Genomic DNA, 71,897 nt, shown 5'->3' with positions numbered 1-71,897 from the left:
GGCAGGGGGCGTAGCCTCAGGTCCCCTGGCCCGGCGCCAGGATGGGGGGCATGGTCTGAGGTCCCCCAGCCCTGGGCTGGGGGCGTGCCTTGAGGTCCTCCATCAAGCCCCACCAGGTGGGGGACATGGCCTGAGATCCCCTGTCAAGCCCCACTGGGTGGGGGGCATGGCCTGAGGTCCCCCGTCAAGCCCCGCCAGGCGGGGGGGTGCAGCCTCATGTCCCCCGGCCCAGCACTGGGAGGAAGGCACAGCCTCAGGTCCCCCGTCAAGCCCCACCAGCAGGGGGGCACAGTCTCAGGTCCCCTAGCCCAGCACCAGGATGGGAAGTACACCGTGAGGTCCCCCGTCAAGCCCTGTCAGGTGGGGGGGCATGGCCTGAGGTCCCCTGTCAAGCCCTGCCAGGTGGGGGGCGCAGCCTGAGGTCCCCCGGCCTGGCGCTGGGGTGGGGGGAGCAGCCTGAGGTCCCCTAGCCCAGCACCAGGACAGGAAGTGCACCTTGAGGTCCTCTGTCAAACCCTGCCGGGTGGGGGGTGTGGCCTGAGGTCCCCTGTCAAACCCCACAGGGGCAGGGGAGGGCATAGCCTCAGGTCCCTGCTTATTGCTCTTTAAGGCTCCTTATGGGAACTTGGCCTCAGCTGTGGGTGCAGCCATCTTTGTGATGGAGTGATGGTCAATTAGCATATTCCCTCTTTATTAGATAGGATGCCTATGTGCTAATCATAGCCTCCGGCTTTATTAATTTCCTATGATTATACTGTTGTTTCTGGCCAAGATGTAGTAATAGGGACTGGATTACCTTCCACTGAAGCAGCTAAAAATCTGGACATAATATATGAAACAGTGTTTAAGACACTGGATATCAAGCAACTAAAGACAGTAATCTCTGCCCTAGCCAGTTTGGCTCAGTGGATAGAGCATTGGCCTGTGGACCAAAGGGTCCTGGGTTCGATTCTGGTCAAGCACATGTACTTTGGTTGCAGGCTCCTCCCCAGCCTGGGCCCTGGTTGAGTTTCCAATCGATGTGTTTCTCTCACATTGATGTTTCCCTCTGTCTTTCCCTCTCTCTTCTACTCTCCAAGAGAATCAATGGAAAAGTGAGGATTAACAAAACAAAAACAAAAGATAGTAATCCCTGAGAGACGGAAAACAAGTGAAGTAAACCGTACAATTGTCCCTGCTTACCTCCTGGAGAGAGTTTCTAGGTTGTGGTGCCCAGGGAATCAACCCAGGCAGAACCCAATCATTTCCCTGAGTTGAGGAGATGGATTAGGAATCTGGGGAGGTCAAGGTGTCAAGAATTCATAGGGAAGAATATCAGAGAAGACAGCTACACACAAGAAAATCTCTGGCTATCTGCTGAGGGTTCCCCTTGAGTCTTCAGCATTCATACGAGGAAACTATCTGAGGCCAGTGAGAGAACCATCTAAAAAGGACTAGAAGGAACAATTTTCAAAATATATATATATTTTTTTATTTTTAGAGAGAAAGGAAGGGAAAGGGATAGAAAGATAGAAACATCAATTAAAGAGAAACCTCATTGATCGGCTGCCTCCTGCATGCCCCCTACTGGGGATCAAACTTGTAACCCAGGCTTGTGCCTTGACCAGGAATCAAACTGGTAACCTCTTGGCTCATGGGTCCACACTCAACCACTGAGCCACATAGGCCGAGCTTAAAGATTTTTTAAAAATATATATTTTATTGATTTTTACAGAGAGGAAGGGAGGATAGAGAGTTAGAAACATCGATGAGAGAGAAACATCGATCAGCTGCCTCCTGCACACCCCCTACTGGGGATGTGCCCGCAACCAAGGTATATGCCCCTGACCGGAATCGAACCTGGGACCCTTGAGTCCGCAGGCCAATGCTCTATCCACTGAGCCAAACCGGTTTCGGCCAAGCTTAAAGATTTTTTAAAAATTGATTTTTAGAAGGACAGAAGGAAAGAGAAACATTTATGTGAGAGCCAAACATTGATAGGCTGTCCCCTGCACGCCCTGCACTGGGGATGGAGCCCACAACCAGGGCGTGTATTCTGACTGGGAATGGAACTGGCAACCTCTTAGTGCACAGGGTGCCACTCCAAACAACTGAGCCACACTAGCCAGGGCTAGAAGGAACAATTCTTGTAGATCATATAGGTATAGTTTCTATTCCCAACATTCAGAGTGGTAAGGCACATTTCACAAGGCATCAGGCGAGCTTTGCCATAATAATGGGCAAAATTAACCCCAGACTCATGTTACTCTGGTCCCATCTAACAAAGCTTAAAAGTAGTCAAAAACTATTTCCAAAAAGCTAAAGGACCCAAACAGAAGGACCCATATGAGGGGGAAAATCAGTCAACTGAAACTAACCAAGATAGGTATAATGGAGCCCTAACCGGTTTGGCTCAGTGGATAGAGCGTCGGCCTGCAGACTGAAAGGTCCCAGGTTCGATTCTGGTCCAGAATGCTCAGCAAGCACCCAATCTTCCCATGAAGATTCAGCTTTTCATTGAGGAAGTATAAAGAAAGAATGGCACTATCAATCAACTTTGGGAATAGTAACCAGAATCCAGATTTCCATGTGGGCTCAGGTTACTGATTGCCTCAATAATGCTGGCCTCTCATGAGGCCGCTGAGTCTTGTGTTTCTCTCGGAGCCGCCTTTCTGCCTTCCCATGCTGTCCAGAGACCCAGAGCAGCTGTGTATGCAAATTAACCCTCCATCTTTGTTGGGTTAATTTGCATACTCCTGATTAGCTGGTAGGCGTCACGAAGGTACGGTCAATTTGCATCTTACTCTTTTATTAGTGTAGATATAAAAGCCTAAGCGACCGACCAGTCGACCAGTTGCTATGACGCGTACTGACCACCACTGGGCAGATGCTCAACGCAGGAGCTGCCCCCTGGTGGTCAGTGAACTCCCACAGCCAACCTCCCGTAGCCGGCCAACCTCCCACAGTCCCTCCCCCTGGCCGGCCGCCCTCCCATCGGCTCCAATCGGGGGGGGCTGGCCAGCCAACCTCCCGTGATCCCTCCACCCAGCCGGCCGGCCCCCCCGATTGGCCCCAATTGCCAGCCAGGCTGAGGGACCTCACCCATGCATGAATTCATGCACTAGGCCTCTAGTTCCAAAATAAAAAACCTATTAAAAACCCCAAATTGAACTTCTAGAGATGGGAATTACAATATTGGAAACAAAAAATATACAAACTGGGATAAAAATAGATTAGACATTTAAAAAAAAAAGGATTAGGGAATTTAGAGACACAGCAATAGAAATTATACAAAAAGACACAGAGAAAAAAGACAGGAAAAAAATGGACAGAGCATCATGAGCTGAGGACAACTTCAAGTGGCCCAATATACAAGTAATTGGAGTTCTAAAGAAAGAAGGGGTCAAAAAATACTTAAAGATGAAAACTTTAGGCCCACAAATCCAAGAAGGTCAATGAACTCCAAGCACAAGAAATATGAAGAAAACTATACCAGGGCATTTCTTAATAAAATTGCTAAATTCAGTGATAAAAAGTCTTAAGAACACCAAGAGAGGAAACAGCACATACAGAGGAACAAAGATAAGAATTACAGCAACCCTATCTGGTTTGGCTCGATGGATAGAGCATCAACCTGTGGACTGAAGGGTCCTGGGTTTGATTCCTGTCAAGGGCACATGCCCGGGTTTCGGGCTCAAGCCCCAGTAGGGGATGTGCAGGAGGCAGCCAATCAATGATTCTCTCTCATCATTGATGTTTCAATCTCTCCTCCCTTCCTTTCTCTGAAATCAATAAAAATATTTTTTTAAAAAAGGATTATAGCAGACTTTTAATTAGAAACAATGTAAGACAGAAGATAGTGTGGCAAAATATTTAAGGTGCAGAAGTAGCCCTGACCGGTTTGGCTCAGTGGATAGAATGTCTTCCTGCAGACTGAAAGGTCCCAGGTTTGATTCCAGTCAAAGGCATGTACCTTGGTTGCGGGCACATCCCCAGTAGGGGGTTGTGCAGGAGGCAGCTGATTGATGTTTCTCTCTCATCAATGTTTCTAATTCTCTATCCCTCTCCCTTCCTCTCTCTGTAAAAAATCAATAAAATATATATTTTTAAAAAGGTACAGAAATAAAAGAATTGCCATCCTGGCTGGTGTGGCTTAGTTGGTTGGAGCATCATCCTGTTCACCAAAAGGTGATGGGTTCTATTCCCAGTCAGGGCACATGCCCAGGTTGCTGACTCAATCTCAAATGTGGGGCATGCAGGATATAGCCGATCAATGATTCTCTCTCATCATTATGTTTCTATCTCTCTTTGCCTCTCCTTTACTCTCTGTAATCAATAAAAAATTATTTTAAAAAATATGCCCATCATCATTAGTCAATAGGGAAATGCAAATCAAAACCACAATGACATATCACTTAACACTCACAAGGATGGATACACTTTTTAAAAGGGAAAATAAGTGTCGGTGAGAATCTGGAGAAGTTGGAACCCTCACTTCATACATTGCTGGAGAGAATGTAAAATTGTGCAATCACTATGGAAAACAGTTTGGTGGTTCCTCAATAAGTTAAATAGAATTACAACAGTCTCCAGCAATTCCACTCATAGGTATATACAGGAAAGAATTAAAAATGAGTGTTCAAATAAAACTTGTACATACATGTTCATAGTAGTACTATTCACAGTAGTCAAAATGAGGAAACACAAATATGCACCTATGGAGGAATGAGTAAACAAAATTTAGTATATCAATACAATGGAATATTGTTTGGCCTTAAAAGGAAATGAAGTACTGACACCTGCTACACTGTAGATGAATCATTTTTTAAAATTTTATTTTATATTCTTACTGATTTCAGAGAGGAAGGGAGATGGAGAAAGAAAAACATCAATGATGAGAGAGAATCATTGATTGGCTGCCTCTTGCACACCTCCTATTGGGGATCGAGCCTGCAACCCAGGCATGTGCCCTTGACTGGAATCAAACCTGGACCCTTCAATCCACAGGTCGACGCTCTATCCACTCAGTCAAACCAGTTAGGGCTGAATCTTGAAAACATTATGCTAAGTGAAAGAAGACAAACACAAGAGGCCACATATTGCATGATTCAATTTATATGAAACTTCCATCGTTGGCAAATTCATAGAGCAGTGATGGGCAACCTTTTGAGCTTGGTGTGTCAAACTTCGCCAAAAAACTGAGCATAACTCGGGTAGTGTGTCACTTTGAGGAAAAAACATTATTTCGCAAATGTTTCATCCTCAGGAGCAGCAAATGTTTCATCCTCGGCATGCGGCCGCCTCAGTGTCATCAGAAATGGCTACGCGTGTCAGTGCTGACACGCGTGTCATAGGTTCGCCATCACTGTCATAGAGGCAGAAAGTTGATTAGTAGTGTGGAGAGACTGGGAGTAGAAAGAGAATAGAGAGTGACTGCTTTTGGATACAAGATTTCTTTCTGGAGTGAAAAACTTGTTCTGGAACTAGAGAGTGGTGATGGATGTACAACACTGTGAATATAGTAAGTACCACTGAAATGCACATTTTAAAATGGTTAAAATGGTGAAATGTATGTGAATTTTACCACAATAAAAAAAGCAAAGACTATTCTTTTCTTTTTTTTTTTAAATACATTTTTATTGATTTTTTACAGAGACAAGAGAGAGGGATAGAGAGTTAGAAACATCGATCAGCTGCCTCCTGCACACCCCCTACTGAGGATGTGCCCACAACCAAGGTACATGCCCTTGACCGGAATCGAACCTGGGACCTTTCAGTCCGAAGGCCGATGCTCTAGCCACTGAGCCAAACCGGTTTCAGCTCTATTCTTTTCTTTAAAGTACATTTTTATTGATTTCAGAGAGGAAGGGAGAGGGAGAGAGAGATGGAAACATCAATGATGAGAGAGAATCGTTGATCAGCTGCCTCCTGCATGCCCCACACTGGGGATGGAGCCTGCAACCTGGGCATGTGCCCTGACCAGGAATTGAACTGTGACTTCCTGGTTCATAGTTCGATGCTCAACCATTGAGCCACGCTAGCTGGGCAAAAGTCTGTTATTTCATTCATCTATCAAACATGTATTGAGCAGTTCCTGGCAAGTTTATTTGGGATGCAGGGCATACACAGAATTATCAGATATGGTCTTGGCTTTTGAGGAATTCATGGGTTGGAGGGGAGGAAAAACATTCTGCAAATAAGTTCAATTAAGTGTTAGTTTCCTTGAATGTGCATTAAACTTGGGTGGCTGCTTTACAGAGGGGTGGGGGATGGAGAGCAGCAATGGTAAGGCTGAGTCATGAGTGATGAGTAGGAGTTTGCCTTCTACATGCCAGCAGGAAGATTTCAGGCAGAAGGTGTGACCTGAACCAGCTCAAAAGGCTGATGTCAAAAAGCTTCTGGCTTTCAGCAAACCCCAAACCAAATAGCATATGTGCTGTGGTGTAGGGGATGGACTTCAGGACAATGAGGTGACAAGTGGATGACCACCCACCCCTGTCTGGTTGTAGGAGGTGACACTAAGAAATGATAGGGGAATGGCATGGACCTGACTGGATGTGAGGCTCAGAGAAAGTGTGACTCCAGTATTGGATCACTTGGTGGGTGGTGTATATAGCTTGTTCCTAAGGTGGGCCTGCAGGACATGCTGTTCTCAGGGAACATCAAACTACAATGAACACCTGCCCTTCTTATGTAGTCTATTATTTTTAATATATATATACTTTTTTTTTTTTGCAGTTGAAACCTACTTCCCTTTACCTTGGGTTTCCTCTGTTTTCCTGTTTGAAGTATATGTTACTATGGAAATGTCATGGCACAGTAAAGTGGCATTTATAAGTGAGGTGTAAAGAATTTTCAGAACATCCAGAAACACAAGTCTAGGGTTTAGAAATATAAGCCCTAATGATGTGATAGTGTTCATGCCTTCAGACACTGTGTTATAAATATAAACACACCCGGAAACTTTAGACAGCATAGAGGAGATAGTTGAGAACTTTATTAGGATTTATGTGGCCAGATTTTTTAAATGTATATGTGAAATATTAAAAACACAAAACATAACACACTACTTGGGAAGAACATCTGGAAAAAATGAACGAGAGAATGCCAACAGTTACTTATGAGTACACACCTCTGGAAGAAGGACCAGGGGGGCTAGACACCCCACGGAAACTTGGAAAAACCTTTGTAGCACCTTCTGTGCTATAAATATGTTCCATAAAAATTGCATGTAAATCAACTGTTGGTAAATCACATTTATCAAATGTAAGGGTGACCGCTATTTTAAAGAAATCTTAAGAATGTAAGAATGTACACTTTAGTAGAGGAAATTATTACCAATGGAGTAACGGAAAAAAAACTCACTGGACTGAGTGAAATTCAAGGTCCTTCATTATTATCCTGGCTCTGCCACCAACTAGATGTGTGATTCAAGAAAAGTCACTTGACTTCTGTGGGCCAATTTCCTCATCTAATCTGGGTTGTAATTCTGAATTTTCACTTATTAGTTTCTTAAAGCAAGGTACAGGGATATTGGGCCACAGCCTAATGTCTGGTTTCTTCTGGGAGGTAAAACTGCACACCAATCCTTGTAGATAGAGCTCAAAGTCATTTTACATTATAGGAGCTCAGATTGGTACAGCCAACAGGTCAGTTACCATTGTTCCTTTTTTAAAAATTAAATTTATTGGGGTGATCAATTACCATTGTTCTGTATGTTTTGCTTCTTCATTGCCCACTTTGTTCTCTGTGTTTTGCATCTTTATTACCCACTTTCTCTTTTCCACAATCACCATAAGTGCTATCATTCCAATTTTTTGTTCCAAATTCTTTACAAAAGCTTGCTCTTTAGAGCTTGTCCTCTGGGAAAAATTGACAGTCCAAAGTAGGAGCCCATTCTCGGTGGTCTTTCCACCTCTGGTCCTGTTCCTATCCCACAATACTGGACATTGCCAAGGGCAAGGGCAAGGGCAAGGGCAATGGCAGGCCCAGGCCTAAAGCAGGAATTCAGTAAATGAATGCTTCTGAAGGAGGAAACTAAGGCAGAGAGATGGGTCTGGTGAAATAACTGAACTTGAGGGGTGAACTTTTGGCAGCTGCTTTACCCACTTCTGAACTTTCCAAATTTTCTACAATGGGCAGAAATATAAACATACCACAAGCATTAAACTCTCCTTTTCCTGGCTTTTTGTCAATGCCCTGATCTCTCATAAATAATGCAAACTTTGCCCAGTTCTACACTGTTTGGAACAGGACGTAGGGCACATATCTTTTCTTTAAGAGAAACAGCAATTACAGTCTGCTATTTTGCTTAAACAGCAATGACCCTATGCATTTGTCTTTGTGGCCCTAACACCTGCTATCTAGCCTCAGGCAAGGACCCTGCCAACAGGCTTTGGAAAAGGCCATTTACCAAGTATTTAGGCGCACCTTGATTAATCTGCCATACAGGAAGTACAAAACACACTGTAAGAATTCTTTTGTCTTCTTAAGCAAAAACAGGTTTAGGCCTTATTAACTGGCAAGAGATAGAAGGCAATGGGTCAGGCTTTTTGCCAATTTACTACCATCTTGTAGAATAATTCAGCTGTTAGGAAGACTAAAGAAGAAATTACTATCTGTTGAATACTTACTACATTCCAGGTCTTGCGCTGGGCCTCTCATATACTATATTATTTAATGTAAGACTCACATCTAATAATAAGTATCTAATATACTATATTTTTACTCATTTATCTAATTTTTTGTCAGTCTCCCTGACTTACATGTATGCTCATGAGGAGAAACTTTTTTATCTTATTACTACATTCTCAGTGTCAGATACATATAATCACTCAATAAATATCTACTGAATGAACAAACTGAACAACTCCATGAGACAGGTGTTATTATTCTCCTGTTAGGGATGAGTAAGCAAAAGTGTTCCAAGAGTGCAAATGAACCGCCCAAAGTCATATATGCCTTGTTAAAGAGCAGAACTAAAACCCAAGGCTCACTCTTTTGTTCTTTTTATGACCAAAAGACATAATTAGACTTAGACTAGATCTTGAACTCTTTCAGCTGGACAAATCTATAATCTATATGCCTATAAAACCTCGTGTATTCATTTGAAAGTTTGAAATGTCATCAAGAAGATATATTTGGCATTTTAATGATAAATTTTGCTCAAGCAACAATGAAGGACACATTTTCCCAGTATAACAACAATTTCATCTATGGATAGGCATTATCTATATCATTTATCACTTTAAGATTCCATAAAATGATTACTCTTCAGGCATAAATAAAAGCACAGTAATTCTGGATACCAACAAAATAATATTTGCAAACCGTAGGGTTTTGTATGTTACAACATGATATGTGCGTGGTATTCTCAGTATGGAATAGCTAACATCCCAGTGTACATCCATGTTGCCTGAGTGTCCTAGCATGGGAGAGGTAGACTTGGCACATTGACAGCCATGCCTGTCCTAAAAAATCATATGGAAGGCTCAAGGATTCTTCAGTGAGTCAGTTGTAGCAAAATCCATCTTGAGAATATTCACTTTTATAAGAGAATGTAAGAATGAAATCCAAACAAGGTTAATTTCACCCAGGGGTATTTCATATCCTTCTCCACTTCTCAGAATATACTTGGTTGCTACATGCTCCTTTACCTACCTAGGACAGTGGTTGGCAAACTCATTAGTCAACAGAGCCAAATATCAACAGTACAACGATTGAAATTTGAGAGCCAAATTTTTAAAACTTAAACTTCTTCTCACGCCACTTCTTCAAAATAGACTCGCCCAGGCCGTGGTATTCTGTGGAAGAGCCACACTCAAGGGGCCAAAGACCACGGACCTAGGACTACATAACAGGAGCATGCCACTGTGGTGTCTTTTCATACCACTCTGGTTTTCTGTAGGGATTCTGGTCCATCCCTTCTTCTCTGGGGCAGACTCTTTACCTTCTGGACCACTCCTGTTACCAACACAGTATCATACAGCCTCTGTGTCAACTCAGCCAGTTAATTGATTGTTCATGGATCACGCTAGTGGCTTGGCTTCACTCTTTCCATTACCAACTTTAGGTGCCACTGTTTTATTCTGATAATGAAAGTAATCGTGTTTTGGAAATATTTTTGAAAAGGTAAGAAACAGGAAAATTTAGAAAATACTTATCCTCCAACATCCCTAGTCATTTTAAAAACATTTTTGGATTTATATATATAATTTTGTATACCACTCTTTTCATTTAACATTATAAACATTTTGCCAGGCAGTGTTAACTCTTCATAAACATTAATTATAATGATTGCATAATAGTCTATTGTAGAGTCACACCATAATTTATTCAACCAATTTTCTACTCTTGAACTTCTGGGTTGTTAAGCATAAATTCCACCCACATTTTAGACTATTTCTTTGGGATAGATTCCCAGAATTGGAATTAGAGGATCAGAAGATATAAACATTTTTAAAACTCCTGAATGATACTGCCAAATTGCTTTTCAGAAAGCTGTTGCCAATTTACACTTCCAACACTGCCAGTGTGTTTTTCTACCAACATAGATCTGTCTAAAGGATAATAAAATTTAAGTGGAACATATAGAGGTCTGTGGCAAAGGTCATACCTATTTCCAGGTATGCAATTAACAATGAGTTAGTGTGAACTCATGGAACAAGTTTCATAGAAGTGGAGCAATATAATTAGATTTCAGACTGTCAGATCTAAGGACCGTGTCCTTTTTGTACATTGCTCTACCCCTGCACACAGGACAGCACCTGGCACATACAGCTGCTCAATAAAAATTTGTTGAGTTAACACAGAATCTTCTTTCAGATGCAGTTTTTCAGCAGCTGTGGGATTGAGTTACTCTTTGATTCAAGGGAAACATGACTAGCTGGATTACCCTTGTAAAGGTCCATTCAATCCTGAGATTCTAGTTCAACTTTGGAAAATCAGTTTAAATGAAGGTGACACAATACAGCTCTCTTTAGGGGAAAAACAAGTAAACGCATCTAAAAGGACATATCTTGGCACCAGTTGCAAATATATATAATTTTTTACAAGCATGCAAAAAATATAATTCAGTGAGTTTGTCACCTCCATAATAGTCACTTTCATAGGTGACAAACTTATTCAAATGCTGCCAGAGATTAAGGATATTTTGGAACTACCTTTAGTTCATTCTATTATGATTGGTTGCAATGTGGTATCATTTGCAATATTGACAAAATTGTTTTTGAGATATTGCAAGGGCATATATAGGTAGTAGTTGTGTAATATCATTTTTTTGTTAACTTTAAAAAAATATTTTGTTTGCTTTTTTATTTCAAGTAAAACAATTTTAAATATGTTGCATACAATAAACATTAACATTTCAAGAAAAATGATCTTAAATATAATAATGTTACATGCAATAAACATTATCATTTTCTTTTTTTTTTTCCAAAAAAGAGCACAAAACTCATTTTGTGAACCAGAATAAGGTCAAGGTAAAATAGTCAATCATTCAGCTCTAGTTCACGCCCCTGGCACCATAAAGATTCCCATCAATATTCCGCAATTTGTGTAAATTGTCAGACACCACCAGATCAATTTGGCAGTAGCAAGCATATTGATGGAAAAGAATTGATCATCTGTCATTTTATATACACTAGACCAAGAGTCGGCAAACTATGGTCCGTGGGCCAAATCCAGCCCACCATCTGTTTTTCTACAGTATGTGAGCTAAGAAGTGTAAAAATGATTTTTTTATCTTTTTAAATGTTTGAAAAAATAAAAATATTTTGTGACATGTGAAGATTGTATGAAATTAAAATTCCAGTATCCATAAATAAAGTTTGTTTGTTTTTTAGGACACAGCCATGCTCATCTGTTTCCTTATTAGCTGTCTGCTTTTGCAATAAAATGTTGAGTAGTTACATCAGAGACTGCATAGCCCACAAATCCTAAGACATTTCCTTTATGACCCCTTCACTAGACCTAAGTGGGTCCTTGGAGGGATTAAAGTTTCCCACTACAGATTTTTTTTTGTTTGTTTCTGAATATCAATACCGGGAGAAAAGTGATGCAGCTGGGACAGTATTTGCAAGGATCTAATAAGCCAGAGGGTAGAGAGGATAAATACTCGAGGATTGCCCCGGAGGATAGAATGTAAAGCCTGTAAAATCTGAGAGGACTGACCCAACTAAGACGCAGTAGAACATAGGATTTCATATAGAGCTCCAGCAGCAAAGGAAGCTCTTACTAATTGAGCCACATGGGACTCTGGTGAGATGCAATCCCAAGACTAGTAAGAATTGCTGGTAGTGACATCTGCAAATAGCAGGCAGGTTGAACAGTTGTTGATACAGTGAGATTGTTCCCCAAAAGTACCACACTTCTTTACTAGATGTCTTCAAATCATTTAACATCCAGATTTATCTGGGCACATCCAGTGGCAAGTGTGAATTCTGACTAGGAAATGGATCTGAAAGAAGGGCTCTGGAAAGCAGGTCCCAGGTACACATTCTTCCCAAACAATCACATTTCAATGAGGATTCAAAGCCATGGCAGAATTCTGAAGACTGCGGAATTATCCACGTTTTTCAAAATCAATGATTGGTGAACATTTTATTCTTTTGTTTTTTATTATTACCAGTGGGACAGGTGGAGTAAGGTAGGGTGGGGTAATGGGTGGAAAAGTAGGATAAAATCAATGATGGGATGATCTGCCCTGGAAAGTGTTTATTCCACCAACATAGGATTGTTTCAGGACAGGATCTAAGATAATAAATTAAGTCCTTTTCATTATAGCTACTTGAAACAATTTGAGTTCACAACTTTGTTCTAGTTCTCCTGGACTTCCAGCTGTGGCACATAACATTCCATGTGGATTCTGAATCAGAATGGGGATGGGAAGGGAGATCAGCGTGAAAGCCAAAGAGATTCATTAATTGATCGTTTTAAACTCGAAAATTATGGTCAAGGCTTGCAGACGGCCAGCTCTCCTCCTGACATCCTACAGAGAGCTAGGCTTCACCTCTTATGGTTAGGTGGAGCTCCTCCTGCCAGGGAAAAGACAGTTGCTGAGAGAATGGAATTTGGCTGTTATATCTCTAAAACATTTCATGACTCTTGAGTACCAGAGATAATCAAATTGCCTCCTTAACCATTTGTACGCCATAAGCAACTATAGACGAAAGCAGTGGACCTTTTTAAATTAAATTCAAAATATCGTGGCAGTTAACTGGTTAAGGAACTGGTAACACTGGTTATTGCTGGGGAGTGGAACCCCCGGTGGCTAAGGGTGAGGAAAGGAGCTTTTTTCTCTTATCAAAAACAAAAACAAAAGAACACATTCCCCCATGTTGCCCATCCCACTTTCTAAGGATAGGAAGGCAACCTGGGGCCAGGGCTGGAACAATTTCCTTACTGAGGACTGAAGTAGGAGCTGGAAGAGGGATCCAAAACCAGAAGAGAGTGGAGTTAGCTGCAAGTTGAGTGAAAAACCATGACCAAAGGGCAACTGAAGATCAGCACACCAAAGTGACCAAAGCAGCTACTGGAGGGACGTGTGGTCTAGAACCAGAAAACAAAGCACCAGGGAAACAGAGAAGCAAGAGCAAACTGGTGAAGAATAAATTGAGAGATGTTTGAGAAAACCCAAGGACAAGAGCCTGGGGCATGATGATGGGTGGGTCCCTGAGACTACAACAGGATCAGGAGCTCAAGAGCCCTGGGCAACAAGGTGCAGGCCGGGGCAAAATTCACATCGGCATCTGGGGATACTCCTAGATCAGTGATGGGCAACCTTTTGAGCTTGGTGTGTCAAACTTCGCCAAAAAACTGAGCATAACTCGGGTAGTGTGTCACTTTGAGGAAAAAACATTATTTCGCAAATGTTTCATCCTCAGGAGCAGCAAATGTTTCATCCTTGGCATGCGGCCGCCTCAGCGGCCGCGTGTCATCAGAAATGGCTACACGTGTCAGTGCTGACACGCGTGTCATAGGTTCGCCATCACTGTCCTAGATCATGCTCTAGCCTGGGGTTTAGTGATTCTGAACAGTCACGTGTGGTTTTCTCTGGATGAATGTTTGGGCAGTAATTTTACTTCCGAAAAATCTGAGGTACAACAGGGTTATCATCTCACTGAGTACTTTCTAGGAAACTTTGCAAATGGGTATTGGGTTCAAGCAGTCATTTGACTTGACTTCTACTCAGGACAGGATCTTAAGATAATAAATTAAGTCCTTTTCATTATAGCTACTTGAAACAATGAGTCAACAGTCCTGATTACCTGCTTCCGGTTGCTGTGTCCAAACCCCGCAGGGGCCAACATTGCTCCTGGTGCCCTATACTCCAGCATGGTCTTGGTCCAGCACCTTTGGAAGGGTCACCCCAGCTCTGTGCACAGGATGGGAATAAGTCCAGATATAAGTTCCCTTAGGACCTCTGTATTATAATAGGTTGAAAATAATGTCTGTAGGTACTGTTATGGGATCCTGGCCCTTGCCCAGGAGTACACAATTCTGCAACAATTATCAAGGATTAACATGAGGTTCATTAACCAACATCACCCCAATAAATTCAGTAATTTTTTTTTTAATATGAAGTTCAGTCACACAGTTGCCACTAGATAGCCACAGGGCCTTTGTTCCAGAATGTAGTATAGAGTGCTTGTGGGGAACTCCGGGTCTCATCTGATGTAGGAAGATGTAACGGTCCAGAAATAGAAGACCTAGAAATCGCTAAGTAGGTAGAAGTCTATATATCTTGCTTGGTTTGAGTTTTCTTGCACGTTATCTTTTATTTGTGGGATAAAGTCTAGGTTTCAGAGTGCCTCAAAACTGAGATATATTAGTGGCGAACTTGTAATTTTTTTGAAGATACGGTGAAAGAACTAAAAATAACTGTTGAATAACAGTAACCTCTACTATCAACTAATATTGTTTACTAACTTACTAGCTGAATAATAGGAGCTGTTATATGTAAAAATCCTTGGGTAAAACACAGGCATTGGCCAATCCTATGAAATGCTATTAATAACCAATCATCCTTCACCTCTACCAGACATTCTGAGATGTTTCATTACTTGGAACCCACTTGAGAAAAGTTCCATTCCATAAGTCCTGGCAGAGAGGCAGGAAAATATAAGGGGTTTGAACTTACTAGTATATAGATTGCTTTGGGGAGAAGGGGTTGATGAGATAATAATCAAATAAGTAGGTTATTATAATCAAATAAGTAGGTTATTATAAACCTACCCACTATTCATAAACGGGCAGAGTTGGGGGCAGATGAGAGGAAGCAAATGATTCCAAATTGTTAATCTTCTGCAATACCATTATCTTCCTCTTTAGACTTTGCTATTTCAGCCAAAAGTACCATCATTTTCTTACTAATGTAGCTTCAAAGTCTCATGCTGTTCCACCTGCCTGGGAAGCTCTCCCTAATTTCCTAGCCCCTTGTCCCATCTTTCCTTATAGATCCCGCTCAAGAACCACCTCATCCATGCAGTCCACCCAGCCCTTGGTGATTGTTTCATAAGGTCACACTATCAGTGCCCAGCAAAGTTCTAAAAAGTCAAAGTTCTCAAAAAGCACTTGAAAATGTTGGTGATAGTTACTAAAATCAGGCATGTAGACAGCAGACTCCCTTAATGCAGGATCTAGAGTGTCACCTGGTCTCCCTCCCCACACAGCACAGCCTGGGTTTGAGTCCCCTGGTTTATATTTTCAGGGATCAGATCCTCCTCTTCCAGCAGAGAAGATACCCAAATGAGTGGGGATGGGAGTGGGGGGTCGAAAGCACAGGACTAAAATGAAACAAACCCAGCTCTTTTGTGAGGGGTAGATCTGTGAGCTCAATATAAATATGGGTTGGCCAACCAATTCGGGGGGGGCGGGGGTCACAATGAATCATTTTGGCTGCACTGACCCTTAGGATTGCTCACTAAGTCAGCATGACACTCCCTTCTGGGCCATACCTCTGGCCCTGACTGTGAAGCAGACTGGAACTGGAGGCCTTCTCTTGGGGTCCTCCCAGAAGAGTATGCCTCCCTGGGCGGATATAGACTCCAGCAGGAGATCCTGTTCCCACCTCTCACTGGTGTGATCCCCTGAGGCAGAACGTTAAGAACATAGGAACAGGACAGCCACAATGATCTAAGGCCTGGGCAGTGAGGAGATCCAAACTTGTTAAGTAAAGGAAATCAAGAATAAGCAAAAACTAGAAGTTAACAGCCCAAGGTTCTTCAAAGTTGTGGAGAACAGCAAGGAAGATGGCCGGCCCAACAGCCCAGCAGAGTAACTAGGAGGGCCATGCATGTAGGGTGGCAGACAAGATTGAATATAGACAAGCAGTAAATGAAGGTGCCTAACAGCCAGGCAGCTTTCTAGCTCAGGTTCAGCTACCTCCCGGTCCTTTCACCACAGTGTGAACCAAACCTGAGCTGCCCTGGGGGGAAGGCTTGTTGCAGAGGAGGCCTGCAGAAGCTGGCCGGCAGGATAGTGGGTTCTGGGATGAGATCCAGGCAGGGGCCTTTCCCCACCAGCTTCACATTGGAGGTGACTCCATTTCAGAACTCGTTACCTCTTTCTTCACACACAAGCGATTTTTCCTAGTTTCTTTGGAAAGATCAGAAAGGAAGTCAAGTTTCCGAGGTTTAGGATCACCCTTCAAAATACGGGGTATAACTTTGGCAGAAACTTTTCTCATGTTCAAGTTTTCTTTCAGAATAAGTCTAACCGTTTCTTTATCTAAATGTAACTTCGCAGCCATCATCCTCACCGTTAACTGCCTGTTTGAATAAACCAAGTCCTTGACCTTCTGGATATTTTCATCTGTCCGGTGAGTAACTGGACGGCCACTTCGGGCATCATCTCGAACATCCTCCCGCCCTTCTTTAAACCTTTTGTGCCAGTCAAAAACTCTGGCCCTCGACATGACTTCGTTCCCATAAGCTTCTTTTAAAAGACAGTGGGTCTCACTTGCAGACTTGTTCAACTTCACGCAAAATTTTATACTAATCCTTTGCTCTAGATAGCGGTCACTCATTTTGGCAATACGGGAACGTTTACAGGTCCCGATTGTGAGGGGAAGACAAAGAGACCAATCTCTATCCAAAGGGACCCATCTCTATCCGGCTGCAAGTGGAATCAGGGGGCTCGCTATTCGTGATCCTGTGGAAGCCTCACCGCTTTTCTGAGTTTTCGCCCCCTCAGCTTTCAATCGAGGCTGGGGAAGCCCGTTCTGAGAAGCTAATGGTGCCAAAGAGTAGCTGCAAAACTGGGGGGAAATGAAACCTTCTACAAACCCACGTCTGCATCTAACTCGTGCACGCAGATCGGCCGGGAATGTACAAGCCAGTCACCAAGGTCGTCCCGATTCCGCGGCCCTTAGAAGTCTGGCGATTTCTGCAACAGAGGCCTCAGTGGTGGCCTCTTAAGCAAGCGGAGATGCACCAGTGATGCAACGTGCAAGCTGGCCTCAGACGTGCAGAATCCCGCGCATGGCAGACCTACCGGAGCGGCCCAGTGCTCACCCGCTCTAGAGTCCCGGGGGACACGCCCGCCTGCGCAACTCCCTCCCTTCGCGGGGTAGGCCTGCGCAGGCGCGTGGCTGCAGGCCCTGCCTCCGCCTCGCCACACCCGCTCCCTCGCGCGGGCCCGCCTCGGGAGAAGTCGGCGGAAAGGAAGGGGCGGGGGAGGAAGACTCAGGGAAGAGAGGGCACCCCCGGGCGCCAGGGTGCATTGTGGGAAGGAGGCGGCAGCGTCCCGGGCGGGCGGGAGGTGCACCAGCGGCGGTGGCGGCGGTAAATCCTCCCGGCCGCTCACAGCACTGTGGAGCCGCGTCCCCAGCTCGGCCTCGGACCGCGGCGCCCCTCCTGCCCCTCGCGGCTTTCCGCCCGCCCGCCCCTCCCCCCGGCGCGCCGGCCTTGCCGAGCCGGCCGGCCGGCCAGGCTCCCCTCCCCGGCCCCGACGGGCGGGCGGGCTGCCCTGAGGAGGCGGGGAGGGGAGCGCCGGGCCGGCCCGCGGGCGGGCGACGATGCCGAACTTCTGCGCGGCCCCCAACTGCACGCGGAAGAGCACGCAGTCGGATCTGGCCTTCTTCAGGTTCCCGAGGGATCCGGCCAGGTAAGCGGCAGGCGCCGAGCGGGCGGCCCGGGCCCACCAGCCCGGGTCCCGGGCGGCGAGGGGCGGGTGGGAGGCGGGGGCACAGGCACAGCCGTCGACCCCAGCCTCGGACCCAGCCGGAGAACGGGCCGCGAGCCGTGGACGCGCGGGCCACCGGGGGCCTCGGAGCACGTGCGCCGGCGGGGCTCCGGCGCCGAGGGCACCACCCGAAGGCAGAGGCAGCTGGGGCGGCGCGCCGGCGGGTCAAGCGGGTTCCTGCCCCGGTGAGCTGGCTGTGCGGCTTCGGACCAGTCGCTTTCCTCTCTGGGCTTTAAGTTTCCCCAGCTGTCAAAAGAGGGTGGTCACCGGGCTCTCTCCTCCTCTTGGCACCACCCCCGGGGCAGTGTTTCCTGTCGGAGTCCGGCCACCTTCTTTGATCGTAGGTCAGGTCACAATTTCTTCCTCCTGGGTCCTGATACGAATTCTGGCTCTGGCCGTTAACTCGTTCTCTCGTTCGGTTATTGTGGGAATGACGGGTCCCACAATAAGGGGGTGAGGGTGAGGGAAGTACACGTGACGGCATAGGAGTGGGTATTGACGCCTTCCCGAGGTACCGTACACACTCAGAGGGGTGGCACCGGGATTGTTGGAAAGGCTGGGGATTTTTTTCCTGGGCCTGTCGTGGATTTAGTCATCTCAAAGCAACACACCTGCTCTGTCGTGGGTGCTGGAAACTCACAAGTGAGTGAGTGTTGCCTGCAGAAAGCTCACAGTGCATTAAAGAGACAAATATAAGTAGACGATTGCCATATAACAGGCTTTGTATTTATTAGTTCCACAAATATTTACGAAAGGCCTACTATGTGCTTGGCATTGTTCTGAGCACTGAGCGTGTATGATTGAACAATTCATGGAGTTTATTGAATTTGTCTGTTTCCCCCCCTTCTGGGAGGGGGGGAAACAGACAAATATGTCATGCGTCAGGTGTGGTAAATACAGTACTGTGGAGAAAAGGCGCATGTTGTGGGGTAGAGGGGAATAAGGAGTAGCAGGGGAGGCACAATTGCTATTTTAAATAAGGTAATCCGAGAAGGCCTCACTAAGAAGTTGAATTAGAGCAAAGACCAGTGGTAGGTCAGGGGGCTAGCCATGAAGGTCTCTATGGGAAGAGCATTCCAGTCTGTGGAAACAGTAAATGCAAAGGCGGGGGGAGTGTGTGTGGGGGGGCATGCTTGTTAGAGGTACAGCCACAAGTCCATGGACTGCTAGCGCTGGTTTAAGGAAGGAGGGAGAGGGAAACGATGGGACCAGAAAAGTGTGTGTGTGTGGGGGGGGGGGGGGGGGAGGGGGGGCAGTTAGGACATTGTAGGCCCTGGGAAGCACTTTGGGCATTTATTCTGAATGAGATAGGAAGTCATCAAAGGGTTTAGAGCAGAGACTTATGCTTTAAACAAGATCACTGGCTGCTTGTTAAATAAATTGGAGGGAAGCAAAGGTGAGAACAGAAGACCAGTTAATGGCAATTGCAATAAGTTAGGTTAGTAGAGGGGGAATATTAAAGGTTTGATTTGAGACCTGAAGTTTAAGACACCTGATAGACATTCAGGAATAGATGTCTTTCTTCATAACCATATCTAGAAATAAACTCAAAGTGGCCCATATTTAGATCAATGACCTAAATATTTAAGAGCTAAAACCATAAAAAGATATACAAGTCTGGGATTTAGAGACTTCCGGACTGGAGATTATAAATATGATGTTCTCAGTTTATATAGGGTATTTAAAGCCAGGGTGTATGTTAAATAAAGCAGAGTTAAGTCGGAGGGTTGCGCCCTGAAGCGTTCCTAATGTTTAAAAGTTCAGGGAGATGAGGAGGAAATAGCTCAGGAGAATGAGGTATAATTTTTGGGTTCTATGGGCCCGGAGAAGAGGAGAATCTTCATCTGACTCGGCCTTACCCTAATAAGCATTATCTTCATTTTACCTAAATTTTAGCCCAAAGACATTTTTGGGAATATCTTCTCTTTTCATGACACTCCTTAGGCAGGAGTATGGCCTGTAGGGTTTACAGCCTTAGATTTGGGAGGTATTTTTAGATCTAGTGCAATATCCCTTGAAATGCTGGAATTTCCTCAATTGTAGTGGTGTTTTAACCTTTTTTTGGGGGGGGGAATCACTCCCCCTTTGAGAATCAACATAAGGACTCTTGAGGAAAAAACATAGATACACACTTTTGCATTCTACTCAAAGTATTTGTGAACCTCTTAGGGGTTGTCCTGTGCATTCCTGACTGGTGGGCCTTTGCCTAAAAAACCACCAGTGATGGTTCTCTGCTTTGCCCCGGGGACATTTGAGGATTCTGGAAAGCTTTAGCTATTGTTTCTTCTTTGTTTTGAGTGGAAATATATGCCTCCTTATAATTTATGGTTTGGAAGTCCTAGTTTTATCCCCAGGGTCCTACTGAGCAAGTCTGTGCCCTTTTCATGTACCTAGTCCTTTGAGTATTCCAGGACCAAATTATGAACTTTTCTTAACTTTAAAAAAAAATTTTTTTATTGAGATATAATTCACTTACCAAACAGTTCATCCATTAAAAGTGTACAATTCAGTCCTGGCCCATGTTGCTCAGTGGTTAGAGTGACACCCCGCACAACGAAGGGAGGCAGGTTCGATTTCAGTAATGGTATGTACCTGGGTTGCAGGTTCGATCCCCCGACCTGGTCCTGGTGTGTGTGTGTGGATATATCCATGTATCTCCCTCACATTGATGTCTCTCCCTTTTCCCTCCCACTCCCTCCCTCCTCAACCCTCTCCCTCTCTCTCTCTCCCTCCCTCCCTTTCACTCTCTCTAAAAATCAACGGAAAAAATATCCGAGGGTAAAGATTAACAAGAACAAAAAAGTACAATTCAGTGATTTTTCAGTATATTTTTACATTACTAATTAAAAAAATTTTTGATAAAATATACATAACAAAATTTGCCATTTTAATTATTTTAGTGTATAAGTCAGTGGCATTAATTACATTCACAATGTTGTGCAACCATCACCACTATATATTTCCAAAGATTTTTCATTATCCCAAGCAAAAATTGTAACCATTAAGCAATACCCCTCTCCCCCCCAGCATCCCATCCTTTCTGACCTACTTTTAGTCTCCATGAATTTGTTCTATGTATTTCATGTAAGTGGAATGACACAATTATTGTCCTTTTATGCCTGGTTTATTTTACTTAACATAATGTATTCAAGGTCTTTTTATCCAAACCAAATCTCTTCATAGTATATGATTTCAAATTCTACTGTATTTGACAGTTTCTTTTTTACCATGAGCAGAATTAATTATAATAAAGAAGTAGTTTCCAGAGGTGTTTACTGAATTAACTAGAGGCCCGGTGCACGAATTCATGCACAGGTGGGGTCCCTCTGGGTGGCCTGCAGGGATCGGACTGAAACCTGCAGTCCAATGCCTCCTGCAGCTCCTACCTACCGCTCCTGCTCATTCCTGCCCCACTGTGCCTGCCACGGGATTGTGCCCAATCAGTCCCGATCGGGAGAGGCTCGCACCAGTCATGAGCCCTGCATCCGGTGCCCTCCCAAGGGAAGTGGCCTGTGGGATTGGGCTGAAACCAGCTCTCCAACATCCCCTGAGGGGTCCCAGATTACGAGAGGGTGCAGGCCAGGCTGAGGGACCCCACCGGTGCACAATCGGGCTTGGGAGGGACCGTGGGAGGGCTCCAGGGCATGTCTGGCCCAGTCCCGATCAGCTGGACCCCAGCAGCAAGCTAACCTACTGGTTGGAGCATCTGCCCCCTGGTGGTCAGTGCACGTCATAGCGAGCGGTTGAGCAGCCTTAGCATATCATTAGCATATTATGCTTTGATTGGTTGTTCAGTTGTTCTGTTCAGTCTATTTGCATATTATCCTATTATATAGGATATAGGATAACAGCATTTTTAGGGTTCTTGGTTATAAGTACCATGGTTTTTTTCTATAAATGAGTTGTAGGGAAGGTTGATAAAAGATGACATTGCTAACCTGTCTATTCTTCAAAAGTTAACTAACATTTTTAACTAACCATGAAGGTAAGTATATTTATGCTATTAAGTAGTACATTTCCCATACATCATATTTATAAATTTTATGCACACTTTTAGAAACAGCTATTTAGAAGTAATTTAAATTCAAGAATATAATTAATAAAGGACACAATGTGGAATTTCATACTATAATAGCTCTTATCAGTTTAGAAAAAGTGGCATTAATATGCCCTTTTAATATAAAATAACTAGTGGCCTGGTGCATGAAATTCATGCATGGTGGCGGGGGGGGTGTCCCTCAGCCCGGCCTGCACCCTCTCCAACCTGGGATCCCTCGAAGGATGTCCTACTGCCAGTTTAAAGGGCTTGGGCCTAAACCGGCAGTCGGACATCCCTCTCGCAATCCAGGACTGCTGGCTCCTAACTGCTCACCTGCCTGCCTGCCTGATTGCCCCTAACCACTCTGCCTGCCGGCTTGCTTGCCCCCAAATGCCCCGCCTCCGCCAGCCTGATCATCCCCAACTGCCCCCCGTGCCAGCATACTTGCCCCCAACTGCCCCCCCTGCCAGCCTGCTCGCCCCCACCTGCCCTCCCCACTGGCCTGCTCGCCCACAACTGCCCTCCCCTGCAGGCCTGGTCCCTCCCAACTGCCTTCCCCTGCAGGCCTGGGTCCCCCCTCCCCCAACTGCCCTCCTCTGTCAGCCATCTTGTGTCTACATGGGGGCATCCATGTTTGACCACATGGGGGCGGCCATCTTTTGTGTTGGAGTGATGGTCAGTTTGCATATTACCTCTTTATTATATAGGATGACATACATAGAGAAAAAGTGCAAAAATGGTAGTCTAGAACTTGATGAATTTTTACTGAATGAACATACCTAATGTTCTAGATATGGAACATTACCAGCACCTCAGAGCACCTCAGAAAGCCTCCTTTTTGTCCACTCCTAATTGTTACCCCTCCCTAAATGTATCCACTATTCTATCATCACTGTGTTGGGTGTTTCCAAAGCCACCCCCATATTCAGAGATTGACCATGTGACTCAGTATATAGCTCTACTATTCACATCTAAGATTATTACAGCAGTGTAGTAGGAACACATATCAGATCCTAAGGGGAGAAAGACACAGTGGAGTATGTTCTCTTTCTCCCTTGGTGGGGAGGGTCACACAGAGCCCACTTCTCTCAGCAATAAAAATGCAGCAACATGTGTGCCATGTTTCTGCCCATTAGAGACCCAGTGCCTGAAGATTTTATTGGAGTCTGGTCACATAGACACTCTGCCTAGCATATACTAAAGTTCCAGACTCCCAGAAGGCAGGTTTTTTATATAACTTAACTAGAGGCCCAGTGGGATCGGGCCTAAACAGGCAGTTAGACATCCCTCTCACAATCCAGGACTGCTGGCTCCCAACTGCTCGCCTGCCTGCCTTCCTGATTGCCCCTAACCGCTTCTGCCTGCCAGCCTGATCACCCCCTAACCACTCCTATGCCAGCCTGATTGATGTCTAACTGCTCCCCTGCCAGCATGTTTGCCCCCAACTTTCCTCCTCTGCCGGCCTAGTCACCCCTAACTGCCCTCCCCTGCAGGGTTGATCGCCCCCAACTGCCCTCCATTGCAAGCCTGGTCCCTCTCTACTGCCCTCCCTTGCAGGCCTGGTGCCTCCTAACTGCCCTCCCCTGCTTGCCTGATTACCCACAACTGCCCTCCCTTGCAGGCCTGGTCCCTCCCAACTGCCCTCTCCTGCTGGCCATCTTGTGTCCACATGGGGGCAGGATCTTTGACCACATGGGGGCAGCCATCTTGTGTGTTGGAGTGATGGTCAATCTGCATATTACTCTTTTATTAGATAGGCTAGAGGCCTGGTGCATGGGAGGGGGCCAGCTGGTTTGCCCTGAAGGGTGTCCTGGATCAGGGTGGGGGTTCCCTTGGGGCATGGGGCAGCCTGGGCGAGGGGCCTGTGGTGGTTTGCAGGCCAGCCACGCCCCCCGGCGACCCAAGCGGAGGCCCTGGTATCTGGAATTTATTTATCTTCTACAATTGAAACTTTGTAGCCTGGAGCGGAGCCAAGCCTCCTGCTCACTCTGTGGCAGCAGCCATTTCTGTTGGAATTTATGTATTTTCTACAATTGAAACTTTGTAGCCTGGAGTGAAGGCCTGAGCCGGCCAGGGCTGCAGAAGCTTGGCTTCCTCCATCGCCCAGGGCAAGCCTAGCCTCCTGCTCTTCCAGCTCAGTGGCTGCCGCCATTTCTGTTGGAATTTATTTACCTTCTATAATTGAAACTTTGTACCCTTGAGTGGAGGCCTGGGCCCGCCAGGGTGTGTGGAAAGCTTGGCTTCCTCCATTGCCAGGGAAACCCAAGCCTCCCTCCTGCTCTCTGTGGCCGCAGCCATCTTGGTTGGGGTTAATTTGCATACTCCGATTGGCTGGTGGGCGTGACTGATGGGTGTAGCAGGGTGATGGTTAATTTGCATATTACTCTTTTATTAGATAGGATAATTGCCACCTTATTAGTTAAGGCAATTTTTAAACAATTGATTTTAGAGAGAGAGGAAGGGAGGGAGGGGGGAAGAGAGAAACGTTGATTTGTTGTTTCACTTATTTATGCATTCATTGCTTGATCCTTGTATGTGCCCTGACCAGGGATTGAATCTGCAACTTTGGCATATCAGGATGGTGCTCTAACCAACTGAGCAACCCGGCCATGGCCGAGTTAGGGCAAGTTTTATGTCAGTGTAGGAAACTATTTAGCAGCCAGGTACCCAGATACTAGCCAAATAGCCAACCTTATAAGCAAGCCTTTCTAAGGATAGCAATCTCAGGCCTGCTCTATTAACTCTTTTCTGCACAATCACCATAGTTAAGTTTTATCTATTCTTGAATTTAATATAAAAGGAATCACATAGTATGCATGCCTCGTTTGTTTTATTCAACATTATGTTTGTGAGATCTAGCTAAGCTCATTCATTCCCTTTGCCAAATATTATTTCTTTCTACAGTTAATAGGCAGAGTTGTCCCACCTCTCATCAACATTTGGTATTATCTCTTTTACACTGTAGTCATTCTTCTGGGTAGTAGTAACATTTTGTTGTGATGTGTATTGGCCATCTGAACAATTGCAAATTGCCTGTTCAAGTCTCTTGTTCATTTTTACCTTGGGTTGTCGGGTTTATTTGTAGGAGTTCTTCATGTATATTTTGGATATGAGTTCATTGTTGGGTATATGTATTGCAGATACCTTCTTCCATTTTGTGGATTGCATTTCACTCTTAAATTATTTCTTTTAATGAACAGTTATTAACTTGAAAGTAGCCTAATTCATCTTTTCTTTTTGAGGGCTCTATTGCCTTTAAGAGATCTTTGTCTATTACAAGGTAAAGAAGATAGTCTCCTGGGTTGTCTTTTAGAAGTTAAATTGTTTTACTTTTCATATTTATGTCTATAATTCATTTGGAATATATTTTTTGTATATATGGTGTAAAAATAGGGGTCAAGATTCTTTACTGACTCAATACTATTAAGAAGTTGTCTTTATTGCTGTGCATAGGTACTTTTGTCTTAAGTATCCATAGCTCTCCATTTTGTTCTGTTGTTTTATCCTATGTCAATAACACACTGTCTTAATAAGCTTTATAATGAGTTTTAATATCTGGTGTGGATTTTTTTAGCTTTCTTTTTTCAAGATTGTTTTGGTTACTCTTGGGCCTTTGGATTTCTGTATAAAAAGTTTTAGAATCATCTTGTCATCCCTCACACACACAAATGCACAAAAGAACTTGTTGGGATTTTGATTGTATTAAATCAGTAAACCAGTTTGGGGAGAATTGATATCTTTAGAATTCCGTGTACCAATCCATGAACTTGCATATCCTATTTATTTATTTAAAAATTCATTTTCTATTAGAGGTTTTACACTAGATTTACCTCTAGGTATTTAATATGGAAGACATAAATGTACTGAATTTGAGTGCTATTGATATCAGAAAGCTGTCTCAACTTAGTTCAGAGATAATACGTACAGTAGGGTTCTATGTGGAAGGTCTTCAGAGATATAAGAATTTAAAAACAAACTTAACTTGTGTGAGTATGGCAACTTACAGTGAAACAGTTTTTATACCAAATGCTATTGAAACGTGAAATGCTTATAATCATATTGCACAATTATGTAGCTATATGATTAAAATACAGACATCTTAGGCATCATTATTGTAAGTAGTAATGCTTCTTGGCTGAATGAAATTCTGTACAATTTAGATATGATTTTAGTTTAGGTTAGATAACCAACATTTCACCATGATTTTAATGTTATGTATTGAGAAAGGGGGAATTAGTGTTAGAAAGTGTGTGTGGAGGGGTGAATTGTGATGTTGAGACATAAGAAAAAAATACTATGATATAATTATAAATGTTTCCAAATTTGTGGCACTATTCATGGCAGAATTTTATTCCTAGAAATTTGAGGAATGCAAGAAAGATCTAGTTGTAACCTTTAGCAATTACTTAACATTTCTGTGCCTTCATTTCTTCTTCTGCACAAAAGGGATAATAATAATTTGGAAAGGACTTAGAACAGTGTCTGGCTCATTATTAGTGTTTATTATTTGTTTAACAGATATTTAAGCACTAAGAAGGCATGGACCTTGTCTTGTTCACTATATTCACACCTTCTGTGAACTAGATTGTGTAGATGCAATCCCTGCATTTATGGAGCTTAAAATCTAGTCTGTGTATATCATTGTAAATAATAAATCATGTTAATAGTAAGACTGTCATGCTTCCATAAGAAACTGTAGTTATTTATTAAACGTTTACTAATCTTCTACAATGGCCGTGTTGCTTTATATGCTTGTTTAAGTTGAAATCCTGTGGGGAATGTTAGGCTGTTCATCTCATGGTGTGCAACTTTTTATTTGTACTGCTGGTGTGATTGAATCCTCTCTGATGATTGGAGTCCTAGGATTTAAAAGACTGGGGTTTAAGTTCATTTTTGCTGCTGTTTTTGTACATGACTCTGAGCAAGTTACTTCTTAATCATGTCTGTAATTAAATGCACTAAATGATATCTAAGGTTTCTTCCAGCTCTCATTTTTGTTATTAATCAACTTCACTAAATTATGTTATGTTCTGTGGGTAGAGGGGAGCAGGAATCCATGGTCCATAATATTATTTGCCTTGAAACTAAATGCTGAAATTCAAATGTTGAGCTGATATTCCATAATTGTATTTTGGTTTTATTTATAGATGCCAGAAGTGGGTGGAAAATTGTAGGAGAGCAGACTTAGAAGATAAAACACCTGATCAACTAAATAAACATTATCGATTATGTGCCAAACACTTTGAGACCTCTATGATCTGTAGAACTGTAAGTAATAGAAGGACTTGGTTTTTGTTTTCTCTCTCACTCACTCAGTATCTGGTCGGAAGTGTAAATCTTTCTCTATCAATGTTGGAGGGTATCTTTAAAACCCTCCACTATTTTTTTTTTTAAGATGAAGACAGATTTGGAGCTAACTAACCACTTGTAAACTTTCTGTGTAGCCTTCAGACAATTTTTAAGCTATTATGAAAGTATATATTTATTTAAGATAAAGTTGGTGTTTTTATTTGGAGCAGCTTCTCTAGAGCTTTTTTATGAGTAAAATCTTCTGTGAAGAATGGAGCTCTTTGTTTTCATGTATTTGTTTTTGTAAGTATTGTTAGAACCAACAGGAAGCAGATCATACAATTAATGTAAAAAAAACATTTCCATCAATAATTTGCAATTTTATATTAAGACCTGGATCTTCTTACTACTAACAATCTTACTACTGTTAACTTTTATTTTGGCCAAGTCACTTTCCCTCTTGGGCCCCAATTTCTAATGAGATTAGACATGATAATTCCTGAGGTCTAAGATTTTTAACCCTCTTTATTTCTATTGCTAGGATTCATAAAGGGCATGCAAAGGGCAGATTTGATTGAAATGGAGTAAACTTGAAACACTAAAAACTAGATAGGAAGACAGTTTTATTAAATAATACATATATTCTTATTTAGGTATAGCTAATGTATCATCCCAGATTTTGGGATAGATATAAACTTGATATTTAAGGTGCACTATATATTGTTATGCAGAATTTATTTTGGTATTTTTTTCAGATACATTTTGCAGAGGCACCAGAAAACTAAAGAATGATTGGGTTATTTATTTCTCAAAATTATTTGAAGCAGATACTTGTGAAGTCATTGGGAGGTGAGCCAATTCCGGTTCAACAGTTTAATCACAAATATTTGAGGAATAATTTTGCCTTGCTTTGTTAAGAGGGTAATAATAGTCATGACCAACCAAAATAAGAGATTTACTATGTTAAAAGGCAAACTACTTTTATGTTTTTGACAATAAGTAAAATAGCCCCAAATTATTATTTTAAATACACAAGCCTTATGCATTTTTATATTTTTATTTTAGTAATAAATATGGTCTCTTAATTAGATAATTCCAACAAGATTAATATGAGAAATTTAACATACATTTTATTCTCATATTCTTGTTTAGTCAATGAATAAACTTGCTTTCTAAACTTCCACATGAATCTTCAATCTTGAATAAATTAATTCAAATGTGAGAATTTTTTAAACTTATTTAGAAGGTATTGCTATTAAAAGCTGGATTGCCTAAGATCTGTATTCAAATGTTTACGAGTATTAACTTCATTAATTTGGCATTTAAAGTCTTATTAGTAAACATTCATGGCTAGTTCAACCAAAGCCAAGTGTTAACTTTAATGCTAGAGTAAGATTATTGCTTTATGCTCAAACCTTAATTCAGCAGTTAAAGATTAAATCTTGATACTGCATTAAAATGATCAAACACATTAATTGAATATAGCCCTTTTAGGCATACATGTTTATAGATAAATATGTATTAAAAGTTGCATGTTTTCCATATATTGTTTCCTGGTATTTAATATTTTTGATAGCAAATGAATTTGAATTTTAAACATGTATTAGAATGTTTTATCCCTCCTCTCCTTATGTAATAATTGTTGATACCAAGAGTTGACTCTGTATGCGTGTATGCTTGCTTTTTGAGAAGATTACTAAGTGGGAAAGATGAGATGCTTTGGGTATTGTATAGCTTTTGCTCCCTTCAATGACTCTGTCCTGAATCAATCCCTGATTCAGACTTCATAGTAGAGTCGGGATAATTGGCCCAGCATTAGGAGCTGGGTATCATTAAGAAATAGATTTTGAGGTGCTCCCCCTCTCAGGAGCTCGCCTGCCTTTCTCCTCTTCCCCCAGGTGTACTACCTTTGCCTTTCTCTCTCCGAAGCTCCAGGGGTCCTTCTTTTGCTTCTGCCACTTGTTTCCTGAGGCTATGCAGCCCAGCTGGCTCACTTCTACTATCTCTGTAACTTTCTAAATAAACTTTTTTAAAAAGAAAAGAAATAGGTTTTCTTTTGTGTGTTTTTTATGAGGCATGGGATTGAACTAGAAAATACTGAATCTGAATAGAAATTCTTTCCAGATAAAGTGTTTAACAGCTCTTTGGATAAAACCTAAGGTAGTGTGTTTTCTTTACTTATATAGAGTTGACCTTTGAATAACACAGAGGTTGGTGGTGCTAACACCCCACGCAGTTGAAAATCTGTGTTTAACTTTGATTCTCTGAAAACTTATAGCCTACTTTTGACTGGGAATCCTTTCTGATAACATAAAAAATTAACACATTTTGTGTGTTATATTTATTATATACTGTATTCTTACAATAAACTAAGCTTAAGAAAATACATTTGCAATATTTATTGAAAAAAATCCACATGTAAGTGTACCTGTGCAGTTTAATTCCATGTTTTTCAAGAGTAAATTGTACTTTCCTTTATATCTTTCTAACCTTCCCTCGGTAAAAATATAGAAGTTATTTTTGTTTGGCATATATTTTGACCAGGCTTTAATAGTCAGCTTTGAAACAATCACTGCTCTGGAGAAAGCTTTTTAAAATGAAGTGTCTTTATCAGTGCAAATTTGGGAAGAAATTATTGACACTGCTTCTCTGGACGAGCTGGGAGGGAATGTAGTAGCAGTTATTCATCTGCTATTCTGCCTCTTAATAAACTTCTTGTCCCACCTGACTTCCTCTGGGCTTGCTGTGAAAACTGTCACCATCTAAGTATGCATCTAGCTTTTAGCCAGGTTGGGTTGCATTAACAGGAATTAGAATAGAGCATAGTCATTCTTCAATAAGAACATCTGAATTATAAGGGGATTTAGAAGTACCTATTTCAGTGTTTGCAAAGTGTGATTGTGTGTGTGTATGTGTGTGTGCGCATATATATATATATATATATATATATATATATATATATATATATATATATATACACACTAGAGGCCCGGTGCATGAAATTTGTGCACAAGTAGGGTCCCTAGGCCTGGCTGACGATCAGGGCCTATTGGGCCTTTCCTTCCCCAGCTGCCAGCTGCCGCCTTCCTTCATTTCACACCGCCCCCTGGTGGCCAGCGCACGTCATAGTGAGCAGTCGAACTCCTAGTCGGTTGAACTCCTGAGGGGACAATTTGCATATTAGCCTTTTATTATATAGGATATCACTGGGGTATGAGTGATTTCAGGTGGCACATGCATCACTTTTTATTTTAGAAGTTTTTTTAATGTGTTAAAAATATAACCAGCCCATCAAACAATTATTTTGTAATTTTTATTGCTTAAGACAATGTTAAGTAAAAAAGTGGGTAGATTGTGTAAAAGTACAGATGGCATAACTGAAATGGCAAGCATTTTGATCATTAGTATCTGAACATTTTCATTTTTTGGAAATATGGATCTAGTTCAGTGCCTGAATTTTATTCAGAAAGGAACTGAGGTCTAAAAAGGGAAAGTATTATATGTATTATATACTATGTATGGTGAGTCACTGTTAGAGTTTGGACTAGTTTCTAAGTCTCATGTGTCCCAGTCCAATATTATTTCATTGTGCCTTGATGCCTCTCAGAAATAATAGCAAAAGTGGACTGAACAGCAGGTAAAGAAGGGAAAACTTATTATAGAACATACACTGGATTTTCTTAGAAACTTTTGTGCCTACTATAGATTGAGTGGGCTCATGGAAAAACAGAATAGATAAAATAGCTGAGATTCTGAGTTAGAAATATTTATATACTAGAGGCCCGGTGCATGAAATTTGAGCACTCAGAGTGAGGGGGTGTCCCTCAGCCCAGCCTGCACCCTCTCGCAGTCCAGGAGCCCTCAGGGGACATCCTTAGTGCTGCCGTGGAGGCAGGAGAGGCTCCCGCCACTGCCACTGCCGCTATGCTCGCCAGGCCAGCTGTAAGCCTGGCTTCTGGCTGAGCGGCACCCCCCCTATGGGAGAGCACTGACCACCAGGGGGCAGCTCCTGCATTGAGCGCCTGCCCCCTGGTGATCAGTGCGCATCATAGTGATCGGTCGTTCTGCCATTTGGTCGATTTGCATATTAGCCTTTTATTATATAGGATATGCAAAATGCAAATACATTTTATTTTTTATGCATATTATTAGTTCAGTTCCCTAATTTATAATAGTATGATTACCAAAAGGGCAAATATGAAAAGAGCTAGAAATAATAAGCTCATTGGGATTGACACCATCAATTCTTCAGGTCTCTCTATACTTTAGAGCTGGAGTTGAAGGAGTACTGGAGAAATCATTAACGTAGAATTTTATTTATATGTAATATATTCTTAAGGACTAGCTCTGAATTAACACATTTTTCTTTTTCAGAGTCCTTATAGGACAGTTCTTCGAGATAATGCAATACCAACAATATTTGATCTTACCAGTCATTTGAACAATCCACATAGTAGACACAGAAAACGAATAAAAGAATTGGTATGTCAATATGCTTTCAGCTTTCCCAACCCCGGTATACTATGAAATCAAATAGATATATTCATGTTAAAATTGAACCAAGTTACTCTCTATTTCAAAGGTACCTATACAGGAAATGAATGCTATGGTTATTATTGAAGTAGCCAGGGTGTAAAACGATAAGTTTATTATAGTATTTAAATTGGAAAATGTCTCTCAAATTTAGCCAACTGATACTCATTGACTTGGGCCAAAGTGTGCTGTTAATTACAGGCCACTAGCTCCTTTCCTTCCTGTGAAGAAAAACAAAACACTACCTTTTCTTTTACAGTAAGGAAAGTGGGACTGAGGTATATTTCCAGAATTTAGCACTCAGGGTGAGGGGGTGTATATGGATACAGAAAGGGAAAGTTTAAAAGTTAAGACATGGATAGTTTTACCTAGAGATAGGATTCTATTGCTATTAAGTACTGACAAGGTTTAGAAAAAGCTTTTCAGTCTCTGTATATGGTATCATTTATGTGTGTTTTTATATTCCTTTGATATCCTTTAGATCAGGCGTCCTCAAACTACAGCCCGCGGGCCACATGTGGGTGTTTTTGCCGTTTTGTTTTTTTACTTCAAAATAAGATATGTGCAGTGTGCATAGGAATTTGTTCATAGTTTTTTTAAACTATAGTTCGGCCCTCCAACGGTCTGAGGGACAGTGAACTGGCCCCCTGTTTAAAAAGTTTGAGGACTCCTGCTTTAGATGATTGAAACCTACCTGCTCTTTGTTAACCTTAGGCCAACAAAATTAAATTACTCAGACTCCTCAGTCCATGACTTTCTCTTATCATTACCACTAACAAGATACTTATTTTGTTTATTTTTCCTTTTTCCTCTATTACCCCATTACTACCCTCCCTGTTGGTATCCATGCTAGTGTCTTTAATATGTCATTTCACTCTACCAATTATGTGCTTTCTTTAAGATAACATTTATATAATTTCCCTCATGTTTACCTTTCACATTTAGATTTTTAATCCTTTTGGAGTTGTATGTATTGTGTGCGGTAGAAATCTAATTTTATTTTTCTTATAGAGAAGACCAGTTCTCCCAGCATGTTCTCTTAATCCATCCTTTCTTCTATTGGTATAACATGCCGCCTCTGTCATATATAAATTCAAATATATGCAGGGCTGTTTCTGGAGCTCTGTTCTGTCCTGTTGGAATTTTTTATTGTTGTTGTTAATCCTCACCTGAGGATTTTTTTTTTCATTGATTTTTAGAGAGAGTAGAAGGGAGGGAGGGAGAGGGGGAGAGAGAGAGAAACAGAGAGGGAAACATCAATGTGAGAGAGACAGATCAATAGGTTTCGTCCAGCATGCACCCCGACTGGGGCCGGGGATCGAGCCTGAAACCGAGGTACATGCCCTTGACTGGAATAGAACTTGAGATCCTTCAGTCTGCAGGCCCCGCTCTAACCATTGAGTAAAACAAGCTTGGGCATTGTTGCAGTTTCATAAAAGAAAACGTACATTCTTCTTTAGATTACTTTCTAAATACATTATGGTTTTTGGTATTGTTTATGTATTCTGGATGAGATTGTTTCCAGCAGTATTGAAGACTCTTTAATATTAATCCTGTAACAACCATGGGCACTTTCTGCCAGAAAAGAAGCCCCTTGCTGGTCTGGCCTTTGGGAAGGGATCCACCCATGAGGTGGGAATCAGAAAGTAAGACATTGCCCAGCCGCCATGGCTCTGATTGAGCATTGACCTATGAACCAGGAGGTCACGGTTCGATTCCTGATCATGGCCCATGCCTGAGTTGCAGGCTCGATCCCCAGTAGTGGGTGTGCAGGAGGCAGCCAATCCATGATTCTCTCTGATCATTGATGTTTCTATCTCTCCCTCTCCCTTTCCTCCCTGAAATTAATAAAATATATATATATATATTTTAAAATGTTATCAAGAATCTGTGAGATTTGTAAAAAAAAAAAAAAAAAGTTAATCCTAGTAGTATGCCGGGTTTTCTATGTAGTTGATTATATTAGCTACAAATAAGGACAATCTTACATAATAAAAAGGTAATATTTAAATTACCATCACTCCGCTACGCCCATGATTGGGCCAGCGGGAGACACAGGGGGCGGGACTCAGGGTGGCTGGGGTGGTGATTGGGCCGGCAGGACGCTGAGCTCGCGTTGCCAGCGGCGACGCGAGCTTAGCGTCTGCGCCATGGCTGTGCTGCGGCACAGACAGGCCTCTAGGGCAGCGAGCCGGCGTTTTCGAGGTTTGGAGGCGGCGGGGGGTGGGCAGGCGGCGCGGCTCCCCGGGGAGGAGTCTGGGGGCAGTTGGGCCACAGGAGCACATGGCGGCAGCCCCAGCCTTCCTGGGTGGGAGGCAAAGGCAAGACCCCGGCCTGGACTCGGGCTGCAGGAGGACCACGCCCCCGCCCCGCCTCGCCCTAGGGGTCCAGGGACTTCGGAGCTGCCGACCAGCCGACAGACAGCTTACACGTGCATGATTAAATCATGCACTGGGCTTCTAGTCTATAAATAAGGACAAATTTGCCTTTTGTTCCAATTCTTTTTCACCATCCTACTGTTTGTGTCCATAGGTCATGCATATATGCATATGTTCTTTGGTTACTCTCTTTCCCATCCCCAACCTCCTTCCCTCTGAGATTTGTAAGTCTGTTCCATGTTTCCATGCCTCTGATTCTATATTATTCATCAGTTTATTTTCTTCATTAGATTCCTTGTTTTTTTATTTTTAGAATTAACTGTTGATAATTATGTATTTATTGCCATTTTATTGTTCATATTTTTAATCTTTTTTTCCTTCTTCTTCTTAAAGAATACCCTTCAACATTTCATGTAATACTGGTTTGGTGGTGATGAACTCCTTTAGCTTTTTCTTGTGTGTGAAGCTCTTTATCTGACCTTCAGTTCTAAATGATAGCTTTGCTGGGAATAGTAATCTTGGTTATAGGTCCTTGCTATTCATCACTTCGAATATTTCTTGCCACTCCCTTTTTGCCTGCAAAGTTTCTGTTGAGAAATCAGCTGACAGTCATATGAGAGCTCCCTTGTAGGTAATTAACTGCTTTTCTATCATTACTTTTAAGATCCTCTCTTTGTCTTTAACTCTTGGCATTTTAATTATGATGTGTCTTGGTGTGGGCCTCTTTGAGTTCATCTTGTTTGGGACTCTTTATGCTTCCTGGATTTGTAAGTCTATTTCTTTCACCAGGTAGGGGAAGTTTTCTGTCATTATTTCTTCAATATCGTGCTCTCTTTCTTCTCCTTCTGGCACCCCCATGATGTGAATGTTGGTATGCTTAAAGTTGTCCCAGAGGTTCCTTACACTATCTTCATATTTTGGGATTTTTTTTTTCTCTCTTCTGGTTGGGTGTTTTTTTGCTTCCTCATTTTCCAAATCGTTGATTTGATTCTCGGAATCCTCTACTGTTGAATCCCTGTAAATTATTCTTTACTTCAGTTAGTGTATGCTTAATTTCTGGCTGGTCCTTTTTCATGTCTTTGAGATTCTCATTAAATCCCATGAAGCTCTCATTAAGATCTTTGAACATCTTTATAACCATTGCTTGGAACTCTGTATCTAGTAGTTTGTTTGCTTCCATTTTATTTAGTTCTTTTTTCTGGAGATTTCGTCTGTTCTTTCATTTGTGACATGTTTCTTTGTCTCCACATTTTGGCTGCGTCCCTGTGTTTGTTTCTGTGTATTAGGTAGAGCTGCTATGTCTCCTGGAATTGGTAGAGTGGCCTTGTGTAGTAGGTGTCCTGTAGGGCCCAGTGGCTCAGCCTCTCCAGTCACCTGAGCTGGTCACTCTAGATATGCCCCTGTGGGGGCTGTGTACACTGTCTTGTTATAGTTGAGCCTTGATTGCTATTGGTGTCACTGGGAGGAATTGACCCCCCCAGGCCAATTGTCTGTGAGGACCAGCTATGACTACAGTGGAAGAACTGCTGTGCAGGAGACTACGGAGTAGGATTTGCTTTAGTGTGGCTTTGGTGCTCACTGAGTCTGCTCCTTGAGTGTGTTGCTTGTGGATGTGTAGAGTTGTAATCTGATATGGTCTGAAGCTGTCTACCCGGTGCACTGGCTCTGGGGCCCCCTGGTGCACTGGTTCTGGGGCCCCCCTGGAGGTGCAAAGTCAGCCACTGCCTGAGCCCTGCCTGCGACTACCTGTCAGGAGCTATAGAGCAATCTGCAGATGGCTGCTACTTGTCTTGGGCTTAGAAGTGCCCAGGAGAGGCCAAGCTGTGAGACAAGACAAGGTGCTGCTAGTGCCAGGCCTGGCATCTCTTATTGAGAGGATTGGGAGACTGTAAAGTCAGCTGCTGCTTGTTTGAGAGATTTTAGGGAAGTCTGAAGCCTGAGCCAGACAGGCCATTCATATGGAAAAGCTGAAAAGCCACTGCAAATAGCTTGGGTGTGGCTGTAAATTGGGTGGGGTGGGATCTCAGGGAATCACCATGGCAAAGGGAACGGTGTGAGCCAGGCTGATGACAACTTAAATATGACACCTGCCAGTCAGCTCTGTGATGGAGGAGGTCTCAGCATAGGAATAGTGACCTCTGCCAGCACTTTTGTCTGGAGAATGCTGCCCCCCAAGTTCTTCTCCAATGCCAGATAATCCAGTTCTTCCCAGTATGTACCTGGATTCCCCCAAGCCACTGCCCCAGTGCTGGAGCTCAGAGAGAGCTAGTTCGAGTAAGTCTGTGCACTGCCCCTTTAAGAGGAACTACTGTGACTCCAGCAGCCTCTGTGGTGCTTAGCCAGAATCCCTGCTGGTTTTTACGGCCCAGAGTTATGGGAACTCCTCTTCCCAGCACTGGAACCCTGTGCTGAGAGGTCTGGTGTGGGGCTGGGATCACTTGCTTCTCCCAGGAAGCCTCCACATCCCAGATATCCCTCCCAATTAAAAAAAGTCACACATGGGTGTTGGACCATCCCGTTTCTCACCTCTACCACTCCTACCAGTCTCAGTGTGCTTTCTTCTTTAATTGTCTAGTTTTAGGACTTCTATTCAGCTAGATTTCAAGTAGTGCTGAATGATGGTTGTTCTGTATTTTAGTTGTAATTTTGATATGGTTGTAGGAGGCAATGAGTACTGGTGTTTACCTAATCTTGGTTCTCCTGTTCCAATTCTTATCATTTTAATTTTTTCTGTTTTCTGTTGTATTGTTTAGTTAAGATCTGTACTACTGTGTTGAACAGTCCTAATAATATCACAACTGGTATACTTGCCTTGTTCCTAAGTCTGATGTTTGCTGTTGTTTTTGTCAAGCTAGGAAAATTCCCTTCATTACCTTCTAATACTCATATTCAGAGTTTCTGTTATAATTTGTTGAATTTATTAAAAGCTTTCATTTCATCTATTGAATAGAAAAGTTCACAATATTTTTTTTCACTCTTTAATGTGGTTGAATAACTGATGGGTTTTCTGATATTGAACCATCTTTACATTCCTGTGATGAACCCTAATTGATTGCAGTAGATTTCTGTTTTTATACAGTATTGGAATCAGTTGGTCGATGTTTTGTTTAGGATTTTGCATTTATCAGTGTTGGCCTATAATTTCTGTTCATGCACTTCTTTTATCCAGTTACGATATCAATGTTCTATTAGCCTCATAAAAATGACTTGGATAGCTTTCCTTTTTTCTCTCTGTATTTTTCTAGACAAATTGTATAAAGTAAATACTATCTGCTCTTGAAAGTTAGATTGAATGTGGTAAAACCATCAGAGTGCTATAGTGAGGAAATATTTTGATTGCCATTTCAGTTTATTTATTGGTTTTCTCTCCTGTGTGTTTCATGTTTCTAAAAGTTTATGAACTTCATCTAGGATTTGGAATGTTTGCCTTTCTCTGCCCTTAAAACTATTTTAATAGTCTTTTTCAAGAAATAGTGATTAGTTTTAGCAATGATTGAAGTACTTGTGAGCTATTTTATTGGTTTCTTCTTGAGTTGAGGGATTTGGGTGTTGGCTCTTTCTAGCTTCTTGAATGTTTAGTTCATATTTATGTATATTCAGTTATAAATCTCTCTCTAAGTATGTTTTTCCTGTATCTCACAGTTTTAGACATGTTGTGCTTTCATTGGTCAGCTATGAGTATTTTGTGATTTCTTTAACATAGGATACTTCTTGTTTTTAGTTTCCAGACATAGGTTGTGGTTTTTTTTCCAGTTTCTGATATTTTTTTAAATAATTGTTTATTGTTGAAAGTATTACAGATGTCCCCTTTTTTTCCCCATTGACCCCTTCAGCCCTCCCCCACCCCAGGCCTTCAGCACACTATTGTCTGAGTCCATGGGACATGCATATATGCATACAAGTTCTTTGGTTCATTACCTCCCACCCACCCTCCCCCACCTTCCCTATAAGATTCCAAACTCTATTCCATGCCTCCATGTCTCTGGATCCACTCCGTTCATCAGTTTATTTTGTTACTTAGATTCCACGTATGAGTGCGATCACAGACATGGGTTTATTTTTAAAACCATTTTGTATTTCAAATATTTAGTGGTATAGAGGAAACACATAGTATATGTGATGTAGATTCTGATTTTTTTTGCATTTATTATTGCATTGAAGTCTGTTGTCAGCCTGATTCTTGATTGTTTTTAGGTGACCTGCCTTTTTTTAAAAATATTTGACATTTTCAGTTTTGCTAAACTACATCTAGATGTGAGGTTATTTTCTTACCCAGACTTAAATATTTTTTTAAGTTCTGAGAAATTTTTTTCATGCATTTCTTTTATTTTTTCATGCATTTCTTTACCTCTGTTATATTTGTTTTTTATTTTTTAGTTTTTATTTATTTATTTTTAGTTTTTATTTTTTCATGCATTTCTTTACCTCTGTTATATTGACGCTACACAATAGTCCTCTAAATCAGCTTTCTTCTTAGTAATGTGTACCAGGGGTGAGGAGCTCAACACTTCCATCCTGTAGCTATTATTTCCCTATACTCTGTCTTTCCCTTCCTCCCTTCTCCTCCCCTACTCCCCCCCAATCCCCATCTCAGGGAACCTCAGACACCTTGCAGCAGGGTCACTGTTCCAGATCTGCCATCCATGTAACTCTGGCAGCCCACAGGATGAAGAGGGATAGCTAGCCTGCTGACATTTCTTCATATCAGTATCATGTCCCATGCTGCCCAGCAAATAGCCTGCTGTCTCTAGCTGTCACTGGTACTGCTGCTTTCCTGCCCTGGAATAGTAACCATTGCAGTGGGTTAGAGAGAGGGAAAAGGACACAATTGGGAAGTTCTTCCTTAATCTAACGCTTTATGTGCCACTTGGCTATCTATGCTATATGCATTCATTTTTTTTCCATACTGGCCCTGTGTCACCTTCTGCTTCCCAGGGATTTCTCATAGCTTTTGTGTTAGGTTCTGGTATCCAGCAATTCCCACTTACATATCATCCCCCTGGGTTAGAGTGGCAGGAGGTAGGGCGCATGATTTTGTGTCCCCTTGGATTTTATCTCAATGCTGTGGTATACATTCATGCCTTTTATTAGCCAGTTAAACACTTATAATCCAATGATTTAGATATAAAGTAAATTAAATGTTGTGTTCTTTCTCCTCTAGTATTTTATTATAAGCTTGGAGTCGAGCAAATTAATTGTTCTAGTTTTCCCATCATCTATCTGTTTGAAGAATGTATTTCATATAAAGTATGTATGCTCTTGAGAGAATTAAATTTGACTCCAAATATGCTTTTTACTTGTGAGTCTACATGCTATTCTAGAGTTCAGTTTTCATAAAGATGGTTTTTTCTTTTTTTCTTGTCATTTAGAGTGAAGATGAAATCAGGACACTGAAACAGAAAAAAAGTAAGTGCTAGTGTTAATGACTCAACTTCTGAATGCCTTTTAAAAAGGCCTTGACCTGGTAAGGACAAATAAATATGTTTTATGTTCAAAACCTGTGAGAATGTTTTGAAATTGTGCAACTAAAACCTTAGTTCAGTTTGTCTTTATTGAGTGCCTATACACCATACACTTTGCCCACTAGGTGCTGTCAGTGTGCAGGGGTGGCAGGTACACAGAGTGTTCCAATACAGAGAAGGGAAGGCAGCACTAAGGACAAGTAGAATCTGTCCATCCAATGGATAGTGCATGATAGGTTCTTGGTAATTATTTAAGGAGTAAATGCTGTGGGGATACTTAGTCTTATAGAAGGTAGGAGTCCAAAAGCCTTTCCGCAGGTACTGATGCCTATATCAATTCACTTAATTCTTACAGTAGCCCTGAAGTAAGAACTGTTATTTTCCCCCTTTACAGATGAGGAGACATGGACTCAGGCAAAGAAAAGGGAAGGATATTCTGTGCAGAGGTAGAGTGGCTTGAAACAGGGTGCCAGATTTGAGGAACTACATTCATTTTGTTGTTGGAGCTTCTAAAACCCATGATGGTTAGAAATGAACTCAGGGACCACAGGGGCCAGGACTTGCAGTGTTGTGTGTCTGACTGTAGGCAGGACACTTCACTGCAGGGCCATCCAAATATGAAAAAATTAGGCTGAAATTTCTAAAATTATAGTATTAGCCCTGGAAATTATATGAACATACTTTATATTACATTAGTTTTTATAAGTGTCTCATCTCCCATAAAAAAGTATAGCAATAAAAACAGTATCAGCATGGACCTTGGAGCCAGACAAGCTTGTATTTCAATTTCACCTCTTTTTTTTTTTTTTAAATCCTCACCTGAGGATGTTTTTACTGATTTGAGGGAGCAAGAGGAGGGGAGAAGAGAGAGAGAAACATCAATGTGAAAGAGAGACATCATCTGTTGCCTCCTGTATTTACCCAACTGGGCATCAAACCCACAACCTTTTGGTGTATGGGACAACGCTCTAACCAACTGAGCCACCCAGCTAGGGCTCATCTCCATCTTTCTAACTGCATCTGTGACCTTGAGTGGTTATTTACTGTCATTTGTCAAGTGGGGTTGATACCATCTGCCTGTAGAGGGAGTAATGGGATACATATAGAATGTCAACACAGTATGTCATAAATACTCTCTTCCTCTTCCTTTTTCTGAGTGCACATACTGTCTTATTACTCTATATGTGATGTACCTTGTTAAGTTTATTGTTCCTTACAAGAGCATTTACATGGAGGATTAAAATATATCTCTGTTCACAGTGTTTGTCTTCCCCACTAGAGTGTAATCTCTATCCTAGTCTGTGGTCCAGTATGTGTTCTGTGAATGTTGAATAAATGAGTTGGTGGATTTTAAGTATTTAAAAAATCAAGAATGCATTTTTATTTGTTTGTATGGTTCCTCATAAGCCTGTTTTTAAAATTCTTTGTTTTCCAGTTGACGAAACTTCTGAACAGGAACAAAAACATAAAGAGATCAACAACAGCAATGCTCAGAACTCCAATACAGAAGGGGGTGAAGAACAGGATGAAGACATTTTACCTTTAACCCTTGAAGAGAAGGAAAACAAAGAATACTTAAAATCTTTATTTGAAATTTTGATTCTTATGGGAAAACAAAACATACCTCTAGATGGACATGAAGCTGATGAAATCCCAGAAGGTCTTTTTACTCCTGATAACTTTCAGGCACTGTTGGAGTGCCGGATAAATTCTGGTGAAGAGGTTCTGAGAAAGCGCTTTGAGACAACAGCAGTCAACACACTGTTCTGTTCAAAAGCACAGCAGAAACAGATGCTAGAGATCTGTGAGAGCTGCATTCGGGAAGAAACGCTCAGGGAAGTGAGAGACTCTCACTTCTTTTCGATTATCACTGACGACGTAGTGGACATAGCAGGGGAAGAGCACCTGCCCGTATTGGTGAGGTTTGTTGACGAAGCTCATAACCTGAGAGAGGAATTTGTAGGTTTCCTGCCTTATGAAGCTGATGCCGAAATTTTGGCTATGAAATTTCACACTACGATAACTGAAAAGTGGGGATTAAACATGGAATATTGTCGTGGCCAGGCTTACATTGTGTCCAGTGGATTTTCTTCCAAAATGAAAGTTGTTGCTTCTAGACTTTTGGAGAAATATCCCCAAGCTGTCTACACACTCTGCTCTTCCTGTGCCTTAAATATGTGGTTGGCAAAATCGGTGCCTGTTATGGGAGTGTCTGTTGCGTTAGGAACAATTGAGGAAGTTTGTTCTTTTTTCCATCGATCACCACAACTGCTTTTAGAGCTTGACAATGTAATTTCTGTCCTCTTTCAGAACAATGAAGAAAGGGGTAAAGAACTGAAGGAAATTTGCCATTCTCAGTGGACAGGCAGGCATGATGCTTTTGAAATTTTAGTGGACCTCCTACAAGCACTTGTTTTATGTTTAGATGGTATAAATAATGATACAAATATTAGATGGAATAACTGTATAGCAGGCCGAGCATTTGTACTCTGTAGTGCAGTAACAGATTTTGATTTCGTTGTTACCATTGTCGTTCTTAAAAATGTTCTATCTTTTACAAGAGCCTTTGGGAAAAATCTCCAGGGTCAGACCTCTGATGTCTTCTTTGCAGCCAGTAGCTTGACTGCAGTGCTGCATTCGCTAAATGAAGTGATGGAAAATATTGAAGTTTATCATGAATTTTGGTTTGAGGAAGCCACCAATTTGGCAACCAAACTTGATATTCAGATGAAGCTCCCTGGGAAATTCCGCAGAGCTCATCAAGGGAACCTGGAATGTCAGCTGACCTCTGAGAGTTACTATAAAGAAGCTCTAAGTGTTCCAACAGTGGAGCACATTATTCAGGAACTGAAAGATATATTCTCAGAACAGCACCTCAAAGCTCTTAAATGCTTATCTCTGGTCCCCTCTGTCATGGGACAGCTCAAATTCAATACATCGGAGGAGCACCATGCTGACATGTACAGAAGCGACTTACCCAATCCTGATACACTCTCAGCTGAGCTGCATTGTTGGAGAATCAAGTGGAAACACAGAGGGAAAGATATAGAGCTTCCATCCACCATTTATGAAGCCCTCCACCTGCCAGACATCAAGTTTTTTCCTAATGTTTATGCATTGCTGAAGGTCCTGTGTATTCTTCCTGTGATGAAGGTTGAGAATGAACGCTATGAAAATGGGCGAAAGCGTCTCAAAGCATACCTGAGGAACACTTTGACAGACCAAAGGTCAAGTAACTTAGCTTTGCTTAACATAAATTTTGATATAAAACATGATTTGGATTTAATGGTGGACACATATATCAAACTCTATACAACTAAGTCAGAGCTTCCTACAGATAATTCCGAAACTATCGAAAATACCTGAGAGACTTTTAAAATGGGTTTTCTCTTATATTTGATATTGAAAAAAATCTAGGAAATTTGAAAACATAGAAAAGCTATAAAATACATGTAGGCCACTTAATCACTGAATATCTTGAATACATTAGCCATTGATAATCTGACTGTTTAAATGGCCCGTTTGAGCTCTCATGCTTTGGAGAACTAACTGGTCTTCCAGAGGGTAGCGTTGAAAGTGCCACGTTGCACTTCTGCGTGATCTCTGCTAATGGCACTTTGGAATTGTTTTAGTTAAGTCATTTTAGACATAACATTTATTATCACTGTGGATCCAGTTGTTGGGTATTGAGTTACCAGTTCTTTGAAGAAATAAATTTTGAGAAGGTCTGGGGGTAATATGTTTCATAAAATTTTACAATGAAGCTCATGACTAACCTTTGAATAGCAGGAGTTTTAAGTATGCTATTAAAAATCTGTAATGAACAGTTAAATTATCAGATAGTGAAAGAAACGTGAGCTTGCCAAACAAGTATTTCAGTATAGATTTTGTCTTTATTCGATAACCTTAAACAAGTTACTGTTAAACATTGAAGGAAGAACCTGCCGTTGTTCCACATCTGGGTGTTGCTGTTTACATTCCTTTGTTGAGCCTATATCTTCATAAGCTTTTTAGCAAGTATATGTTGAACACTTCTGTTTCATGGTCAAGACAGGATCAGAGGCCATGGATATTGACAACAGATTGGTCTGTTTTATTCTGTCTTTTTCCATGATTATATCTACTGCCTCGTCTTGATTTATAAGCAAAACCTAGACAACCTACAAAAATGTGTTTTGTAGTTTATCTAGGAATATTACAGAAAATATTGCTGTTATTTTTGGTGAAGAAAGTCAATTTTGTACAGTTTATTTCGACGTAAATAAAATGTGAATTTGTTTAAAGTTCAGGTACTTTATTTTTGGTGGGGACAAAATACATTCTTCTGGTAAATTCCCTTTTCAAAAATATTTATCACCTTCACAATTGAAGTTTTTTTTAATTAATTAATTAATTTATTTGTTTATTTATTTATTTAATTTATTTTTTAGTTTATGATTTACTACTTGCGATATACACTGAGTGGCCAGATTATAACGATCTCTGAATGCATAATAATCTGGCCACTCAGTGTGTGTGTGTGTGTGTGTGTGTGTGTGTGTGTGTGTATGTGTGTGTGTGTGTGTGTATATATATATATTAGAGGCCCGGTGCATGAATTCATGCATGGGTGGGGTCCGGCCAGCCTGGCCAGGGGGAGAGGACATGGGCAGTTGGCCAGCCTGCCTGCTGGTCGAACTCCTGGTTGAGGGGACAGTTTGCATATTAGCCTTTTATTATATAGGATATACACTGAGTGGCCAGATTATTATGCATTCAGAGATCATAATAATCTGGCCACTCAGTGTATAAAGGCATTTTAATTAAGAAATTATTAAATATAAAGTTTATCTAACTGATTTTTATTTTATTTATTTATTTTTAAATATATTTTATTGATTTTTTACAGAGAGGAAAAGAGAGGGATAGAGAGTTAGAAACATCGATGAGAGAGAAACATCAATCAGCTGCCTCTTGCACACCCCCTACTGGGGATGTGCCCGCAACCAAGGTACATGCCCTTGACCGGAATTGAACCTGGGACTCTTGAGTCCTCAGGCCGACGCTCTATTCACTGAGCCAAACCGGTTTCGGCTAACTGATTTTTATTTTATTTTTAATCCTTTCCCGAGGATTTTTTTCCCATTGCTTTTCAGAGATAGTAGAAGGGAGAGAGGGAGGGGCAGAGAGAGAGAAACATGATAAACATGTGAGAGAGATACATGGACTGGTTGCCTCCTGTATGCGCCTTGAGGGGATGGGCATTGAACCTGTGACTCTTCTGTGTGTAGGCTGACACTCTAGCCACACTGGCCAGGGCATATGTAGCTGATTTTTTACATATTATATGGCCCCAGATATCAATTGTCAGGATTTGTGTAATTGTTGCTGGCTAAAATGTAAAAGAATGAATATAATTGCAGAGATATCACTGAATTATTTTAAACTATAAAACTACACTTAATGGTTGTGCTATGAGGGTTAGATAATTTATCATCAGTTACCTATTACTGCTTAACAGCATTCCAAAACTTAGTGGCTTTAAAAAACACACACACAACAGCTTATCATTTCCCACAGTTTCATTGCTTGGTTCAGTGGTTCTTTTGCAAATCTCATCTGGGTTCTCTGCATTCAGCCAGCAGATTGGCTGGGGGCTGGGTTGGACAGCTGGGCTTCTCCCTATGGTTTTTTATCTTGAGCTTATGGCATGGTGGTCTCAGAGTACCAAGAAGGCAAAGGTATAAGTGTCAAAGCCTGGGCTCAAGAACTGACAGAACATTGCTTTCACCATATTATTTTGGTCAGAGCAAATCACAAGGCTGGCCCAGATATGAAGCATGAGGAAATAGGCTCCTAATCTTGATGAAGAGCTGTAAAATATGGCCCCATTTTAAGTCTACCGAAGTAATGTATGCAAAACATTCACACAACAAGCATTAGTTAACAAGCACCTTTTAAGTTGCCCATCATTTGTTTTTTATAATCCCTGTATGTTCTCTAAATTAATTTGGGAATTTATGGAAAGCTTAAAAACCTTCAGAGGCATTTTCACAAACTCTGATCTTTGAGGGTAGATTGTGTCAATGATAGTCTCCCCATAGATGAAACAGAGATTGTCTTGTTTGTAAAATTAGATAGTTAGAATGTGGTAGGTGTAGTGACTTATTTATCCCACAAATAGTAGTTGAATGCTTACTGTGTGCCATGCTTTTCGGTTAAGTGCTAGCAATAACATGCACTTTATTACAGAGCTTACAGCCTAGTGTTGGCCCGCAGGAGTACAGTTGTTTATAACTGCATGCACACATCCTAATATATAAAAAGCCAGGGGCTGTAATGACCAAAACGACCAGACAGACTACCAAACAGCAGGCTAGGGAGCTGAGGGAGCAGGACGAACGGTCACCATGAGGGCACCCCCGCCTGCATCGGGGGTGAGGCCTGCCTTCAAACCGCTGGCGGCCCCTAGCCCAGGCCAGCCAGTGCCCCACAGGGGACCCCCATCACGATTGGGGGGTGGCCAGCCTTCAAACCGCCAGCGGCCCCTAGCCCGGGGAGGCCTCCTAGCTGAGGATGCCCAAATCTGTTCTGGACCTAGGGCCGTGCTCCCCCACAAGCAACTCGGAAGCCTCCAGTGTCTAATTGCCAGTCTCCGGGAGGTGGGAATGTGTCCACCGTCCACCAAAAAGTAGGACCATCAAACCGTTCACAGTCTCAGTGTAGGCACGGGTCCATGGCTGAGGAGGTGGAGGCCAGGCCAAAACAAAACAGCAGAAACACCCTGCCCACCTCAGTGGGTGCAGCTGCAGTCCACGCGGGCCTGGGCAGTGTAGAAAGCACTACCTTCTCCTGGGTCCTGTGTTGGCACCGCCTCCTCGCTCACCCTCAAGCCCCTCTGAGTCCTGACAGCGAAGTGTGTAGGGCATCCTGCAGGAGTTGTGCTGTTCTGGGTGCTTTTGCCCAAAGACACCCTTTGGGATGAATTCAGAGCCACATCTCACTTCCCATGAGACTGGAAGAACCATGTAAAAGGAATTCGACAAAAGCTTTCCACATCTCTGTTTATTCTTTTGAATCCATAAAACAACCTTAAAAAAGCATTCGGGCCACCTAAGAGAGAATGCACTTTCTGGCCAGAGCATGCAGGATTGTTTTGGCCAACAGGTTAAAGGAAGCAGAGAGCTGGCACAGTGGAAATGGCCCTGGTGCCCTATGAGGAGACCTTGGGAATGGGGTTGCAGAAATTCCACAAGCCTCTTGCCACCTTCTCCTATGCAAACCACACCATCCAGATCCACCAGGACTGGAGGCAACTGGAAGTCGCAGCCGTGGTTTGGGACACAGTAAGCAAATCCTGGGGGGCCTCTGAAAACATCTGCAATTGATTATAAGAATGGTCTTTATTTAAAAAGAAATAAAAGAACAGCTTTGTTGAGATCTAATTCATATACTGTACATGTCATCTAAAGTGTACAATGAACTGGGTTTTTTTAAGTAAATTCAGAGTGGTACAACCATCACCATGCTCAATTTTTAAATATATTCACAACCCCATCCTCTCCAAAAAAATCGTCTACCCACTAGAATCACTTTCCTGACTATCTTCCCCCAAATAGATTGCATTTTAAGGGTGGGTAAAGGAAAGTTGAGGGAAGTTAAAATACTGCACAAAGGATATTGTAAAATGACAAAGCCCAAAGTGAAGATCATGTTGTTGTTTTTTAATATTTTTTTATTGATTTCAGAAAGGGAGAGGGAGAGAGATAGAAACATCAATGATAAGAATCACTGATCAGCTGCCTCCCGCAGGCCCCCTACTGGGGATCAAGCCTGCAACCCAGGCATGTGCCCATGAACAGAATCAAACCTGGGACCCTTCAGTCCACAGTCCAATACCAAACCGGCCAGGGCCATGTGTTTTTTTTAAGTTCTGCGTGGTTGTAATGGGCCCCAAATCTATACGAATAAAAAGGTAATATGCTAATTAGAGTGGACGTTTTCCGGATGTCCTTCCAGACAAAGCCGTAGCAGCTGCGAGGGCCAAGGCTCAGGCAGCCGTGGGCAACTGCAAAGGGCTGAGGCTCAGGCCGGCAGTAGCAGCAGCAGCAGCAGCAGCAGCAGCAGCAGCGGGGTAATGGGGGCGGTGCCTTCCCCTGATCCGCCAGGTCACCTCCTGTAGAGGGAGGCCAGACTAGGGGCCAAGGCAGAGGCAGGGGCGATCAGGCAGGCAGGCAGAGGGATTAGGGGCAATCAGGCAGGCAGGCAGGTGAGCGGTTAGGAGCCAGTGGTCCCAGATTGTGAGAGGGATGTCCTGGATTGGAGAGGGTGCAGGCTGGGCTGAGGGACCCCCCTGCCCCATGCACGGATTTTGTGCACTGGGCCTTTAGTACTTTATAAAGTTAAATGAATCCAATTATTGAACTTGAAAAGAAAACAGCATATCAGTATTCATGAAAACCTTGTGCAGTTTTTTAAAAATTCTGTGATATCTAAACAGTTTGCAAAATATAGTAGGAAATAATATTCAAGACTTAGCATGCCTAATTGGAAGAATTTTTGCTTTTGACATACCCACTTTCATTTTTGGGAAAGTTGAAGCCCAACATAGAATTTGGTACTTGTAAAATAAGTGAGAACAAATGCTTTATTAATCTTATGTAATTTTTATTTAATTCTTAACAATCATCCTGTAAGGTAAATAGTAGTGGATTGAGTTGAAAGAGACCCCTCTTGAGACAGTTCTCAGTTCCGCTACAGTAACATTTGGATCTGGTTTTTGTTTCAGACTATGGACAGACACTATTTTTTTTTCTTTTGGGACAGACACTTTTTAAGTGCTACTTAAAGTGAGAAATCCATAAAGCAGGAAAATTGTACTTGCAGTGTTTATTAACAGTTATACTTGAGAGCTTACAGAGCACTTTGAATATATATTCAAGTTCTCAAAGAAACTTGGACAAGTATTGTCCCCATTTTTCAGTTGAAAAATCAAGCTTACAGAGTTCTGACCCAAATTATATTGCTAATAAGTGCCAGAGCCAGGTACTTCAATCCTTCAATCTTAAAATTGATGGTGAAAGCCACTTCATTCTTACGGTTGTTAAAGAAATATTTGCATTAGGAATAGACTCCTTTTATGTTCTAGCTTTAGCCCTTGCCAGCTTTCAGCACAGTATCTCTAAAATATGCTCATTATAGTCCATGTGAGTTCCTTGGGGGGAAAAAGTTGAAGCCTGGAACTTCTGAGACCTTACAAACTGGGTGTAGAAATGCTGCCACCTTTGTTTGGCTGCCAAGACACCACCACAAAAGGACCGTACATCCAGGTCCATTTATTTCACGAGAGTGGGTGCAGCTGTCTTCTTGCCGTAATCAAATGTTCCCCTGTAGCCAGCTTTTTGTGGCCAGAAAAAGCAAAGTAATTTTTAGTACAGATTAGCATAAAAATCTCTACTAGATCAGTTTCAGGAAACAATTACTAACTTAGGAACAACAATAAGTGTGATCTGCAGGTTGGCTAAAATGGCAGTTAATTTCTAGACCTTTTTAAGTGCCCCCATTTCTCACCATGAATACTATATAAATAGAATACACTACCTGCCACTGTATTTGGTTTCATAAATTATTTAGACAGGGTGAACAACAGACTTCAAAACTAAGTAGGGGTAGTAAATCTGCCCTGCTTAATGAGTTTGAATTTACAGTAGTAGTTTAAACATCTGGAAGTTTAAAGTCTTAATTCATTCCAAATGTTGAACAAGGATATACTGCAAAGAGGATATTGTAATTGGGGGATCAAGAAAACTACCATTGACTCAACCTGAAGCCTTTCTAATTTTCTCTATTTACATTAATCATAAAACTTTAAAAGAAGGCAGAGTTATAACAAGGATGAGGTTTAAATGTTATTAATTACCACATCTAGGATGCTGCCAGATAGTGCTATTGTGTTCTTATGTGCTTTTTTACTTGTGGATACAAAAATAGGTTTTTAGAATTATTATTAAAACTGGACTTAGAGGAGTTAAACCTTGACTTCTAAATTGTAATTTTGATTAATGCATCTGTAATCCAAGAATCTGGTCTGCAGCCAGCATCTGGCATGAGACCAGGCATTCATGTAATGCGCACTTATTGAGTCCCTACTGGATACTTGTTAGGTGTTTGTTTAATTTTCTTTCAGCAAAGTAGGGTTTCGGCAGCAGGAACAGTGGTCACTGCAGAGCAGTTGCCACTAACAGAGTGCTCAGTATATGCCAGGTACTAATAAAGCACTTTACCTGGATTATCTCATTGCAACTTCTCCACCCTAAGAAAAAGGTACTAAAAAAAAAAAAAAGAAAAAGGTACTATTTATCCCAATGTTTTGGTTTATTTTCAGGTAAAAAAATCTAAGAATTAGAAGGTCACACAGCTGGTGAAAGGTGGAGCCATGATTCTAATATGGTGTAACAAGTCTAATTTCTTGTTTCATATTTGCTTTTCATTCTAATTTCAGATATTGTATTGAACACCTGTAGTGTTCAATCAAAATTTAGCCTCAGGCACAAGGCAAGGTGTCATAGATACAAAGAAGAATGAGATGAAGCCCTAACTGGTTTGGCTCAGTAGATAGAGCGTAGGCCTGTGGATTGAAGGGTACCAGGTTCAATTCCAGTCAAGGGCATGTACCTTGGTTGTGGGCACATCCCCAGTAGGGCATGTGCAGGAGGCAGCTGATTGATGTTTCTCTCTCATCGATGTTCCTAACTCTCTATCCCTATCCCTTTCTCTCTGTAAAAAATCAATAAAATATATTAAAAAAAAAAAAAAAAGAATGAGATGAAGCCCATGCCATGGGTGCAGAAGTAAGATTGAGCCCAGACCCTCAGTGCACTGAGTCATAGGGGGGAGCCAGACAAGAAGCTGGGATCTACTGGGAGCAGGGCTAAAGATTTGAGAATCATAATTGATCGTCTTAACCAGAGCACTTTTGAGAGTATTAGGAGGCACTGTGAATAGTTAGGCCAGGACTTACGGTCACCCTAGCTAGAGGAAATGCACAGTGTGAAGGGAGCAGGAAGGAGAGGGCCAGCTGACCAGAGGAAGTGATGCCCTAGCTACACCTAGAGTTGCAAAGTGAGACATATTCCTGTTCCCAGTCATCCCCCTTATACCCTTGCTGTTCACCCTTCAGACCTCAGCTTAGATGTCACATTCTCTCGGGGCTTCCCTGTCCCTGAAATCTGAGTCAAGTAGTCTTACATGTGCTCCAAGTTTGCCTGGCTCTTCCACCCGATGTAAGCCCGGTGACAACTTCTGTGGTTCTGACATGTCTCCCAGTTTGTAGCTGAAATGGTCAGTATTGAATATAGGAAATCAAAGCGTAGGCAACAGCCTTTACAGAAACCTATAAAACAGCAATATTTGTGTTCATATATATTACCGCATTTAACTAATGAATGATAGTGGTATATAAAACTAAGACAAATTCGCCACCAACATTGCCAATAAGAAGCCTAGTGGGATAGTTTTTTTTTCTTTATTGATTAAGGTATTACATATGTGTCCTTATCCCCCCATTGCCCTCCCACCCCCTCAATCATGCCCTCATGCCCCTGGTGTCTGTGTCCATTAGTTATACTTATATGCATGCATACAAGTCCTTTGGTTGATCTCTTCCTCTTACTCCCCCTCCCCTACCTTCCCTCTGAGGTTTGACAGTCTGATTGATGCTTCTCTGTCTCTGTTTTTGTTCATCAGTTTATGTTGTTCATTATATTCCATATATGAGTGAGGTCATGTGATATTTATCTTTCTCTGACTGGCTTATTTCATTTAGCATAAAGCTCTCCAGTTCCATCCATGCTGTTGCAAATGGTAAGAATTCATTTTTTACCGCAGTGTAGTATTCCATTGTGTAGATGTACCACAGTTTGTTTTTTATTATTGTCTAAAGTTTTACATATGTCTCCTTTTCCCCCCACTTGACACCCCCCTCCCCAGCCATTCCTACCCCGGGCAAACCCCCACTGCCCCAGTGTCTGTGTCCATTGGTTATGCTAATATGCATGCATACAAGTCCTTTGGTTGCTATCTAACCACCATCCCCCCCACCACCATTTATCTCTGGATCTATTCTTATTCATCAAATTACGTTGATCATTACATCCCATATATGAGTAAGATTATGTGATATTTATCTTTCTCCGACTGGCTTATTTCACTTAGCATAATGCTCTCCAGTTCCATCTATGCTGTTGCAAATGGTAAAAGTTCCTTCTTTTTTATAGCAGCGTAGTATTCCATTGTATAGATGTACCACAGTTTTTTAATCCACTCATCTGCTGATAGGCACTTAGGCTGTTTCCAAATCTTAGCTATTGTAAATTGTGCTGCTAAGAACATAGGGGTGCATATATCCTTTCTGATGGGTGTTTCTAGTTTCTTGGGATATATTCCTAGAAGTGGGATCATTGGGTCAAATGGGAGTTCCATTTTTAGTTTTTTGAGGAAACTCCATACTGTTCTCCACAGTGGCTGCACCAGTCTGCATTCCCACCAGCAGTGCACGAGGGTTCCTTTTTCTCCACATCCTCACCAGCACTTGTCGTTTGTTGATTTGTTGATGATAGCCATTCTGACAGGTGTGAGGTGGTACCACATTGCTGTTTTGATTTGCATCTTTTGAAGCTGCTGAGAAACTGACACCTTTGAAAATGGTTTGTACTGTGGTATTTTGTGATCCCATATGTTTTTAAGTTAGTCTCCTACTTCCTTTTCAATGAAATGTGGCTTATCTTAGTATTAGAAATATATCCATATGATGTGATTCATTTCCCCCCCAAAAAAACACCTGTTGATACATTACAACATTGAGTATATTAAGGTTTTCAAGACGCCTTAAGATGTAATACTGCTTTCTCAAACCAGTATTACATATATGAAACTATAAAATCTGCATGGTTGCAGGTTGAGAGCAGTGAAGTTATACAGTGAGCCCTCATTGTAGACGACTAGACGGGACAGCTTGCTCAGGACCGCACCTCTCAGTGGTGGCAGGGGCCAAGGGAGGACAGAAGTGTCCCACCAGTGCTCTGTCACCTTTACAGATGCAACCGGAGATGGAAAGCCGGGAAGAATTTCTTGACAAGTGAGCTGTGTTCATCCTTAAAACTTATTAATGTAAACGGTAATCCCATAAGTATATCAGCTTTATAGGAGAGAGATTTATTAAACAGGCTAGGGTCTGGGGTTAGTTCTTGGCACGTTTCTGTTTTGAGTTACTGTAACATTTTGGTTTTAAAAATATTTGGTATTGCTTACATCTTATTTGGTGAATGCCTAGTCTTGGTATGATTATTTTTCTTTGGAAGAGTACATGTGGTTAGATTGTGGATTTGTAAAGCCATTTTCCTAAAAAATGAGATGTTGAAAGCTTTCCATATAATTGCATCTTGTGGGATGTAGACGTCCTTTTATTAATAGCAGATACTGTATATTGAGCACTTACTATGTACCAAGCATCATACCAGGTGCTCTGTAGGAATCATTTTATTCAGGCTCACAACAAGCTGGTGCATTAGGTGTGGCTATCCTCATTTTTTAAATCGGAAAGGGATTTGTCTGAGGCCGTTCAGTGATGGAGTGTGACTCAAACCCTGACCAGCTGATTCTGGGAGACCAGGCTGCTCCTCAGAGTGGAAATACCCACCTTTTAAACAATGTGTATGAAGAGACTGGGGAGAAACTTACACTAATGCTTGCCTCTAGGTGGTGCGAGTGTGAGAGGTTATACATTTTCCTTTAACATTTTTGTTTTCCAAAATTTCTATAATGTATATTCTCCCCATCTTGGAAAGGGTTAAATAACGTCCTGAGATAGAAAATTCAAGATTAGTTACATGAGAACATTTTTCTTACAGAATTTTTGTTACCTCTTTTCAGTTTCATTTTAATACACTATGCCAGGCATCATCCCAGGTGTTTTGGCTACACTGACCCTGGTAGCAAGTTCTTAGGCTGCTAATTCTTCAAGCCCGGTTCAAGGGTCTGTCACCAGTGGTCCCCCATCTCTTGTCCCAGTTACTTACCACCTCTGCTGTTACCAACCTAGTTCAAGCCACTATCATATCTCACTTTGTCTTTCCCTCCAAGTTATTTTCCACCTAACAGGTAGGGTGATCATGGACCTTCTCTTCTCAGACCCTTCCAGCGGTCTTAGCTCAGAATCCAAGTTCCAACCGTGATTCTAATAAGGTCCTACGGGATCTGGTCCATGCCAACCTCTGGCCTCCTCTGCTAACTGGAGTCTTGCTCACTCTGACCAGTTCTTATGGTCTTTTAGCTTCTTGCATTCACCAGGCTCATCCAGAGAACCCTGTTCAAGACCTTTACACTTGCTGTGCCTTGCAAGCTGTTAATCCAGGTAGCTCCCAGCTCATTTTTTGTATCCTTGAGATAATTTGCTTAAGTATTATATCCACAGAGAAGCTCGTCTTTCAAACTAGCCTTTTACTACCTTTACTAGAGGTGACTTGTCTTTCCGCACTAGTCCACAAGTTCAGCAAGGGCTGGGACCTTGTCCTGTTCACTGAAGTTGTATCCCACTGCCTTTAGCAGTGCCTGGCATGTAATAGGTACTTTATCTTTGTTGAACGAGTGGACAAATGATGTGTTCTAGGGTAATGGGAAATTCAAAGTGACTGGACGATTGAGGAGCGGGGAAAGCAACAGGAAATGAGGATAGAAAGGTATGTAGGGGCCAACCCAGGAACACCCTCGGAATTCCTGCTCAGGAGTTGGCATCCCCTCTGGCTGGGGGATGCCCCGGGAGGTGCTGAGCCCAGACCTCGTGCCTGTGTGAACTGCCAGAGGAGCAGCGCTCTTCACAGGGGAGAGGTGGGAGGCACAGTCCAGCTGAAGTTTCTGGGCATATTTACAAAATGAGAACATGGTTGAGCTAAGCAGCAAAAACCCACATTGGTCACTGTTAATTATAATTAATAACACCTGTGATTTGTGTGGTCTTTCTTCCAAAGCGTTCCCCGTCTTGAGGCATGATCTCTTTGGTCCCCCCAGTCCTGCCGCAATAACAACCTTGGCATGTGACTCACCAGCCTCCCCTGCCCTAGAATACCCTTCTTTTTATCACCACCTTACCTCTTCCTTTCCACGTCAAGTAATTTCTGCCTTGTTTTCCTTTCTTCCTTCCTTTCTCAACCCACAACCCATATAATTTTCATTACCCTCTTTAGAACCTGCCTGTGTCTCAGCTCCAGCCTTTTTATAGAGCAGGGAGCAGACCTGACATGTGGAGGCAGGGATGTGCAACTCCTTGTTCAGCTTTGCAGCCTCCCTGGAAAAGGGATGACAAAACAGGACAAAAGGTGGCTGCTGGTGCTGTGATCTCAGTGCTCATCTGAGGTTGAAGTCCCTGCCCATAGCACGAGATTTATCAGTGCGCTTACATAATAGAATTAAGATACTTATTTCTGCTACGCTTCATATACTAATGCGTATACTTGGGAAGGAATTTAATATTTATTGAGTGCCTCCTGTGTGCCAGGCTCTGGGTGAGATGCCTGTGTGTATAATCTCACTTAAGACTCGCGTTTTAATGAGGTTGATGCATTATTTCCGTGAGAGAACCGAGTTTCTGAGAGAGTACTTGTATTTGCCAGAGCCCATGTCTGTGCACTACATGCACAGCCCGTCTCACCCTCGCCACAGCACCAAGGGTCTTCACAGACGTTACGTCATTTCGTCTTCATAACAAGCTGTGAGCCTGGTGGTGTCTGTCCCCCACTGACTTGCCAAAATGTAGCACCCCTGGAATGCACTTCGTTCCTCCAGGGCGTGGCGCTGTGATTTGGAGTCCGGTGCACGGAGCGGGTCCTGTGCATGTCACGTGCTAGATGAAGGATTGGAGTCCAGCTTTAGAAGAGTGAGAGCATTGGAGGGCTACCGGGGAGGGGCCAGACCACAACACCGGTGACATCAGTGAGAGCAGGGACATGGGTGTGCTCTCTCTCGGAGAAGAGGCTGCCATCTCTTTCCTGCTGATGCTGATGCGAGTGGAGGCAGGCCTGGCAGGACCTGGAAGCATCCAAGAGAAGAGGCGGGGCTGGGCAGACCAGCAGTAGGAGCAGGGGAAGAGCAGAGGCGAGGCGTGAGGAGGCCCCATCTGAGCACTGCGGTGGGAGCCGTGGGGCCTCAGGTGAACCACCTCACCTCTCTGAGCACAGACGTCAGTGTTCATTGCGCAACCGTGGGCAACCCGCAGACAGCGTGGGATGCCACTTTCTCCAAGGTCATGATACGTCCCAGAACAAGCACGAAGCCCTGATGTGAAGCACCCGGAGACTCGCTTCTCTTTCCTGTCCTTGACAAAAAGGTTGGGCAAGTTGTTGCCTCTCTCTGGGCCGCAGGCTTCTCGTCTGTACAGCAAGGATGCTAACATCGCCCACCATTAAGGAGACAAGGTTTAGTCGGCTATATACTCTGTCATGCCAATGGGATGCTCTGGTAGGAAAAAGCTTGTAGATGAAATTAGAAAAGGATGAGCTTCATGCCAAAGCACCTGGGAAGGCTTCTTGGAGGAATGGTAGGAGCTCGGTCAGGAAGGCTGGATAGGGGTCAGCTCTGGGGAAGGAGGCAGAGTGTGGGTGGACGGCTGGGCAGAGGACCGGGCATCCTTCCAGAACAGGGAGGGCTACTGCTCTTCCCTTCCTATGGATTCCATCAGCATCTCCCACATTCAGAGCTCCAGCCCTCACTTCGCAATTCTAAGAGGCTGTTATGAGACACACTTTTAATTAAATGGCAGCTTTCAGGGGAATATCAAAAACATTTACACTATCAGCATACAATGGTTTGGAGTTGCAGCTCAATTTCAAAATCATTCAATTGCAGGGAGAAAGTGTATCTTATAGTTGAGAAAATACAGAATATGTCACTTCAGAATGAATACTACCAAAAGGAAGTTCGTAATGGGGATCTTGAGACCCATGTTCCTATTCCTGTTCTGCCACGTAGAGCTTTGTTATTCTGGGCAAGTCACTTGATTCCCCTAAGCATCAATTTCCTTTTTAAATGGTCTATAAATTGCCTGAACATAGGAGGTGAACAGTTAAGGTTGTTTGGATCTGAATATTGATTCATTTTGGAAAGAGATCTCAGAATATATCTTGTCAAAATTAGGCATTGCCATAGTTTTTTTAAAAAACTATATGTTGTCATTTTAGGATCATATAACACAGAGCAGTGGTTCTCTGCCAGGGGCAACTTTAACCCCTACATGACGTTTGGAGGCCTTTTTGGTTGTTATGACTGTTTGGGGGTGGGGGGAGCTACTGGTATTTAGTGTGCAGGGGCTAGGGATTCTGCTAAACCTCCTGCAATGCACGGGACAGCGCCCCAGAACAAAGGATTTTCTGGCCCCAAAATGTCCATAGCTCGAGGTTAAGAAACCCTGACCTAGAAATTAAGAGCATTGATTGCAGAGCCCAACTATCTGGATTTGAACCCTAGCCAAGGATCCTTGGATCCATTACTTGACCTCTGTCATCTGGGGCAGGAATAATAAAGTTTCTGCCACATAGGTGGTTGTGAGGATTACTAGAACTTAACGTAGGCAGAGTGTTTCGAACGGAGACTGGCTTTCGGGAGGCACCCAGGAAGTGTCAGATTTTAAGTAATCGAATAAGCACTAGACATCGTGAAAATACCTGGTGACCAGGAACTCAGATAAATTACTTAACCCCTTGTGCCTCAGTTTCTCCATCTGTTAAAAAAATGTTGAGATCCAATAAAAGCAGGGATATGAGAGCACAATGGAAACAGTGGAAAATATTACCAAAACACTTGTATCATTATTATTGCCTCAAACTCTAGTAAGAGAATGTTGTGAGTGAAGCAATAAACTCTCCCGGGCCAGGCTGTAACTCAGCGGCAGGGACAGCCAGAGAGAGCTGGTGCTCGGAGCCGCTCGGTGCAGGCCCAGCAGTGGATTGCGCCTTAAGTACATCCTCAGCTGTGAGTCCAGGAAGTTGCCTTTATTGCACTGCTATGTGCACACCGTGCCCCAGCCTCACATACCACTTCCCCCAGAGGAGCGTTTGGCGAGGCAGGCTCTAAACTCAGGGAAGAACCACAGCTTAGATGGAAGGAGTGCCCGGCTCTACCCCTGTCCTCTCTGGCCAGAGCTCTCAGATGAAAAAACTGAATTGCTGGCCTAGACTCCAAGGCCTGCTGGAGAGCCCCTAGCTTTAACCACATAGGACTGAGTGATGATGATGATGATCTTTAGCAATTATATTGGGGGAAGTTACCAAGCAATTGACATAAATAAGCTCGTGTAATTCTCAGAACAACCTTATGAAACGTTGAGTATCGTGTCCATATTGCCAATGTGATCACCGAAGCTCAGAGACGTTAAGTAACTTGCCCAAGAATGCACAGAGCCAGATCCACATCACTTGACCAGCACCCTGCAGTACTGCAAGCCAGAATGTGCAGGGCCTGGCAAACACTAGGCAGTTGATATTTGCTCATTGGGTTTAGTGAGTGAGTACAAAGTAGCCTGCCCCTCCTCCGGCTCTGTCTACCCCTGCCTCTCACCACTTCATCCCTTCTCCTCGCCTGGGCTCCCAGGGCCTGCTCACTCTTGCCAAGGACTCAGCGCCCTCTTTGCAGCAAGTCAAACTGTTCTTTAAGGGCTCTTCAGTGACAGCTGCAGAGACTAGCCTTTCCATCTGGTGAGCCTGCTCGGCCAAGCCCTGAGGGGGGGTCTGGGGACACAGAGCTGAGTCATCCCCAGCACCTGACCTGGGGCGGGACCACATCTGTGGGGAGAGGAGGGTGGGAGGGGAAACTGACTAGAAAACCGGCTAGTTACACACAGTAACAAAAAGCAACCTTTGAAGGGCAGAGGCTCAGGGAAGCCAGCCCTGCGGGGGAGGCTGCTTTTGAAATTTGCATACTGTGTTTGGGATAGACTGGGCCACAGCTTCTTTTTCCAGTCCATCCTAATTTATCCTTCACTCAGTGTCCTGACACCACACAATAGAACACTAAGGACTAGTCTTTCTCTAACAGCTCAGAATCAGCACTGGGGGAAATGGATTGAGAGACTGCGGCTAAGTACCTACTGTGTGCTGAGTACTTTCATCTACTTTATTTCACTTAATACTATTAAGTAGCCACAAGGGTTCATACCCATTGTAAAGTTAGGGAAAATGTCACTTAAAGAGGTTAGGCAATTTGCTGAAGGTTCCAGAGGAAATTGCTTATAAGGATAAACAGGTCAATTGGCCGCTTTCCATTTTGGATCCCTGTGCAGGTCCACCCTCGTACAGCCCCTGAGAGGAGGGGCAGGTTTGCTGGAGAGTCCAGTTGGGGAGTGAGGACAGTCCAGTTTCTGTAGACCCCCACAGGTTTTTTGATTAAAACAATTCAGGGGGTGCCCACTTCCCCTGGAGTGCCCATGGGGGCAGTCTAAAGGGCAAAGATGCATAATGTGGCAAGAAACCCCCAGAGCAAACTCAGAAGTGGACATTTTTAGGGGGATGGGGCTTCGGACAGGGATGAGAGCCCCAGGGAGAGGCTAGAAGGAAGGACCTCCCCCCTGTCCCTGGGACTGACCTAGAGTGGGCCAACAAGCTGCTCTGGGACCTGCAGTCAGACCTGCCGGCATCACCCACGATGACCAGAACAGCGGACACAGCCATACAAGCTCCTGCATCGCACACTCACTAACCCAATCACAACCACCCCCATTCATCAGATCCTCCACCCGACCATCCCTCCATCCCTTCCTGCTCCTGCCCTCAGTCATTCCTCTGTTGCACTCTGGAACTTCTTCTTTCTTTCAACAGTGTCCTGGGACACTTGTCAGGCATCTCTAGAATGTTGCCAGGACCTAAGAAGCCTTCATCATGGTGCAGACGGCATGGGACCCAAGCCTTGACAGAACGCTAGGACCTGGCCAGACAGAACTGGGTTAAAACCAAGTCCGGTCCAGATGGGAGGAATGGTGTGGGCAAAGGCAGAGGAGCTGTAAAATCTGGGAGAAGTGTGAGCAGTAATTTGTCATCCACTCTGGCAGAACAGTGTCTCCCAGCAGTATCTGGCCACAGAGCTTCTCACGAAGTCAGTGACCTGAGGAATGCCCCTCAGGAAGTGCCGCGGTGTGTGTGTGTGTGTGTGTGTGTGTGTGTGTGTGTGTAGAAACTAGTGAGGGTGAAGGCATTTGCACTTGGAGGTGGCGATTCCAGAAAACGAGCCCCCAGCGGTGCTCTGTGGGCACGTGGTCCCCCAGTGAGCGTGGGCAGCTCCATGCACAGTCGTCCTCGGGATTCACGAGGCACAGCAGCATATTGAAGCCCCCAGATCCTGCCGCAGAGGCACTTCAACTTGGCTTAACCCTGCACGGACCACACTTATTTTACACAAATCCTTTTGTTTCAGGGAACATCTTTACTGGTATTTGGGGGGCCAGGGGATTAATTTGTTTAAGTTGGCATGTGCTCATGGTATGAATACATTTCAAGCAGGGCAATGGGGTATGCTTAGAAAAGTTTTCCTCTCACCCTGGGCTCCCTCCCCCAGGATGTCTGTGTGTGCTTTCTTTTCAAAATGCAGATGGGTGGAGAGCGGCTACAGTGTTTGGACAGGTTCAAGCCTCGGACTAATGAGAGGGCACAGTCCTCTCATGGCCACGTGCAAGTCCCAGCTTGGAGGGCAGGGCCCTCCCAGCACAATTATAGCCAGAGGCTATAGTTGTAAGCTTGAACCTATGGTCCGTGCCTGAGTGATGTGGGTTTGATAGAGTTCAGGTGCATGTAATTGAGTAGGATCGAAACCCACGAGAACATTGTAACCACGCCCTCGCTTTGCCTCGTGGAATCTGGCTATAAAATAGACACGGCTTCCAGGGTGGCACTGTCTCTCTCCATCAGAGAGGGCAGCGTCCCACCCAGACCCAGCTTTCATTCTCTTGTCTGTCTTTTCTCAATCCTTCACCGCCCCCACTCAGGCTCATCGAACCTGGCTGAGCTGGCTCGGCACACAGATGGAAGCAACTGAGAAGCACATCTCTTATGCAGGCGTATCTCATCCTATGTATCCAGTGATGGGCATTGAGATGGTTTCTTGTCTTTTGTTCATCTACACCAGAGACTGGCACACTGTGGCCTGCTGGCTAAATCCAGCCACTACCTGTTTTCATAGCAATGAGGCTGTATGGTCCTCAGGCTTAAAATCATTACTATGTGGACCTTGATAGCTCTAAACCAGTGGTCGGCAAACTCATTAGTCAACAGAGCCAAATATCAACAGTACGATTGAAATTTCTTTTGAGAGCCAAATTTTTTAAACTTAAACTATATAGGTAGGTACATTGTTATTAACTAAATTAGGGCACGTGGTATTTTGTGGAAGAGCCACACTCAAGGGGCCAAAGAGCCACATGTGGCTCGCAAGCCGCGGTTTGCCGACCACTGCTCTAAACAATGCTGCAACGAATATCCTTACCCATTATTGCAAGCACGTGCAAGGAGATCTCTCATAAATATCATCCTATTTGATCTAAGCCCATCTGAGGGCATAGTTCAAAAAGTGTGTCTCACTGTTATTTTAGTTGATCTTTTTTTGTTTTGAGTTAGGTTAACATCTTTTCACAGGTGTAAAAAATGTTTATTTTCTCCTTTTTGTAAATTTTTTTCCAATTGGATAAAGAATATGGACAAAGGAATTTTTATTGCTTTATAAAAGTATTAAAAGAATTAGCATGTCGTCTGCCTTGTGTATAAGTGTTCCCTCTACCTGCCGTTTGTCTGGTTTTGTTTGCTGTTTTCTTTTCATGCAGAAATGCTCACTCCTCAGTGAAGTGAAGGTGGGCTCAGGTGTTGACGGAACAGAGGGTCAGGGGACCCAGGGCAGTTCTTGTTTTTGGAGCCCCTACCTTGTTCCGGGCCCTGGGCAGGCACTGGGAACCCAGTGGTGGATGAGATAGGCAGAGACTTTGCCATGGCAGCAGTGATGGGCGAGTGGAGCAGTGCTCAGTGAGAATGTCATGGGGCCACCTCCCCGCAGCTGGACTTGAGGAATGGGAGGGACTACCCAGGGATCCAGGCTGCAGGGGGAGAGTCCTGAGCAGTGACTCAGACTAGGCTAGACCTCAGGGAAATGGAGGCTTCAGAGTTCGATTCCTGGAGCCCAAGCTATCCTGAGTGGTGACGAGGCACCTGGCACAGGCACGCCTGGGGGTGGCGGGGCAAGAACACAGTCCAAGGAGTCTCCTTTAGTCCCTGAGTAGACACAAAGCTGCTCTCCCTGGAATTTCCTCTGGTTAAATGACTCAGGGGTGAAGCCGACAGGCCTGCGGAGACCTGAGGCCTGAGTGATTAGGGCTGGCAGGTGGCAGGGAAGTGCCGCTCCAGCTGCAGGTGAGGATGGGAAGACAACACTCACCTCTCCCCGCTCTTCCACAGCCCTGGCCCTCTTCACACCTCCCCAGAGAATGAAAGGGACAGAGGATTAAAGATGGGGTGGCAGCTGGGAGGGAAGAAGGGGGCTGGGGCAAGAAGTGACTGGAAAGGGGCTGAGACCAGACCCTTGGCCTCGAATGGCAGGCGAAGGTGGCCAGAGATTGCTGGAGGTGATGGGGCCCGGGAGCCCAGTAGCTGCTTCCCAGATGGCAGCCCCACCCCAGAGCTCCGTGTAGGCAATGGCAAGGATGAGAGGGGAGCGGTGCTGGTGCTGAGAGCCAAGAGCCCACAAAGGCTTCGCTGTACTTGGCCAAGCCTCCACCGGGTCTGCTTGTTTGCTTGGAGGGAAGGATCTGATTTAGAAAGGTGGCTGCCTGGGGCTCAGGGCCAGGCCTGCTGGCTGCCAGCCCAGCCCAGCGCCCCACTCCAAGCTTCCCAGCCCAGGGCCTCCTGGTTCTTCATTCCGACCCAAGTAAGATTCGCAGTCTTGAACTGAGGACTTACTAAGCACCAGGAGGCCAGTGCTCACCTGAGGACCAGCAGGAACCACGGGCCTGGCCCAGTGGACACTTCGTGGAGAAAGAAACGCATGGAGGCTGCCCTTCACCGAGCCTCTCCTACCTGCCACGCACTGAGCATTTATAGGCTTCACATTTGATCCTCCCAGCAAGGTCGGCATTATCATCCCCATTTTTCAGGTGAGAAAAGGGAGTCCTAAAAGGCTAAGTGACTTGCCCAGAGTCAGCGAGGGAGTCAGTGGTAGGGCCAGAGTTCTAACTCAGGTCAGCCTGCCTGCGAATCTGTTTTCTACTTAACTCCTACACCGCTTTTGTGCAGGAAATGACCTGTGTCTTACGTGTGTCTGACAGAGTGAGGGCTCCCTTAAGTGTTGACCTTGTCATGCACTTTATGTGCTAGAGCTTGTGACCCTCTCAGCAACCCTTGAGGGTCAGTAATGTTCCTCTCACTTTAATAATGCAAGCCCAGAGAAGCTGAACAACTTGCCCAAGGTCACACAGCTTCCAACAGGGTGGGATAGGCCAGGGGAAATTCAAAAGAAGGGGGTGGGGTGGAGGGAGCTAGCCCAAGGAATGACAGGAATTTTCAAGAAGTGTGGGGTGCTGGACTGAAGACTGGGAACAGCCCTGGGATCTACAGACTTAAGGGCTGAGTCGGTGGTTACGGACTGTTCAGCCCTGACCTCCCAATGGCCCCTCCCCATCGGAAGAGCAGCTCTCAAACGCTGAGCTCAGGCCTGCCTGGCCCGGTGTGTTCCTTGTGTGACCTTCAGCAAGAAAAGGCCTTTGCCGGGCCTATGTCCTCTCTATTAGGCAAGGGCAGCTGGACTAGGTCTTTGATTTTCTTTTCTAAGCAGCGGCACCTTTTTTGAAATAATTTCAAGCGGAACTTGCACCCATTCAACAAATATTGAGACCTTCCAGGTGTCTGCAACATATGGTTGACTAGATTTTCTCCCTGCTTCGAGGCACTCTGACATGTGGTAGAGAAATTAAAGGTCCCTTGGCCTCTGCTCGGGGAGGAATTGGCCACCTGGGATCCACTTCCTCATCTGGAGCCCCCACCCCACCCCATTCCCACCACACAGCCCGCCTGAGAGGCCCAGCGTCTGCGCTGACACGAGCCTTAGAGATACTCATGACCGGCCATCTCACAGGTTAGGTGACAAAGTCCCAACGAGTAGACCAGGCCACGGTTCCCAGAGCAGCCTCTTACGGAGTCATTGATCAAAGAGGCTTTGTGGGCTCCATGGAGACTGGCCTATGTCTATGAGGAGAGAGAAGCAAGGAGGAGGGTGGTGTGAGCACAGCCCTCCAGGCGGGAAAGAAGCCTCATACAGAGGCCAACCCCCACCCCTTTCCACTCCTGCCTAGCAGAGCCTTCCAAACCACCTCTCCTCCTCTACCCGCCCCAGCAGCCTCTGCCCAGAGCCAGGGTGTCAGCCTGGCTTTGGTGACAGCAGCCCTGAAGGAGGTGTTAGGTGGCTGAAGCCCTCCATTGTGGAAGCTCTGGCATCTTCCATGAGCCCAGCCTTGCCAAGTTGTCCTCCTGCCAAGCTGTAGAGCGGCTGGCTCCTGAGGGGGACCCTCTCCAGGCAGGTAACCTGATCCTCTGCAGCCCAGCACCAGCCCAGCTCTGTCCACCGGAGCTGGGGCCCTAAAGAGTTTATGATAACATGGCAGGACCTGTGAGCAGCATTCAGGGTCAGAAGGGGCCACCACCTGGAGCCCCAGAGCCAGGGTGGGTGGGGAGACTCCATGGCTGACAGGCCAGAGACCCGTGCCCTCCTCTCTTTGGTGCTCAGTTTCACATAAAGGAGTCTGGCAGAGGGGTGGCTCCCAAGAGCTTGCCGACGGACTGACTGGCCAGGGTCTCTGACAAGTATCCTTGGTCTGAAGCATCCCTTTCAGGTAAAGATCTGACTACTCTGTGCTGGGTGACCAGGGTGCCAGGCTCTGGGTCCCACCACCTGGCCTCCTGCCCTTCAAGAGCAGGGGCTGGTGTCTGCCGTCTTCGTCCTAGGCCTCTCTTAGCCCTCACAGAACATTCCAAACTCAGCGAATCTGAATTGTGTGTGGCTTCCATTTTCCTCGAGATAACCAGGTGAAATGGGTTTTTCCTCAACAACTGTGATCGGGGCAGATATACAATTCCATTTCACATCTGAATCCCTAAACTGCCAAAACCTATGTGTGAGTAATTATAAAATAAAGTTTTGATTTCTCCCCTGGATTTTTTTTTTTTTTTTTTTTTTTTTTTTACTATCAGATATGTAAAATATACTGTTGTAAATTCATGGTCCTTTTTTAGAAGGACTGACTGTCCTTCATTGAGATTATGCCTTTTCCATTTTATAGCATTAAAAAGTCTTTTATAAAGATGAAATGGTGGTGCACAGCCAGTGTGGCTCAGTAGTTGAGCGTCACCCCATGAACCAGGAGGTCACGGTTTGATTCCCCATCAGGGCACATACCCGAGTTGAGGGCTCGATCTGCAATAGGGGGTTTGCAGGAGGCAGCTAATCGATAATTCTTTCTCATCATCTCCCTCTCCCTCTCATTCCTCTCTGAAATCAATAAAAAATATTTGAAAGAAAAAGAAAGATGAAATGGTGCTGTACATGGTAGTTCTCGGAGTAAACTTCTTACGAAGTGTAGCACACACACAGAATAGTCAAGCTGACACGTGTCCAGCTTGATGCGTTTCAAAGGAGTGAATACACTGTGTAACCACCACCCAGGACCTCGTGATGGTCGTTTTTTTAATGTTCTTTCCTAAGCAAAATGAAAAGTTGGCAACTTTTTGTCTGTCGGCCCCTCTTTATTTAAAATTCACCCTGTAAAACCTAACGAGTGCGACCTTCAGACCACATGACCTAATGCCCCATGGAAGTGTGAGCACGCTGTGGTTCCGCAGAGCCCTTGGAACCGGTGTCTTTGATGACACACCAACCAGAAGGAAGCAGGCCTGTCCACCTGCCTAATCCCACAGGATTGGGAGAATCTGGCCAAATGTCCTTCCAGATGCTGGGTTCAGCCCAGCACCACTGGCCACTGGGAGCCAGGGCCAAGGGAACGTGAAGAGGAGTGAATTTGGGAAAGACATGGGGGGAGGGGTATGGATCATTTCTCGCACCCAGCCCCCTCTCCAGCTGCTTTTCATTAGCCATTACTCCTCCCTCCACCCACCCACCCTCCTGGTCACCTAAGAATCCTTGGGTGCTCCTTTGTGTACCATCATCAAAACCCCTCCACCCCCCCCAACTCATGCCTCCCAGACCAGGGGATCATTCTCTACTTTTCTTCTCTTTATTGATAGACTAGAGGCCCGATGCACGAAGATTCGTGCAAGAATAGGCCTTCCTTCCCCTGGCTGCTGGCACCGCCTTCACTCTGCCTTCCCCTCAGCCGCCTTTCTGCCTTCGCTCTGGCCCGGAGCCGCCTTCTGCCTCTCGCCTTGTTGCATCAATTTGCATATTCCCTCCTTATTGGCTGTGGGTGCCGCCATCTTTGTCGCAGAGTTATGGTCAATTTGCATATTCTGTCTTTATTAGATAGGATGAGGAAATCCTGGCACCTTTCTGAAGGGTTAAGAAATTTGTTCAAAATCACTCAGTAGGCTGGGAGCCCAGGGGCCACATCCACTCCACCAAGGCAATGCACATTTATCAAGGACTTGCTTTCTACCAAAAACATAGGTAAGGGTGATTCTAAGGAGGAAGGTCCTTTCTGTTCATGTGCCCAGCCCTCGCTAGGTAATGACAATTAATACATTCAGCAAATATGGATTGAGCAGGTTTTCTGTGCCACTTGGTTAAAGTCGCTGTCCTTGGGGAGCTCACAGCCTGGTGGGAGAGATGAGGTTAGAGGTCTGCAGTTGAAGTTAGACAGTGATCACAGTCATGAAGAGTGGGATAGAGGGGAGGGGGAAGGAAGCATCACATGAGGTTGCAAAAACCCCGGGAGCTTCTGGAAGGCTTGGCATTTGAATTTGCCCTCAAAAGATGAATTGCATCCCATTTATTCAACTTAGCTCCCCAGACTCCCTCAGAATGTTCCTCTCCTGCTAGCATTTTAGAGTTGGTCAGAGTTAGGCTAAACCTTTTGCTAAAAATGACTGCCCTCCTGCCACCATGGCCTTGGCTGAGAGGCTCGTGGTTACTTAATTTTTAAAAAACATCCCACAACTTTAGTTGTACATGCACAGTTTTAAAAGTCTACGAGGCTTGTAATGGAAAGCAGCAGACCCCACCCCTCAACACACACACACACACACACACACACACACACACACACACAAACTGTTGGCAGTGAAACAGCACCAGGTGTTAGACCCGTGGAGTCAGACTGGACCTTGGCTCAGCAACCTCGGCACTTGAGTTCTGGCTAAGAAAGAATTCAGAGCCAAGACTCAAACTACAAGAGAAAGTTTATTTAGAAAGTCACATTGGTAGAAGTGAGCTGTAAAAGAAATGGGCTCAGAAAACAAGTTGCCGAGGCCAAGGAAGGCCCTTGGAGCTTGGGAGCCTGGGGGAAGTGGGCGGGGAAAGACAGAACTCAGGTCTGTCTCCACCACCCAGCCCCTCTGGCATCACCTCTTACTCTGAGGAGGAGCACACAGTCTGGTGAGTACAATCGTCCGTGTGATGCCCAGTCAGCCCCAGGCACAGGAGAGGAGCACCAAATAGGGCTACGGGAGCGGAGTGGTGCACAGTCCGGAGGAAGGAGGGCTTCGTCCCAAGTGACTGATCAGGGCAGGCTTGACAGAGGAGGTGGCACCTGAGCTCAGCGCCACTTCAGGCCGGCTCCTCTCCTTGCCCAGAGGATTGGCAGTGACCGCAGATAATGATGGTGGTTTAGCTTGCAAAAGACTGTTACACAGATCTCTTTGACATTACAGAACGCTGCGGGCTGAATGTTATCTCCATTTTAGGCAAGATAAAATCAAGGCACAGAGAGGTTAGTCACCAGTTCCTGGTTACCCAGCAGTCAATGTTGGTTTCGGCATTCAAATCCACCCCTGCACGTCCAGGCTCTCTGCTCCCCACCCCACCCCCACCTCTGCCCTCTTGCTTTATCCTGGCCATCAGGTGAGGACTCTTCCTACTCCAAAACACTCTTCACCAACGTGTCACACTGTGTGGTGGATGGCTGCCTGTTGGTGTTGTTTTCTAATTTTTATTTTTAAATAATTTTTTATTTTTCAATTACAGGTGAAGTACAATATTTTCGTTACATAGTGACTAGACATCTATAAAACGTACAACATAGTGATTAGACATCTGTACAAAGTGATCACCCTAAGTCTAGTACCCATCTGACACCATACGGTTATTACAATATTTCCTATGCTGTACTTGACAATCCCATGGCTATTTTGTAATTCCCAATTTGTACTTAATTCCTTCTCCTTTCTGCTTGCTTGTTTATAAAAGACCCTAGACCTACCTGGTTACTGGGAACCGGCGCTTTGCAATCTGCATTTTAACTGTTCCCGCGACTCCTGTGCTCACCTAAGAGGGAGCTGCCCTCGGTCGACAGTGACGCCAAATGGCGCAGTGGGCAGAGCGGGGACCTTGGAGTCACACCGCCCTTCTTGGCTCAGTCCGGGGACAGCCTCAGTTTTCTGCCTCAGAAGCGCGCGAGGGTCTGAGGGCAGAAATGCCCGGGTGCACCTGCCTCCGCCCCAGGCCCCGCCCCGCCCCGCCCCGCCGGGAGGGGAAGGAAACCGCAGAGGCTCTCCGCTTCCAGGCTGCGGTTGCCTCCTAATCAGCCGCGGACGCGCCCTGAGGTTGGAGGCTCGGGGCCCCTTTCCGCACGCGCCGGTCCCCCGCCGGGGACCGCAGGGGACCGGAGGGCAAGCTGCGGCCTGGCCCTCGCCTCCCCTGGCAGCCCATAAATACTCCCTGGGCCCGCAGGGGCCGGAGACGGACTTCCCAGCGAGCCTCCGGCCTTGACCCACCTTCTCCTGCGCGGAACCGCGCACGCGGAAGCCTGGACGCCAGTCTGCGCCCCTGCCCTGCGCAGGCGGCTGACCCGGGAGCCAGGGCTCCCCACTCGGCAGAGGGGTCTGGAAAGGCTTCTTGGAGATATTTAAGCTAAGCTCTGAAAGATGAAAGAATTCCGAGGACAAAGGGAACAGACTATGCAAAGGCCAAGAAGGTGGCATTTGGGGAAATTACCAGTATTGTGTCACCTAAGTATTGAGTTCAAGGTGAAGTGTCACAAGACTGGGCTGGAGAGAGTAGCAAAGGCCAATCCAAGCAGGGCCTTGTAAGGGGCAGGCGCTGTAGGTTCTAAGCACAGGCCTGCTTCGGCCAGATTACTTGCTTTTAAGAAAGAGAACTCTGGCTTGGAGCCCGACTTGCACTAGAGGGGTTGCGGGGACTTGGGTGAGAAGTCTGCAGAGTTCATGGCGCCTGGGCCAAGGTAGCTGCAGTGGTGATGGAGAAAAGAGGATGGACTGGAGAATTTCTGAGTGAAATGGGCAGAGCTCCATGGTAGTCAGGAAGCGGGTGATGGGTGGATTGTCCCACCTTTCCCAAGTAGGAAGCAAGAGGGATGATAATCTCTGCCTTGAAGGATTCTTTAAAAAACAAACAAACAAAAAAACTCAGTTCTTTTTATTTATTTTATCTTTTTCCATCACAATTTATCTCCTCCCCTTTTTATTTTGTCTTTCTTTATTTTTAAAGTGTATTTTTATTGATTTCAGACATGAGAGGGAGAGAGAGATAGAAACATCAATGATGAATCATTGACTGGCTGCCTCCTGCACAACTGGGGATCCGGCCCACAACCCAGGCATGTGCCCTCACCGGGAATCGAACCGTGACCTCCTGGTTCGTAGGTTGACGCTCAGCCACTGAGCTATGCCGGCAGGACTTTCTTTATTTTACTTTTTAAGGATTCTATATGCCTGGCATATGATGTGAGCTCAGTGAGTGAGCTTTTTCCCGCTCCAGTTGGCCAGCCTGGAAATCAAACAAGGGCCTCTAGGACGTCTCCTGAAACAACTTCTCTGGGGCTTCTGGGTAGAAGTGGGGAAACAAGGGTTTTAAGGCCAGAGATTGGAAGGCATGGGCCTGCTGTGGACGTCCTATGTGACTTCAGGAAAGTCAGGACCTCTTTGTCCACCTTGGACAACAGGGAGTGGGCAGAATGGCCCTCGAGTCTCCATTGCTGCCCCTTGGTCATCCAGTTTCCAGTGGCATTCCATAGCTCCCAGAAAGCCCTGTGGGAGAGCAGTGCCCATACCCAGGCTACCATGACCTCCCTCTAGCCTGAGTCTGGCTTCCCCCTAGGGCCACCCCAATGGACAGCAAGAGTATCGCCTCCCGGGGACCCTTTCCCCCCTCCCCACGTGGGAGTCTATGCTGTGAGATTCTTTCCCTCTCCCCACTCGCGAGTCTGTACTTGTTCTTCAATAAATTTCCACCTTTGCTATACCAAAAAAAAAAAAAAAAAAGAATATTGCCTCCCTACAGGCCTCCAGAGACCAGACCTGGGGCCCGTTTTCCAGTGAGGCTTGGAGTCCAGTGGGGATTGGGCCTTAGGAGGCAGAGACACCTAGAAGTTAAGTCCAGAGAAGCAGATCTAAGACAAACGGGCCTGGCTTGGGCAGCTGCAGCAGCTATCAAGAAATGGGAGGCAGGCGTCTCAGGAACAGCAGCATGAAACAGGTGAGCGGAGCCATGGGGTCTGGGCAGGTCCCAGCCGAACGCGGTGTATCGCACCCTCCTCTTGGCCCAGATGAAAATCACGTGAGCCACCCGGGGTCATGCAGCAGGCTCCTGGAAGGGAGTTTGGGCTGACAGGAAGCACCAGAGCCAAGTGGTCAAGGCTCCTGCGTTCATCACAGGTGAACTGAGTCCAGGTAATGAGGTAAGGCATGAGAAAGCATCTAATCCAGTGGCACATAGTAGGTGCTGAATACAGGCTAGTTAACACCAGACCCTGTGCTGGGAAGCACTGGGCCACACACAGTCTCTTTCTTCAAGGAGCTCAGAACCTGGGAAGAACAAGAGATGGACACACAAACATTCCTGGCCTCTGCAGGGAGAAAGGACCGCCCCAGGAATTCTGGGAACCCCAAAGAAGATGGACTTAAACCCCTTTTGTGGGATAGGCTCCGTGCATGGTGTGAACTTGTGGAGGAATGTCTATCATCAGAAGGCTTCATAGAGGAGGTGACATTTGCACTGGTCTTTGATGGCTATGCAGGAGTTTTCTAAGCCAAGAAGGCAGGGTTAAAGAAGGGTATTTCAAGCAGAGGCAAGAGCATGTGCAAAGCATGAGGGTGGGGAAAACAGGGAGGGTCGAGGAGGTTGGTGAGGATTTTGCTGTATAGGAAATGAGGCTGCAGTAATTGGCAGGGGCCAGACTGGGAAGGGCCTTGAATGCCAGGCTAAGGAGTATGCATAGAACCCCAGTGCAATGGGGAGCCATGAAAAGTTTCTGAGCAACAGAACGATGTGATCCGATCCCATTAGAGAAGGGGACGTTCTGTGTTCAGTGAGCCACCTGAAGGGGCATGGGGGAGGGGGAAACCAGAGCAGAGGCTCCGGTAGGAGTCCCTTGCTCTGGATGCTTCGATCCACTGGGATTTACTTCGGTCAGAGCCAGACTCCTGGGACTGGTGGCTTCTTCCCAGGTGGACAGTAGGTGGCGCTGCAGCTCTGTGCATGCAGCCTCATGGGCGGGGCTACCTGACCCTTACCTAGGTGAGTAAGACCCCAAGTCCTGCCGGGCCTTGGTGCTTGAGCCCTAATTCTGATGATAAGGCTCCAAGTAGGGCTGGGGTGGGGTATGGGTGGGGTGGGCCTTGTTCTCCCTCCTCCGGAAGCCTGGAAGGCCACTTGCTGGGCTTGACTGAGCCCCAGGATGTGTGAGCAGGGAGTGCCTGCCGGGCCCTTCTGGCCCTTTTCCCTTTCCGGGGAAACTGGGCCTAGAGAGGGAGGGGCTCGCTGAGTCACTCAGTGGGTCAGTAACTCAGGCAGTGCCAGAGTGCCAGAGGTAGGAGGCTCTCCTGACCCTTCCTCCCCCAAGTGGCTCCCCAGCTCCCT

General features: G+C 44.2%; 2 protein-coding genes across 3 annotated transcripts; one reads left to right on the top strand and one right to left on the bottom strand.

Moving 5' to 3' along the window:
• Positions 1–16,374: 16,374 nt before the first annotated feature.
• GVQW3 (GVQW motif containing 3) lies at positions 16,375–17,467 on the bottom strand (the record flags this gene model as incomplete). Its single annotated transcript, XM_079789001.1, is given in 2 exon segments — positions 16,375–16,525; positions 16,527–17,467. Coding segments are annotated over 2 exon segments (630 nt in total). The 5' UTR covers positions 17,006–17,467.
• Positions 17,468–17,715: 248 nt separating this feature from the next.
• Positions 17,716–44,122, top strand: THAP12 (THAP domain containing 12). Of its 2 annotated transcripts, XM_079789214.1 has the most exons (5): positions 17,716–18,084; positions 27,349–27,469; positions 31,865–31,972; positions 39,771–39,807; positions 41,299–44,122. In XM_079789214.1, exons 1-5 carry the CDS (start codon positions 17,996–17,998, stop codon positions 43,227–43,229), a joined length of 2,286 nt encoding a protein of 761 aa, XP_079645340.1. In that variant the 5' UTR covers positions 17,716–17,995; the 3' UTR covers positions 43,230–44,122. The 2 variants fall into 2 exon arrangements, with proteins under 2 accessions (XP_079645340.1, XP_079645341.1); XM_079789215.1 differs by lacking the exon at positions 31,865–31,972.
• The last annotated feature ends 27,775 nt before the right edge of the window (positions 44,123–71,897 follow it).

Source organism: Cnephaeus nilssonii (assembly GCF_951640355.1).
Source record: "Cnephaeus nilssonii genome assembly, chromosome: 13".
In the NCBI taxonomy this organism is placed as follows: Eukaryota; Metazoa; Chordata; class Mammalia; order Chiroptera; family Vespertilionidae; genus Cnephaeus; species Cnephaeus nilssonii.
This window is presented reverse-complemented; position numbering and strand designations above follow the sequence as displayed.

Coding starts and splice junctions, on each gene's coding strand:
- THAP12 (XM_079789214.1), top strand. CDS start 17,996: ATGCCGAACTTCTGCGCGGCCCCCAACTGCACGCGGAAGAGCACGCAG. Junction 27,470..31,864: donor CCTCTATGATCTGTAGAACT/GTAAGTAATAGA, acceptor TTTCTTTTTCAG/AGTCCTTATAGGACAGTTCT. Junction 39,808..41,298: donor GACACTGAAACAGAAAAAAA/GTAAGTGCTAGT, acceptor TTTGTTTTCCAG/TTGACGAAACTTCTGAACAG.